Source organism: Furipterus horrens, unplaced genomic scaffold, assembly GCF_987537825.1.
Source record: "Furipterus horrens unplaced genomic scaffold, mFurHor1.1.pri manual_scaffold_8, whole genome shotgun sequence".
In the NCBI taxonomy this organism is placed as follows: Eukaryota; Metazoa; Chordata; class Mammalia; order Chiroptera; family Furipteridae; genus Furipterus; species Furipterus horrens.
Genome location: NW_028327178.1, coordinates 21,510,778 through 21,582,866, shown reverse-complemented (window position 1 = coordinate 21,582,866; position 72,089 = coordinate 21,510,778). Strand labels below are relative to the sequence as shown.

Genomic DNA, 72,089 nt, shown 5'->3' with positions numbered 1-72,089 from the left:
GCTGTTAGCTAGCCTTTAAAAAATTAATTCCTGTCACAACCAAGCTTTTAACTTATCAATTCCAATCAAATCTTAGTTTCTAAAATATGGAGGCCTAATTACTGAATCTTTATGGTTTATTCTTTCTCTGTCTTTTGTTTTCATGTTTCGCTTTTTACACCCTCCTCTTCCTCTTTTCCTTATTCTATTACCCCCTATTCTTTCTCTTTCCTCTTTACCTCTTTCCTTTTACCTAATAAAATATTAAGATTAAGCAGCAGACCGAAGGAATGACACATGACTGGAATTCAGGAATAAAATGTTACCAAACTATGGATGATGGCAGAAATAGGTTCATGGCCAACAGCATGAATTGTGTTTCTCTTCTACCCACATCTGTACCCACACATTTTGCCTTCCCACCTGCTACAACAGTTAAGCCTTTATATCCTCCTTAGGCTTAGCTCTTCACCTTCCCATGAGATCCCATCTCTTTTCTCCTAGTCTACTGCTCCAATTCCTCACTTCTTTTCTTCACTGTCATCATTCTCTCTACAATGGATCTATTTCATTACTTTTAATCGTCTCTTGTCCCTGAACCTATTGTTTCAGATTTGTCTTGAATCCTGCCTTACCCACATCCTATGTCTCATCTGTCAGCAAATCGTTAGCTTGGTTTTAAAGATGCATTCTCAAAATCCCACTACTTATCACTTATTCCACTCTTATCATCCTAAAATCAGCTATTCTGTCAAGCTAAAGTCAGATTTCATCTGGATTACTGGAATAGCCTCCCACTGGATCGATGGCTTTCTTGTGACTTATCATCAACAGAGTAACAAATGGGATCCTTTCATAAGTCAAGCCCGGTCATACTATTGTTCTGAAGAAAATCTCTCTATGGCTTTCTAACACATGCTGAAGTTATTACAGCAGCCATGTGTCTCTGCTTAATCTGATGACCCTGCTCCTCTCTCATCTCCTGCCTCTTCCCATCTTGCTCACCAAACCTCATCACACTCTTTCTGCTCTTCTTGGAATATTCCAGATGCACATCTCCCTCTGGGTGCTTGTGCTTCTGTTTGTGCTTGTTTTTCCCCTCACATATCTTCCTGGAGCTCTCCATCTTTGCTGAAAGGCCTTAGCTCCAAAATCAAAATAATCTTTTCCAGTGAGATCTGTCAGAAGTGCCCCATTTACAATTGCAAACTGTCAAACAAACCTGTCATCTGGCTTCTTGGTTTTTCTCAATTGCACTTGTCATTATCAGCATAGCCATTTGACATGCTGTATATTTAAGCTAAATTATTCTTCTCTTTTCTCCCACTACAGTATAAGATCTATGAAAACTGGTGTTTTCATTTGTTGCTTTATTTGTCTTGTTTGGTTTTATGGTTTTATTTACTTCTGTGTCCATTGCCCTTATAATTCTGAGTTCTTTGTACTTGGTAGAAATTCAATAAATACATCTTGAGTATAAACAATAAAATATTTCAAAATTATTTAAAAGGAGATCTTCAAAGGAAAGAGTCATCATGGTTATATACTAAAAGACAGTTGATAGACTTTGCATAGAAAACATGCAATAGATGTATTATAAAGATATACGCCTGCATTTTATATGGTATTATTATCAACCAATGTCACCTCAATAAATTTAACTTTTAAAAGCTTACCTTATTTTTTACCTTATAATTTACTGATCTGATGATGAGTAACAGAGCTGGATAGATAACTGAGAGATAGGAATCATCTAATGAGTCTCTTTAGTATAAAATGCCTTTCTAAATCATTTCCATTTAAAGTTACTTTAGACAGGCTAGGCAATCTCAAGTTTTATTTTCTTAGTCTACAGGACAATTAGTAGAAGAAATTATCCTTTTTTTCTTCTCAATTTTCCTGTGGTTAGTAGAATGCTGCAGGCATGGTAGGTTCTCTTCAGATATGTGGTGACTAATAGAGGACTGGAGGTGGAGGAGGGAATAGGGGGAATAAATGGTCATGGAAGGAGAATTGACTTGGGATGGTGAACAACACAATACTGATGAAGCGTTGCAGAATCATGCACCTGAATTCTGTATAATTTTGTTAACAATTGACACTCTAATTTTTTTTAAAGGGAAAAATAAAACAAAAATAAAATGCATAGTATTTTCTCTCAAAGCCTTAAAATGGTATAGCATGTGACTGCCTCAATAGAATCTACTTTATGAAATCTTCAATAATTTATGAAATGCAATTAATTGAAAGAGACCCACACATGATGACAAATGTATGTTAATAGCTAAAAGAGTGACAGACTTGTAATGATTTAGTACACAGTGTCTTTCTTTGTCATTGCTTCCAACTAACTTTCTTTACTCCATTAAGATTTAAGTTTGACAATAGGGTCTGGTGTGGCATTTGTAGGAGTGTGTCCAGTTTTCATTATGTTCATTTTCTTTGGTAGCTTTTTCTTTGTCTACAGACTCTTCTACAACATGTAAATAAGAAACTGGAACATTAGAGAACTTATAAAACACATCCATTTGTGGATAAAGCTAAAAAGAAAAAAATTAATTTCCAATACAACCTAGTGCCAAACAAATGGGCAAAATGGAAGCTTGTAACTAAACAAAATGCAGAGACAAAATAATTTACTTCCAATTCTAAAAGGAAAATAATGAAAGGAAATTGTTTTCTTTGTGGAACATAATTCACAGGGTCCCATAATTCCCCACTACTTGCCAATCCTATTACTGAGTCTTCATTTTCCATAAAGTGTATGAAAATAGCATTATCTGATTATGTCTGTGTTTAGTACTATGAATAGAAACTATGCATTTACATATAATAAGATGTTGATATAACTAATTTGTCAACCAAAAAATATAACTTTACTTTAGGGTTTTATATCTTTGTCTGCTTCTTAAAGATTATTAAAAAGAATAGCTAAGATAGCATCTAAGGCAAGATTCTTGTTTGGAAATAAAATAAAATTGTATCATAAATGCCATGTAGTAATAAGCAGATTATTGTTATAGTTTTGTTTTACAGAGTATATGCTTGCATTTAATATAATGCTACAGACACAGAATTCATAAGGGACAGGTCTACAGGTAAATGACCTAATTGTGAAAGAAGACTTAATTTTATAATTCAGATAAAACAAAACTTGATGGTGACCAAAAATATGAAAATGAAAACATGCTGAAGCTAATAAAAGATAGCATGAATAGTTGTATAGGTAATTTTCTTGGGTGGCATTAAAATGAAATGCAAAACAAATGCAATAAAAAATCTATTCATGTGCCTTATGGAATCATGAATTGCAATGACATTACAATGAAAACAACACGATTTGCCCAGTCAAAGCCAATTATGTTAAGGAAACAGGGAAAGAGAAAGCTATGGACATCATAAACACTGTCAGTCCAAATCTTCATCTCTGTGGCTTTTAAACCAAGTTAATCTACTACTTTATATAATTCTTTGTAAAATGTTATGGGCTTAGGATATAAGATTGCGAGTTCAAAACTATAAAAATATCTGTGTTTGGGGACTCTTTTAGGGGATATATATATACGCATACACACATATATCTGGCTGTTACTTTTTATTACCATACACAGCTTTAATACAGATATACTATTTAATATGATAATTATTAAGCTATTTTCTCCAACGTGGTCGCAAATACTCTACAAGTAAATATGATATACTCCCGCCTCTAAATGTATTACTTACTAAGTGTTAGAAAACCCATATCAGGCAAGAATAATAATCATAGTGTCAAGTGCATTAAACTAGAAATTATGAGACCTGGTTTCCAGCTGCAGTTTGACAATAATAAGCTTTGTGACCTTGTTCAAGTAACTTCCATTTCCTTGAATGCTACATGAAATATTTGAACAAGGTAATCCTCAGTGATCTGCTGTGGTATTCCATTATTCTATATTTGAATAGAGTTTACAATTGCAAAGCCCCTGGCTGGTTTGGCTCAGTGGATTGAGCGTCGGCCTGCGAGCTAAGTGTCGCTGCTTCGATCTTCCAGTCAGGGCACATCAGAGAAGGAAAACTCTGATTCCAAAAATCCTCCGTTGCCTTGCAGCATACCTCTTCAGGGGAAAGGCTAAGGGAGTAAACCCCGACAGAAAATCCGGAGCCGGAGTCCCTAAGGCGGTTTGACGTTGTAGTCAACACCGGCAACTCCTGCGGCGCACCTGAAGCCAAGCTGTATTGACTCCGTCTTTCCCTTGGACCCTTCAGCTGCGAAGAGAGGGGGCGTCTGCTGCATGGGCAACAGCAGACCCTCCATATCACCCTGCCCAGGCTCTGTAGCTTCAGCTTCACTGGAGAGGACACTCCAGCGTCATCGCAAGATGTCGATTCAACACGGGAGGAGACAGATACCGTGTCACTCCCGAGTCGGACTGCACAGCCATTCTCGGCGGTGCAGATAGACTCTTAAGAAGCTACACCATCGTCTCTCGAGACGGACGGCTGCCGACGACGACAATTGCAAAGATGTTTCATTTTTATGATGTAATTTGATTATCAAAACAATTCCATTTACTAGACAGAGAGGGTATTAAATGACTTGTTTAATGGAGATGGTACATGATTAATAGGGTTAGTTAAAAAAGGAGATGGCATATATGAATAAAATAACTATTGCATGCCTGCTGCACTGGCCAGTGGGAATAAGTGATAAACAAAAGAAGGATGGCATTCCATCATAGACTTTTCAATTTAGCATCAATGATTATCTTTGTTCTAGATCCACCCTTTCCAAACAGCAGGATGGTAAGAAGTGCCCATAAATCCTCCATCAAACACAATCTCAATAAGATAAATTAAGATAGATGTAAAAGTTAAATTAGGATAACGATGTTTCTAAAATATTCTGCAAAAAAGAAGCCCGTTTAATTTTAATTAGTCCAGTGTTTCACAAGCATATTTAATTGTGAACTACCCACCCTCATCCCTGTCCCATCCAACCTAGTAACTCTAATGCCTGGTGAAGTTTTCCCACTGCAAAGTTTGGGAAAGAGTGTTTTCTGAGTCCCTCATTAGCTGAGGGCTGCTGACAAAAGGAATATTACGAGATATCAGATGGGGGTTGGAGCACTGCTGAGCAAGAACTAATGGGCTATTTTATGCATATAATGTTCTTTCCAAAAGAAATATTTTGCAAAGAATAATTCCAAATCTCTTTCAAAACCATAGTTCTCCCTCTCCTTTCCCCCTACTCATCATGCTATTCAAAAAGGAAAATAAACTTGATGGAATATTTCTGCCCAGGGAGTAAAAGACGTTATTTATTCTTCTGTATGTACAGTTCTCAGTCTTTGACAGAGAAACAGATTTAATGAGACACATCTGTCTGTTTGTGTGCTATCCTTAAACAAAATGCCAGTCCCCCTTGAATTTTTTCTTCTTTTTTAAAAATAGGAAACATGGTATTTTAAAAGCAAATGTCTTGTTTCTCTGACTTCTATCAGTGTTTCAAATGAAAACAACTTTCACTGTAGAAGTGAAAAATTCTACCTAAACAATTGCAAAAAACAAATAAACAAACAAAAAACAAATGGACAGCAGGTTGAAAATATGGTAACCCTGTGCACAAAAGTATCACACACACACACACACACACAAAAAAAAAAAAAAAAAAAAAAACATGATAAAAGTACAGCCCTTAACACTTTTTCACACTTAAATGACTACTGTTTACTAAGGGTTGTAGCAATTTAGTAACTTAGAAGCAAAATGAAGTTTATGTTGCATGTTTCCATTCATCAAGATGAGGTCCTTCCTGTTTGTCGGGTACTTCCTCATTTCCTTACCATTGATGAAAATAAAAACAGTAAAGAAATTCAATGAAACAGAATATTTGGCATTGTTTCCTGGACTTCACATTATTTAGGTATCTATTTTCTTGATTAGCATGTGAATGTGTGTTTTTGTTAATATGGATAAGACAAGTGAATATATAGGTAATCAGATGTAAAAACAGAATTATATAGAGAAATCAGAAATAGTTGAAATTTTAGCTATAGCACTAATTAAGTATTAGTAGGGAAGAGGTAAGAGCTGGATTTTAGTCTGTGATTTGCTAGTAGTCAAGTAATCAAATTAGACAATTAGCTGTTTATTTTAACATTCAAAATCACAGTTGCTTGTAAAATGGAATTAGTAGTACCACAAAAGTATAATTTTTTAAAAAGTTAAAAACATGACTAATTCAAGTAAAGATAAAATTATTAAATGCTAATAAGTTATTGAACTCAATTTAATGAAGAAATCAGTAAATATGAAAAGTGAGTTTGAAGAATAATCACATACATGGGCAAACAGTAATCATAAAATAAATTTGCTAATAAAAGCAATGTTTAATATTCTATAGGACAATAAAATGCAATGTTTAGTATAATCATTTTTTAGGATAGAAAGCAATTTTAGCTACATTGAAGATGATTAATTTGTATTATTGAGGATAAAAAGTATTTGTCTGCCTATCAATTATCTATAATTTAACTTTATCTCTACAGAGTTGACTCCATTTATTATTTTTTATATTTTTATCATTGCTTATTCTAATATGCTAATATTATAACCCATGATCACTAAGCTTTCTTAAACAGTGACATGTTATATGATCTTTGAAAAAGATGACAATAAGAAAATGACATGTTGGAAGTTTAGAGCTGAAGATTTAGAATATGATACCAGAAATGTGATACATAAAATATTAAAGATATTTGCAATAAAACTAAAAATGACATATTAGAAGGTTAACACAATAAACTATGACTTAGAGCTTATTAAAATGGCAAAATTAGGCTAAATGTCAGTTTACATGTCCTTGAAACTAATAAAATAAGGATGAGAGTTGAAATAGTAGGATAGCACTGGGATATGAATCCATGCATGAGAGTGATACAGGAAGGTAGACACAGGAGAATGCCAGTTTTGAATATGCCTTTATGAAAGTCACTGACTGAAGCTGTAAGAGTGAAGCAAATAAAAAGACAGAGTGAAGCAAATAAGCTTTGATAATAGGAGAATATTTATTTACTGAATTAAGGAACAAAACTGGAGACTTAGTACCAGGAAATTTACATTGTTTTAATCTTCTTTGATCCAAGTGTAAAATCCATGCAAAAAATAGGGCTTTTTTTTTTTTTTTTTTTTTCATTTGCCAAATTTTAAGATTTTTTTTTTTTTTTTTGGTTGTTATTATGCTTTGTGTTTAGTATAACTCTTTTCTTTTGCAAAATGCATATAAATCTAGCTGTTTTGACATTTTACATTTGTTCCTTAGGCAAAGAACACAGTATATACAGAATGAGATTTATCACTGAATAATGCCTTTTGCTGAAAATAACAGAAAATATGACTAACAATGTCTTAAACAAGAGGAGTTTATTACCCTCTCACAACAAGAGGTCAACATGTAGGATATCCCCCATAGTGCATCTTAATGATGCCACAAGGAATTCAGCCTTCTTTCATTCTGGTTTTTCATATGTCATGCATTGGCTGTGACTATTTCCCTAAACACCACAATGTCATTGTTATACATGATATACATAATACACATGACCCTGGCTGGTTTGGCTCAGTGGATTGAGCGTCGGCCTGCGAGCTAAGTGTCGCTGGTTCGATCTTCCAGTCAGGGCACATCAGAGAAGGAAAACTCTGACTCCAAAAAACCTCCGCTGCCTTGCGGCATACCTCTTCAGGGGCAAGGCTAAGGGAGTAAACCCCGACAGAAAATCCGGAGCCGGAGTCCCTAAGGCGGTTTGACGTTGTAGTCAACACCGGCAACTCCTGCGGCGCACCTGAAGCCAAGCTGTATTGACTCCGTCTTTCCCTTGGGCCCTTCAGCTGCGAAGAGAGGGGGGGTCTGCTGCATGGGCAACAGCAGACCCTCCATATCACCCTGCCCAGGCTCTGTAGCTTCAGCTTCACTGGAGAGGACACTCCAGCGTCATCGCAAGATGTCGATTCAACACGGGAGGAGACAGATACCGTGTCACTCCCGAGTCGGACTGCACAGCCATTCTCGGCGGTGCAGATAGACTCTGAAGAAGCTACACCATCGTCTCTCGAGACGGACGGCTGCCGACGACGACGACATAATACACAAAATATCATGCTTGAATTTTTAGGAGGAGGAAGAAAGAGGGAAGAGAGAGAAAAGTTGCCTGACTCACGCAGGTAAAAATGGTAAACAGAAGTCTCCAGCACACTCTCATTTCCTTTTTATAGTCATTACTACATAACTCATGGTTGCAAGGGAACCTGTGCTTCTCAAACAGACCCCATTTCCTGCCCCAAGCAAATCAGTTGTTGTTAACAAGAAGGACTCAAATATTCTTTCAATCAAAACTTATATAATTTCATGGGGATAGTACTTAGCTCTTCTGCCACATAAGCCAAATTTAAGATGAAAGACTCTAATGTTCAAATATAAAGATAATAGTATGCATATATTTCTGAGGAAGATTTAGAAACTGGTATTATTCATCAAAAAAAAATTGGCAGATTATGATTGTGTTTTCCCTCCTTTACCTAATGATTTGCTTATTTACTTGTGACTGTTGTCATGTTTAAGGAAAAAGGAGGAGCAAAAGAAATATTGATTATTTGTTATATCCAAGCAATTCTATAGCACCTTACATACTTAATTTTATTGTATTTCAACAAATTCATGAAATAAGGAACAAAATGCAATATGACACTCAGAAGATGGTATCATTAGTCTTCCAAAGTCTGACTTCATGACTTACGATGCTCACACCATCCTCACAGAAAACTTACACTGATTCACTTCCTCTCAAAACTAATGATGGGTATTTTTTCACTCTTTGCCATGTTAAGATTTTCAGTGAGGACAGATTTACAAAATGTGGTGATCTGGTGTCAAATTAGGCATAAAGTACTTATCAAGTTTTACAATATGTGGACTTCAACTGTCTGTATAAGCTTAGACATCTCAATGGTTCAAAACACTGGAATACCATAGATGCTTGTTCTACCATTAATACTCTGAAGATACAATAGTAATTAGAGCTGTGTTGGCATTGATTTGTGTTTGAGTAAGTACATCGTACATCAAACCATGAGTTCTAACAGTTTGTGCCTCTGTCTTTGTTCCATAATGAGAAAAAAATGGTTCTTGTTGAGCATAATTTCTTCATCTCAGCACTCTTGGAAGCTATAGACCTGCTTCATAGAAACACATCTCAGAGAAACTGCCAAAAAATGTGTGTGTGTGTGTGTGTGTGTGTGTTTATGTGGGTGGGCATGCAAGTGATTTGACTTGTGTGCAGTTTGCACATGTCTGTGCAGCTGTGATGTTTGTCTAACATACCACTCAGAATGTAAAATGTGTATAGGAGAGATTGAGGACCTTTCTTTATAATACTAATTATTGATCAAACATGATCAATAATTTCCTGGAAGTTTCAATTTCATACTGAAGTTTAGGGTGTCAGATTTAAAACAACAACAAGAAAAGCAAACAAACAAGCAAAAACATGTATCTGTTTCCCTTCACTGCATTGTTATAAAAATGGCCTTAAAATTTCAGTTGAAGTTTGCAGGACAATTGAAGTTCAATGCTGTGAAAATGCTAGTGGATAAGATACCTATGACAATTAAATTAGTTAATACTTGCAAAGAGGTTAGCACCTAATATTTGATACACAACTAAATAAAAGCATTCATATATGCTGTATTTTATGATAACATTAAAAATATTCCTATGAAATTCTCAGACCTGTCTGAGAGTTAGACTATAGGTTTAGCTAACACCCTTAGAAAACAATTCCTACCTTCACAGAAACCTTAGGCTACAGTCTCAGGATGAACCACAGTGTTCCTGTTGTCATTCTGGCTAACAAACTATACATTCCTTTTTCTGAGCCCTTACTCCTAGATGCAGGGGGAAATAAAAGTTGGCACTGTCAAGAACTTTAAAAAGTCTAAGATTTTACCTAGACTGAACGCCTACAAGTTTAGTCCACCATAGTGCCATGCACGTTTGTAGAAAGCTAAAGACTCTGGGTCAGAGATGAAGAACAGTTTATTTATTACTCATAGCATAGCATAGCTAGAACATCATCAGTTCTAATCAATTTCTCAAGCCCCAGTTCTCACAGGATGGGACAAAGACGGCCACGTGATGCTTCCACACACAGTGGAGTGCATTACAAAAAATGAGCATGGAATTCAGAGAAGCATAATCTTCTATAATGGATGGTGTTATACCCTCTACTCCAAAAGAGAACATTTTCTTTATTATAAAAACTCTCAGCAAACTAGGAAAAATAAGAGAACATCTTTATTTGATAAATGAAAACCTAAGGAAACTTATCTTCAATATAATTTTAATAGTTAAACATTGAATGACTTTCCCTTAAAATCTAGAAATTTGGGAAATTTATTGGACATACCAGGGAGGTGATAAGCCATTCTGGTTGTCTTTATTTGCATATAACTTGATCGCCTGTGTAGAAAGTCTGATGGAATCTACAGGAAAGGTTCTAGAAATATGTTTTTACAAAGATTGTAGTGTGCTAGATAACTACAAAAATACAACCATAGTACTATATACTAGCAAAACAATTGCAAATTAAAATTTTGAAGGAAATTATAATGTACAATAGCAAAAATAGTAAGAGAAATATCAGAAATGAATCCTATCGCAAATATCTAAGACCTGTAGACTATAAGATATAAAACATTGCTGAGAGAACTTAAAGAACACTTAAACAGGTCAACAAGATGGTGGAATAGGATATCCCCTGATCATATTCTTATTTAGCAATAATAATTTGGTATTCATCCATGGAAAAAAAGTGTCTTTCTTGGAGCTTTGGGATTCAGGTAGGAGATTGTGAAATCCAGGCAGAGCCCAAAATCAAGCAGGATTGTTTTAGAAAGGTAAGCACGTGCCTAGGTAGCTGACCACAGTCCCAGCTACAGATCAGAAACAGCCCGATCTCCCCTGAAATGGCCTGTAACTCAGCTTTAGTCTCCCACCCCCCCATCTATTGGCCAGGAACACTCGTGCCTGCCCAGGACCCACTGAGAGACACAACCGTCCATGCCCTAAGACAGTCCCTCCAACCTAGGTCTGAATGCTGACTCTTAAAGAGCCCAGTAACTTAGAACCAGACTCTCTCAGCCACAGGATGGAAAGAGTCCTTCTCACCCAGGACCTGGAGGGAGACACATCTGACTGTATCCTCAGACTCAGGCAGCTGACATTGGTCCAACTGCAGATCTTCAAGAAACCCTGACACCCAATTCCAAGCTCCACTTAGCTGTGGTCCAAGATCAATCTTGCCTACCCAGGGACCCACTCTGTTACCTGCTAAGAGCCCTTGCAGGAATCAAGAGGGAGTTACATCCATCTATGCACCGAGTTACTGGCCTGTCACCTGCAGACCTCAAAGCAGACCCTTGAGCTAACACCAGCACTACTGACCAACATCCAGTGAGCAGTCCCAACCACCCAGGCACCCAATGAAATCCATGCTTGCTCAAGTCCCTAGAAATAGGCTCACCAATACCAGACCCCACTGTGGACCCAACAGCAGTCAAATAACCTGGTTCCAATCTTGCTCAACTCTGACCCCGGAGAAAAGAACATTAGCTGAGGGACTCAACCAGAGGAAATCTTTACCTCCAGAAACCAGTCTGTAAATGGAAAACTACTTGGCAATAAAAACAAATAAACTAGGATATATGTGCAACAATCTGGGTGGATCAAAACAGTCATACTGAGTGAAAAAATCGAACACAGAAGATTCCAAACTATATGATTCCATCAATATAAAATTCTAGAAAATGCATACTAAGCTATAATGACTGAAAGCACTCTATTTTTTTTTAAGTTTTTATTTATTTTTAGAGAAGTGAGGAGGATGGAGAAAGAGGGACAGAATCAGTGATCAGTTGCCTCTCGCATGCTCCCAACTGGAGATCTGACCCGCAACCCAGATATGTGCCCTGACTGGGAATCAAACCAACAACCTTTTGGTTTGAAGGACAGTGCTCAATCCACTGAACCACATCAGTCAGGGCTGACTGAAAGCACTTTAGTGACTGTCTGGGAATACAGCGGTAAGAACAGAAGAAGAGGACTCCAAAGGGACACAAGGAAGCTTCTGGGTATGATAGAGATATTCGCCACCTTAATCATGGTGACTTTTTCATGGGTGTATACCATGTCAAAACTTACTGAATTATACATTCTAATATGTGCAGTTTATGGAACAGTATACCTTAATAGAGTTGGTAAAGATAAACAGGAAGTATCCCCTCTCTTTTTTCCCACCTTTTTATCTCTTCCTAATTAATTCTCTTGGAAGAACTTAATATAGGTGAAGCAGGCAATGAATCCAGGGAATACAGTTTGTAGAATTTCAGCTCTGGTATCACAGAGGCAAATTAGAAGTTTGTATTTGCTGCTGAGAAACAATATGTAAATAATGGACACAAATCATTACTTGACTCATACCCTTTATGTATATTTAAATAACCTACAGAAAAAAAAATAATCTTATGATTACACCTAATAAAATGGAACTCTACTTTGACAAAAATGCCTTATTCTCCCTACAAAAAGAAAAAGAAACAAAGTCTTAGCAATTGGTAGTACCTAACATTGCATAATGTTAATTTCTATTACATAGAAATCTCTATATAACCAAAGGTACAACCCAGGGGGGTCCCTAACAGTAGTGGGATTTTTGCAGGAATTCCTTCCTACTTTTCTACACATAACAACCTCAGTTTTGAATTTCTCCTTTATTAGTTCAGTTTGGTTAACTCTTAATAATCTGCTTTGATTTGTGCTTGCATGCTGTTTGAACTGGTTTCAAAAAGACATTCTTATGAAAGTCTGCCATGCCTTTACTTGAGGTTGTTTTGTTCATTTTGGGTTATGGTCAATACACAGGGTAGGCAATAATGCTCAGTAAATTCCACTTCTATATTCTCTGGTCAGATCAGCAGCATCTGCATTTGTGTGGGCCTTGCACTCTAAGAGTTATACTAAAAGAAAAACTGCCCCCCCAATCGTATTTGATACAGAGCAAATGAAGAAATTCTAGGTGTCTAACTTGAAGAAATCTTTGAGAAGCATTTCCTATATGCGCAGGGCTGTCAGGTAGACATAGACTTAAATTTACCCAGACTAATGATTTTTAATCGGCGTGCCACAAGAGGCACACTGGTGTGCTGCATGAATTTTTAAAACATGCCCTACCTGACTATTTAGTCAGGGGCACTGACCTCTTTTCCCTTAGGTGTCCAATAAAAAATAACAACAGCCAACACAACAATAGCCATCTGGTGTGAATAATCAAAATTACACCTATTTTTTTTGTCAGATCGGCAAAAATATATAACATTTTTTGTGTGCCCCAGAAGTGTAGGAATTCATTTATGTGTGCCACGAGATGAAAAAGGTTGAAAATTGCTGCTCTGGACAGCTCCAAAGATAAAACAGGGAACAGCGAAGAAGAGCTGTGTGTGGCTGCTTTGAAGTCATGGCCATGACTAGACTTGTTCCAAGAGAGACTAAAGGATTATCTGTCTTATAGTGAGGATTCTTACATGATAGGAAGGTTGAAATGTTGGATATATGTTCTTTATAGATGCATCCAACTCTGGAAACTGAGCCAGTTGAGATATATGATCTTGAGTTTATATGGTTGTAATAAAGGGTTGATTCTTATCTAAATACCCAATACAATGTTCTCATCATTTAGGGGCAGGATGCTGTTCCTTTCATGTTGTCTCTTGGTTTAGACATTTTTTTCATCTCTAAACTGATCTATGTTGTACTTTAACCCACAGGCTTGTTTACTGTTAAGTGAGTTTCATAAACTAACCCAAGTTAAATCAGTACTTGATAATCATATTTTGTTGATCTTATGTCAACATTCTATGAGGTCTTTCAATTCTTAGCCATATGTTGATGCAGTAAGTGTGGAGAATTTTGGCACTTTTAATGTGATCAGTTTTAGGTATATTTATTGGAGTTCTTTTATCTGTTAGGCCTCAGTTCACACCACTAAATAGGTAGGAGCCATTTTTTTCCTAAGTTACATTATTTTAAGATTTACATTGTCTTTATCCTGCCCAGTTCCCCAAATAAATGATAGAAAATAAGGCTCAGTGGTAGTAATGCATCCCAAATGTTGATGTTTGATAGAAATTCATGATAGACATGAATAATGTGAATTATAATGATTAAAATGAAGTTATCGGAAATAAGATAGAAATATAAAAATGATTTTTAAATCCTATTTATTTTAACTTTTACCCTTTAGCTAGGTTTCTTCTTTTTTTCGTTACTTATCTCAGTTAAATGAAGAAACATTTGATTAACCATTTTTGTGTTTACTTTTTCATCACTTTTGCTTCCTGATCCTATAAAGCCTATGCAATAGTTAATATTAAAACATGGAATCACTGATTATTTTTTAATTTTATTTTTTGGTTTTTCAATTACAGTTGTCCCATTTCTCTCCCATTGCTCCCCCCACCACCCAGCCCACCCCCTCTCCCACAATCATATCCCTCCCCATTGTCCATGTCCATGAGTCATTTATACACGTTCCTTGACTAAACCCTTCCCTTACTTATCCCCCTTCTCTCCTTCCCCCTCCCCCTATTGACTGTTATTCTGTTCCTTGCCCTATTTAGTTCATTTGTTTATGCTGTTCTTTAGTTTCCGGGATATCATATGGTATTTTTCTTTCTTTGCCTGGCTTATTTCACTAAGCATAATTCTCTCTAGTTCCATACATGTTGTCACAAATCACTAATTTTTAATGTGGTGTTTTCTTATAATCTCCATGGTCTTCCAGTGAGTACACATGAGGGGCAAAGAGGAAAATAATTTTGGGGGGAAAGCATTTCTATATTTAGTAATTTTTGTAATTCCATTTAGCTTTTCATAAAGCAGTCCATATGTTGACAGCTTAAGTGAAAATATTACTGTTCATTGATTCTTCTAAATTCCCCTTGTTTCACTTAGTAGATCATCATTATTAACAGGGACAAAATTTCAGCAGAGAAGTCTAAAACAGAATAGATCTATCGTGGATATGGAATTTTAGTTGACTTTTCAGATTCTATCAATACCTCCACGTGCTGATGTAAAAGCAAATGATTTAATTCTGGCCCATAACCATGAAAATAACTAGCTGAACTGTCTTTTAATTCAATTATTTCCAAATAAGCAGGTGATATTCAACATTATGTTTGTATCCTAATCAGAAGGCAGAGGTATAATAACAGTCAAATAACTGATTGGATATATGGGATTAGAGGAAAGGAAAGAGAAAAGACCCAAACATTAAATCAGCAGCCCCTAATGGTTGTGAACTATAAAGTTAGTGACATTTTCCTTGGCATCACCAACTCGGCCCCTCTCTGTTTTCCTCTGTTTGCTCAGCCATCCCTTACCCTTAGCACCATGCTAAACAAAGTCACAGCAACATGAGAAAGTTCCATTTCTTTTAGGCCAAAGTCTATGGGACGCACGTATTCTCTTCCCAGACATATGTACTTTAAAATAGAGCAGAGTGAGAGTGATTTAATCCCCCTATGCCACCCATTTCCCCATAGTTATACTTTAGAATGGGGAGGAGGAACTGAAGTGGACACAGCAATTGAATAAGGAGCAGGAGTTAAGCCATGTTGCCTCATTTCCTTGCATGTGAAATGAGAGAACTCCTGAGTGAGAAGGGTGATCTCAGAGGCCCCTGCTCTTGCTTTGGTCTTTTTTGACAGGCAACCCACAGGTTGAGGCTCCACTTACAACTGTTATATTAATAGAGAGACCCATTGAACGTTTTCCTCCAGAAACAGTCCTTGTCCTGGCATTATTCCTTGTTACCTCATTTCCTGAACACAGCTTTTGCTGGAACCATAGAAGAAAAATGCCTCAACAGAAATAATTGACTGCCCATGTTCAAAGTTAAGGAAACTACAAATGGCCAATTTTTCAAAGATCCAGAAGAAAATAATTAGCAGTGATGCACTACTTTCTAAATCCACATTTCATTTGCATTAAATCAGACTTCTGAACATCTTATTTTTACAAACTAATATGTCATTAGCACATGCAATTAAGAATCAATACATGTTCTTGGGGACCCCAAGTTCAATCATTAACAAAGTCTCATATAAAGCTCTGGAAAATTCTAATACTTTTTTGGGATATATTTCAGCAGTCTTGATGAAATAATGGTCAGCACGTAAGTCAGCAAATATTTAACCAAGAGACTATTAGTGATTTCTATGTTTCTCAAAGGGTAGGTATGAGGTCTACCATATACCCTGTCTGCAGCAGAAAGCCCTATCAGACACTTTTCATGTGTTCACCAAACCTGATTAGAGATTGTCCCTGGATAGTTAATGACCTTTAACAATCCAAGACAAGGAGAAACCATTATTTTACCCCAAAGGAGAGGAATTCATCACATTTTTAAAGTTTATATACATATTATGGTTCATTTACAGGAAAGACCCATTTGGAAAGTGTCTCCTCAGTCCTTTATAAAGGTAGAGAACTACGAAAGACCTTAAAAATGGGGAAATATGTAATAGTGTGAACAATAACAATAAAGTAACCCTATAATCTAATGCCAGATTACCAGATTCAACAAGGTTGTTTTTATTTATTTATTTTTAAAATTTTTATTAAATTTATTGAGGTGACACTGGTTAATAAAATTATATTAGTTTCAAGTGTACAACTCTATAACACATCATCTGTACACTGCATTTTGTATTCACCTCCCAAAGTCAACTCTTCTTCCATCACCATTTTCTCCCCTTTATCCTCTTATACCTCCCCTTACCCCCTTTCCCTCTGGTAATGACCATACTGTTGTCTTTTAAATTCTTGTCTCTTTTTCTACCTATCATAATAATGACAGCAATCATTCATTTGCCAGGAATTATAGCCCCATGAGAGGTATAATGATACATTGATAAATATTTAGAAAAATGAAAAGAGAAACTAAACTTTCACACTTGTTTATAGTCCAATCAGGAAAGAGTCTTCACAGAGTCTAGGAACCACCTTTTTCTGCTGAGATCCAGGAACCATCTTTCTGTGTTACTCATTGTCAAATGCACTGTTCCTAGCTAATTTCATTTCTCTCACTGCAGCAGAGCGCTAGCAACACAGGATTTTTTCCCTCTGCATTTCCCTAATACCATTTATCTCATTTTGCTGCAATCATCCATTGAACTATCCCGAACATTGCCTCCTAACGACTTTCTCAAAGGATGTTATTGTTCTTTGTGGATGATGTCCTCAAATGCGGGTATTACCCTGAGAATGCAGGAAGATGCAAACTATGCACCCCTACCCTCCTCACATTACCACCCATGAAGAGGGGAGATATGAAGCCCATGATCAGGGTGAAAGCAGTCTCATTTGTGCAAGAAATGAGTCCATCCCACTTACGGGGCCTGGAAGAGCACATTTAGACAACATTAATTGAGGCAAAAAAGGACAAGAATGAGAAGGACCTGTTCAAAAATCTCAAAAACCCTTGAAGAAACAAGAATGATCCTTTTATATAAATTCCTTAGACTCAACAAACATTAGCTGTGGAACAACTAAAGAAAATCTGGAAAAATAATCTGTTTCAATATTGGTATTGAAAATATCAATATTTAACTAATATTTAAACATCAATAATGATACTAAGTTTGGGTCAGCCAGGATGTTGTTCTGGTTCAAATATGTTCAAGGTATTGTGAGATTTTAGAGCTGGTGGAGAATTCAGTGTCACTAGTGAGTCCCCTCAAGTGTAGCACCAACCCCTGAAGCCTGGGGGGGCAGTGCTGACATTATATTTATATATTTATACACCTGTTTATGCATCTAGCTCACTTTGTATTTTATACAGCCTTATCAGGAGTGGATTGGTTTTAATATCTTGATGTTTTGTGTACTTTTATGCTTATTTTGTTGCTTTTTAGGTCTAGTTCTGATCATATGTTTTACTTTTTCCTATTCAAAATTTGCTCTCAATAAGATTCAAAGTCTATATCCACACATGAGTTTGAACTGTGCCAACATGTCAGAGACATTTGCTTTTTCCATTTTGTCTCTCTTTGTGCAATTGAAGTGTTTGTTTGATGGAACAAGGATTTCATGTGTGAGCAAGGAAACAGGACATGGGGGAAAAGGAATCTTGCAACTGCTGTTCAGATCACCCCGTGTGGGCAGCCTTAAAAATCTGCTCAGGGATTAACTTTACAGACCACTTTATAAAATAGTTTATAAAATGTTTGCAATCAGGGTTTAGCATGGCTTTTCATCTTCTCTGTATCCCAAGACTCTATTAAAATTATAGTACAGAATAAAATTTATAAATCTACAATAATAAAGAAAACAGGAGAAACAGAAGAGGGGCCAAGCTAATGAGATTACAACCATATTTTGGGTACTTGGAAACACAGAGGGTGATACTGAGGAACAGGGTTGTGAGGCAGTGAGGCCTGCGTGCTGGCAGAGCAGGATATTGATGGCAAGGCAGCCAATGCGCCCTGAGAAACAGAAGAGACTGAGGCCAAAGTACAGGTCTGAAGTGAGACAGGGTTAAAAAAGTGAGATGATGTATATAGAACATTACTACATATTCACCACCCCAAATGTACAGAATTAGAGTAAGAAAACTTCTGTTTTCTGGGAAAGAAACCTGTTTTGGGGGAAAACAAGATTTTCCTCAGGGAAACTTGAGCACTTCCAGGAAAAAAATTTATCTGAGCTTTGATATTCGGGTATCACCAATGTAACTGTCAGCTTACTTACTGAACACTCTAAGCATAGACTCCTATCAGTGTGTACAGAACTGCCAATCCACTTTATATGCATAACTTTTAAATATAAATTGACAATCACCTATCCCTGGTCACAAGAAAAAAGAAATAATAAAGGTTACCATAAACAAACAGAAAACATGGAGATAATGCAAGAGGCTATAATCTATGATGCTAAATTTATGCCCATATATGCTAGAATTACATATATATGTGTGTCTATGTATAAATGAGTGTGTGTACATATATATATATATATATATATGTGTGTGTGTGTGTGTGTGTGTATAGATATATATATACATATATATATATCTATACACACACAGGTATGTGTGTGTCTATGTTGGAGTTCCCCCAAACCATTCCCAGTTCCGATAATTCCCCAGGATAATTCACAAACTCATCAGGTTGTAGTCACAGGTACGATTTACTATAGTTAAAGAACACATAATCAGCAAAGGGAAAACTGCGTGGGGCGAAGACTAGATGAAGCTAGATGCAAGTTTCAAAGAGTCTTCGCCCAGTGGAATCATATAACAGGTAGTATTTAATACCCCCACCGGCAAGTTGTAAGACCATGTAACAAATGTCACTCTTATCAACTGTAGCAATGGTGGGAGTTCTTCTGAAATTCAAGTTCCTTTATCCCAACCAAGGGCTAATCATGCAACCAGGAGTTTCTAATGATAACAATCTGCTATGTTAACATTTCTTGAAAAACATACTTATATAGAAAAAGAAGAAAAGAAATTTTTAAATAAATAATTGAAAAAATCTTCCCAGAGCTTATTAATTTATTCAACAAATATTGGCCTGGGGTTTTCTAAGCTCAACACTGGGATACAAAAGAGAATGAAACAAAGATCATTGACTTTGTGTACATTCTAGTGCAAAAAAGAAAAATAAATATGATAATTTACTAAATTGTTCAAAATTTGAGGAGTTAACAGTACTATGAAAAAATATAGAGAAGAGCAAAGAAAAGTTGGAGTCCATAGAGGAAGCTCATAGCATTAAATAGAATTGATCTCACAGAGAAGGCAAGATTTGATCAAAGATTTCATTTTCAACAAAGATAAAGACAGATTAAAACACTGAATTTAGCACTACGGAGACATCCAATGACTTCAGTGGGAGCAGATTTAATGGCACATGGAAAGCAACACTTTATTGAATACAAAAGATAATGTGATTCCAGTTTTCATTAAGATGGAATAATCACAGTTGTCCCTGTTTATCCTACTGAATGGAACTATGCAACCTGCACATAAGGCACAGAATATTCTCCCTTCTCCCCCAGTCCTCAGCTCCTGGAAACCACTAAACTACTTTCAGTCTCAATGGATTCCCTATGCTGTACATTTCATTGAAATGGAATCATACAAAATACATCTGGATTCTCTGATTCAGCATAATGTTTTCAAGGTTAATTGATGGTGTAACATGAGTCAATATCGTATTCCTTTATATGGTTGAATAATATTCCATTGTATGGCTATACCATACTCTGACCATCTATTGGTCAGTTCATGAACATTTGGATGGCTTTCACTTTTTGGCTATTATAAATAAAGCTGCCATGGACATTTATGTACACATATTTGCATGGACATATATTTTCAATCTTCCTATGTGTATGTACCTAGGAGTGGAATTTCTGGTTTACCTGGTGACTCTATGTTTAACTTTTGAGGAACTCATAAACTGTTTTCCAAAACAACAATGTCATTTTACATTCCCATCAGCAATGTATGATGATTCCAGTTTCTACATATCTTTATTAATGCTTATTATTGCCCATCATTTTTATTAGAGCTATCCTAGTGGGCATGCTCATTTGTTTTATATCTACCTTACACCCACACCTGAAGAGCACCTGACATAGCATAACACATATTTTGACTGAGTGAATGGATAAATAGTTGAACTAAATAACTACTAATCATACCTTTATAATCCATGTGCAGTTAAGGTTTTTGTTTGAATTCCCTCATTAAAAAAAAATATTTTTCTCTTCTATTTTACTATTTTTGGCATGGAAATTAGTCTGTTGATAATCTCTCTCTTTAAATAGTAGAATACAGTTTAAAATACTCTCATTCATTCTTACAAACATTTCCCATCGCACGTATCATGGGTCCCACAAAAGTTCATAGCTATTATACATGGTATTTTAACAAGCATTGCTTTAATCTGCTCTAATTTCATCATTTTATATTTTTACATTTTTTCCTTTCTTCCTCTGAGTTTAGCCATATCATTCTGCTTTCTCTCCAATCACAAGCGTTTCAACAGAACGGAAAATAAAAGCAAAGGCAAAAGCAAAGAGTTATTTAAAACTATACAAAAATCTGTTCCCACGTCCTCTTTGTGGGCCCCTGTGAAACATGAATTGTGAAGATCCTTTCAATGTTAAAGAAGTACCTGCTCTTTAACCACCACCACAGTAACCACAACACTGGAATTCCCCACAGAGGGATATAAAGACAGATTCCCCATTTTTTGTAGCATCTGCTAAATGGGATGTGTACTGTATTCTAATATATTGCTAGAAAATTTAGCTTATAAAATAACTTATTTACTTAGGTCAACATATTCCCAATACCAGTCAAGCTCAAATCCAGGCTAACACCTATAGGGAAAAAAAATAAAGCATAGACTCCCCAGTTCGCTTTTTGTTTATGGGATAGAGTTCTTTATGGGTTACAGAAGGAGCTTTCAATAATAAAGTGTAAATAAAATGTAACTGGTGACTTTCCCAATTATTCTTCCCTGCTAACATAGTAACTGATGAGTTAGCAAACAAACTATTGATGTTTTTTATTTAGTTGCCTGTATTTGATGGACCTACTTGGCTACTATATCATGCCAGATATTTCAGTTTATCAGACAGCTCTGCCATGTCTATTGTAAATGTAACACTTATCTACTTGTAACATAGGCTAGAGGGCTTAAACAAACTTCATTGTTTCATAAGCCGAAGAAGTTTTTCATTTGTTATGCAAAACCATTAAGTAATTGCATCATTTCTAGTATATTCTGAGTCAAACCACACTGGAAACCTTAACCATATGCCTGTTTTCACAGGGCAAGGTTTTTAGTTAGCTATTTTTTGCTTTCTAAACATCTGTGTTTGTTTATTGGCAGTATAAATATTTAAAGAGAGGGGGAAAAACTTCGAATTATAAGTGAAATCAGCTTTCTCAGCCCCCTGTTGCTTGAAATAAACTTCATGGAACTTTTCAGTGTGAACATGTAAGAACACTGGGATGAAGTCAACAAAAGGATGAGTCATCTTTTGAATATGTTGTTTATTTCAAAAGTAAATGAAGAAGTGGTTCTTTTCAGAAAGAAATTATATTGGGGTTTTATGGAATAAATAATGTTCTATAGTACAGGCTGTTAGCTTTAAACTCTGTCCCAGTGCTGTTAACCAGAGTACCCAGGATCAAGCAATGAAATATTTTTAAAAATAAATCATAAAAACTATCAGAAACAATATCTCAGAAGGAGGCTTTTGGTTAATTTGTTATAAACAAAGATTTGTACAGAACTGTTTGGTACTAAATCATTGCTTTTTTTTTTCTTCAAGTTTATAATGCTTTTCTGTTTTAATGATTATTATTTAACCAAGTTAATTGGTAAATCATAACATAATTTAGATGGGGATTTCACCTCAGTCTTGCTTTGGCTAATCTTTTGTGAATCTGTTTTAGTAAATAATTGCATTCTAACTAGATAATTCTCTGAAGCTGGTGCTTCCTCTGTAACAGGCCCATGTGGAGCTAATATTTTTTTGATATATGAGGTATGTCCAGAAGGTATCCAGCCATGTAATATGAAAAATAGAGACATTTATGGAAGAAGATACAAGATATAACAAACATTGTACATAGGACAATGATGCCTGTGTCCCTTTCAAAGTAGGCACCTTGGGACCTCACACAGTTCTCCCAATCACCGTCAGCTGCCCTGTCATATTTTCCTGAATCTCATCAATAGTCTGTAATCTCTTCCCTTTCAAAGATGATTTTAGTTTTGGGAAAAGCCAGAATTTGCAAGGCATGAAATCTGGGCTGCAGCAGGGCTGAGTCCCCTGGATGATTTGATGTTTCATCAAAAAAATCTATACAAGATGTGATACATGAACAGGTGCATTATCCTGATGAAGCTGCAATCACTGTTTGCCCACAGCTGTGGCCTCTGAATCATCCAAATAGTTTCCATGGAGGAATGTTCAAACTTAACACAAAATGTGATGCAGATTCATTGCTCTACTTGGTCAGTCATTTTGAATGTGATGACCACACAGTACACATGCTCACTCAATGGCATCTACCACCTCCACTGACTAGTACAGTGAAATCATCATTCCAGTCCACTCTCCTTGGCTGCCAGATTACACTGATGTCCTACAAACCATTCTTGTTATATTAACAATGGCTCTACCTTTTCTGGAAAGACTTCGTATTTATCTTGCTTAGTTCAAATCAGAAACCTTAGAAGCCAAAATAAAGAGAACCTAAAGTTTTCATACCATATATAACTATATTAAAAGAAGACCAATACTTGACATGTAGATGGACATCATATGTGTTCCAAATTTCTGAAGGAAAATCAACCATAGTTAACATTGCAGAGAAAAAAATCTTTCCTCCAGGCAAGACAGACCAAAATATAATATTTTCTGCTTTGGGATTTCAGAAGGGAAATTGCTTGACTCTGTTGTGTCTTTGATGTAAAGCTGTATCTGGGCCCTGTGTGGTGTGGCTTGGTTGCTTGGAGCAAAAGGCTACAGGTTCAATTTCCAGTCAAGACACATACCTAGGTTGTGTGTTTGATCCCCAGACAGGGCAGGTACAGCAGGCAGCCAATCAATGTTTCTTCTCTCTCTCTCTTTCTCTCTCTCTTTTCCTATCTTTCTTAAAGCAATGAAAAAATGTCCTGGGGTGAGGATAAAAAATGTGTTTAAATTAAAGTTGTATTTCGTATTTATGTTTATACATCTTAAGGCAGTAACTCTACTCCATTATTTTACTGTTGAAAATGAGGCCTAAATTTTTTAATATTCATCTTTGCAAGGTCATGAAGGGGGTTACAGGCTAAGGTTTCTATTTTGTAAGTACGTTTTTGTTTGTTCGTTTGACCAGCAGAGTATATGTTATGCTAATAAATATGTAGAAGAAACACAAAGGCCTTGTGATGTTAACAGATCTATGGGAGAAAGCATCTCCAAATAATGGCTAAATTAGAAATTGTTTGAAGCTTATGCATGTCTATTTCCATACACAAAATTAGAATAAAAAGCTGTCTTTAAGTCTGTTAAGGCGGTTGGAATCAGCAAAATTGACCTTGAATTCCAAATCTTTCCATCGCCAATTAGCTGACTTTGGATTAGCTGCTTCTGATATCTGTGTCTCAGTTTCCACCTCTATAAAATGAAGTGTTTGCAGGACATAATCTCTAGGTTTCTCTCCAGATCTAACAGTTTATGATATAGGTTCTAATTATGCATTTGGTAATTGTGCTTCCCGGGACTTTCTGTCAAAATGAGTTAGTTGTTATGAAGCAAGTTTCTGCCAGAGCCAAATGTCACTTACAGTTGCATGTGCCCCACTGTACATATAATTAATGTTGCTAAGCTCTATAACTAGGATGTGCTCAAATTCACTAACTAGCCAGCCTTAAATCAACTGGCCATTTACAAAATTATTTTTATCTTATCAACCTAAAGAAATTCAGAGTCCTAGGTTTCCAAAGAGAAACATTTTCACCACAAACTGCACTATACCTATGACATTATTCAAATTTAACTGAATATTTACTTATGGAAGCTTAATGAGTTTTTGTTTGGCAGATGTTGTAAATTAAATGTCATAAAAAGGCATATATTCTTTTTCTGAAAGATACATCGGTGGATTACAACAATCTCAGGAAGATATGATACATCACCTTTTGAAGAGATTCTCTTAGTATTGGGATTCATACCTTTAATTGGATGCCACAGTGAAAAAAAATTATCTCTGCAAAACTAATTCATAGACATTTGAGTAAGGGTTAAACTAGAAAACTGAACACTTGTGTTACAATTCAAACCCTGAGACTGTTAGCAATTTAAGCATTGGTAAAGGATCCAAAGTCCTTGTGCCTTAGAAATCTTGTCTATTCAATGGGATTATGACACTGGACATACCTGCCTAAAAGATTTTGTTGAGCATCTAACAACATTACCAACATGCTCAGGGAAAATTTAAAGTGGTTCATGATGGCATGTCAATATTCTCGAGAGCCAATTTGTTAAACTTCCTGCTTTCATTTAGAGAATTAAAGTTTTCTCTCATCCACCAATTTTCATCCCTCTTCGGGGTAAAAACTGAATCTGAACTATAAACTATGACTCCATATATTAGTATAACAACAACAACAAAATTGACAAAGACATCTATTGGCATATAGGATATACCAATAATAACTGATTACACACAGAATTCTGTAAAGCAAAACCACTTGTACAACTGTTCATTATAGATATGGATCCAGTCTCCCTTCTACATTGTTAAGATAAATACAATGTTCTTGGTAACTTTCTATTAATGCCAGGCCTTTTTATTTACATAAATGGAGGAAGAGGACTTTTCCTTTTGTAATGATTTTGTTGAACTGTGGAACATTTATTTCTCTCCATCCATGGTTCTAACTATCACCAACTCTGTTAATAATTTTGGCTATAGGTTCAGATTTGTTTAATTCTCTGTTTTCCCAAATCATTAAAAATAGGTCCCTTTCCTGCAGGGTTTCCAACAAAGAGAAACCCAGTTCTTTTTAATTAAATTCAGTGGCCTGAAACACTGAAGAGAAAAAGTAAATTCAGGAGATTCCAACAAGAAGAGACTGCTCAGATCAAAAGAAGTGCCCCTGTAGAACCAAGCTCAAAATGTGAATTAGAAACATCTCTAGAGAAAACAAAACGCAGAGTGTTCCATAGTTTTCCATGCTAAATATGCATAATTTATTAGCTAGATGGCTTACTATAAGTCATGTTTCACCTCTCTGAGGATTTTATTGAGGGATATTCTCACCAATAATAATAAGATAATATTATCCAGTTCTTATGTTGTTCTTAGAATGAAATAAAATACGTAGGATGTGAAAAAAGCAAACTTTGGCCAGTGTCTAACATATGCCCCACTTTCTTCTAGGCTCTCAAATATTCATCGCAATCAATCTTCACATAAACTCTTTGAAATATTTGCTACTATATGTACTTTACAAACAAAGACAGTAAAATATAAGAAAATCGGAGAATAATTATTGCATGCTCACTATCACACAATTAGTAATCGGAACTAAAAACAATGATTCAAAAACAAATCCACCATACTCCAAAATGCACATTATTTTCTCCAACCCATGATTTCTTATGCAGAACCTCCCATAAATGTCACTTTTATTCATTTATAAATCATCAGAATGACTGAGAGAAAATACCTTCAAAAAGTCCCATTTCTGCCACAAAGTACAAGCACTTCAGAGCAATGGAACCTAGATCATATAACAATCTTACCAGACACTACATTGTAGTGGAAAAAAAAATTGACTGAGGTCAACACATGTGATTTCATACCCAGGTTCCATGTTGACTGGATTTAAATTATACTAAGTATTTAAATTATCTGAGTCTCAGTTTTCTCATCTGTAATCGAACCTGAGACCTTTTGGGGAATGGGACGATGCTCTAATCAACTGCGCCACACTGGCCAGGCATATATTTAATTTTTAATTATTTAAGTTTTTCTTATATAATAAACACCAGTAACCAAGCCTTTTAAAAAAGGAAACATTCTGTGAGAAAAACTGCAAAGTATATAATAATAAAATTGATATTTACAATACAGAGAGTAAAAAAAGAAAGTTATAAACAAGAAATTTACATAAGAAAAAATATAGTCAACTACATATAAAAAGATATTTACCTTCTCTAATAGAGAAATGGTATTAAATAGTATTTTGCACCCATCTGTATTAGTCTTCTGTTGCTTCCATAATAAAGTCCCCAAAACTCAGTAGCTTCTTAAGACAAATTTAAAAGTCTGACATAGGTATCACTGGGCTGAAGTCAAGTTGTCATCAGGGCTACATTTCTTTCTGGAGGCTATAAGGAAGGATCGATTTTCTTGCATTTTCCAACTTCTAGAGACTTCTTGCTATCCTCTTATAATTCAACTTACGTTACTTCAGGTTGCTACCATCTGAGGTCCGAATAGAAAGTGGGTTGTGGGCTAGCTGGGCCGTATCAATCTATCGTAACATCCTAAAGCTATATATAAGATTGACTCAAAATATAAAGACTTATATTACTTAAAATAATGATTATTAAAATTCAAATTCATTCCATCTTATTCTAAAAACATCTTAGTATTTTCTCTCTTTTTCGTGACTGGACTTTTTCCTGTAACTTGTCTACAGTTTTTTTTTATGGAGAAGATAATCTTGTAATTCTTTTGTTATATTCATTCTATAACTGCAACCTATGGCACTAAGTTTAGTGTTGGGCTATTTTAGGATGCAGTATAATTTGATAATAGCAACTGCAGAATATTAAAGTTTGAATCAGTCTCAGATATTGCTAGCCCAATTTACTCATTAGGAAGATATTAGCCTTTTATGTGGTGCCATCCTCTGTTGTTCAACAATTTTCCACATATAGTAGTACATTTAACATACTTTTGAATATCCTTCATTAGAACAGTCAGCACAAAGACAGACATTTCCAAATTTATCTTCCCAAATGAATAGTCAGGAAGACTCACGCTGAGGAAATAAAGGAACTAGCTGAAATCAAGTTTATGGTGAGTGCAGAAATGAGGTACGAAACAATAGTTCTTGATTTCCTCTTCTATTCTTTGTTATTCAGTTTTATACACTTGTTTTAAAAATGTTACCTTTATATAGTCAGCTAAACTTTCTGTTTTCCAACATAATTGATTGAACAACTCAATATTCTTTATTAAATCTCTTTATTAGTATAAATTTATTTTAACACTGTAACACATATATGTAATAATTTTATTTATTTATTTTTATTTTACCAGGAATAGTTTTAAAAATCAGTCTTATTGGAGAAAATCATATTTCACTCTACTCTGTCTTAATAATAACTCTTATTGATAGAGATATGTATTGTTATAATATAGAAGAATCAATATAAATTAGAGTGGATTGCTTGTTAATTTAATAAGAAAATTAACATGAAACTTATTGTACCAATAAAAATTATCATCTAAAATAAGTTGTTTTTCAGTGATATGAAAGTCTGAGCCTGCAAAACATGTCTTGCCAACATAATAGCAAACTTCTATTTTTTTTTTCAGATTCAAGAAGATAGCATGTATCACATTTAAATAACATTTTAAAATCTAAAAAACTGTTATTACATAAACATCTGAAAAATATCAGCAGTCATCACAATCATTCATTTACTCAATGGACACCCTATGTGTCCATATGTGAAAAACCTAAGTTTTCCTGGGTAAAGAGTGTGTGGGTGTGTCTAAGAAAAACCTGATGGGAAGCTGAAAGAACATACATAATATAAGGCAAAACATAAAGACTGCCAGAGACCTGGGGATAGGCAGAGGGAAATGTGATTGTGTCAATCCATTAAAGAAATCCCTTCCTTCTGTAGGTGGCATCAGAAGTAATTCAGCATTGCTTATTTCAGTTGAACTGCGGAAGCCAGCAAATGCATGGCAATGTCCAGAAATTTAGTCCAGCTGAACAAAGAAGCAAAGGCACTAAACAGGGATCCTTCTAACAAACCACGAATGAAATGAAGGGCCCACAGTTGCTGGTTAGATAGTTATATAGAGCAAGTAATTGTCAGTGTCTATATGCAGTCTAACCACTTAATGCTTAATATCAGTATAATATTTGATTTCCTCCTAATTACACTTCTTCATGTAATTAGTTGTAAGAGTGCTTGTCCAGCTGTTGCCAGCAGTGCTGGAAAGAGGACATACGCCTTCTGGCAAAAGTCCATGAGACTCATTATCCAAAGAAATTTATGCCCCAAATAAAACTAATTGAGGTGATATCTGCATAGGTGAAAACAAAACTCTTAATTGAATCTAGTTCAATGTTCATTCAAAAGCTACTGTACCACAAGTTTGTGTTTGATTTGGGTTTGCTCTAAGCAGACGTTTTCACTTAAGGCTGGGAAAGAATATACACCAAGGAGATCAGTAGAAAGGAATACTGATTCTCAAACAAATGATGGCCCATAAACATGCTTACAGCTCACCTAATTTCTCCCCTACTGAGAGTCTCACTTTACCCGGCTCCAACAGGTATTTTCTCCTGTTCATGAGCTTCCAGTAAAAAAAAAATAATAATGATACCCTTGCCTCACATGTGTGTCACCCAATGGACTTCCTACCCTGCATGAGCCCTCATTATAGCAGACCAGGAAGCCCAATGGATGCTGGCTTCTAGATGATTATAGAATTCTAACTTATTTCATGGTATACTGAATGTTATTTTAACGTGTTTTCTCATTTTTTGGGTGATTGATTTTTTTCTCTAACTTATATAAAGTCTTTTCACTGGAAAGATAATCTTGCTGTTCTTTTGTTATATTCCATCTCTAATCCTGCCACCCACAGCACTAAGTTCAGGGCTGAAACTATATTAAGACAGTATAATTTGATAAAGACAAGCACACAAGATTAAAGCTGGAATCAGTCTTAGACATTGTTATTCTAGATCTTATGTGTATGTTAGTTTTCTATCACTCCATATAACAAGTTTTTATTTTAGTGTATTAAAATTTTTCATAACTCCAGCAATTTGAGTAAAGATCTTCACTTTCTCATCTTTTTCTCTCCTTCTATTTTTTCTAGAAGCTATCATAAATAGTGATCTCACTTATATCTTTGGTTGTGGCAATGAAATATTAATTTTCCCATTTATTTATTGCAGCTTTCTCTTCATTGATGATGGGAAATTGCAGCATGGAGGAGAAAAAGTAAATCTTTATCAGATGCCTATTATAGACCAGATACTGTATTAATTTGCAAACACATTCTAACTTAATTCATTGGATAATCTTTAAAAAGTTATTTCTTCCTCTATTTGAGATTTAAAGACAAGATTTACAAATTAAATCAGAACTATGAGACACAAAGTCTGTTTTTGTTTGTTTTTACTATAACTGTTAACATATTTTATACTAATCTTGAATTAAGAGTCCATCTGCTATGGGAAGATAACTGAAGATCTTACTTTTAATTTTTAGGATCTCGATGATTAGGAACCATCTGTAATACACATTCCATGTTAGCACTAAATGAACACAGATATAAAATGTGTTAATAGCAATTTGAGACTTCATGGGAGGTACCTGTGATTCAAAGTAAGTCAGGCATCCATTTTTTATATTTATTCAGTCATAAAACTACTTATTAAATGTTTACTCTGAGCCAGGCGCTGTGCCATATTCTCAGAATTCAATTTTGAACTTGACACTTTTATGGACAGAGCGTTTGTGCCCCCTCCCAAATTTATATGTTGAAACCTGAATCCCCAACATGATGGTATTTGCAGGTGAGGCCTTTGGGAGGAAATTAGGGTCAGATTAAATCATGTGGAATGATCCCCATGAAGGGATTAGGGAATTTACAAGGGGATGGCAAAACCGGACACTCTCTCTGCCACAGGAGGATTCAATGAGAAGATGACTGTCTGCCACCCAGGAAAAGTGTCCTCCCTTAAAACCAAATGTGCCAGCATCACAGACTTATTCAGCCACCAGAGCTGTAATAAATTTCTGTTGTTTAAACCACCCAATCTATTATACCTTGTTATAGCAGTTCAAACTAAGACAGATACTGTCCCTGCCATTATAGAATTTGCTATGAAAAGTCTGAGAGTCCTTGTAAAGGCCTGTGAATCCCTCTTATAGTTAAATCAATTCCTAAGGTATAAAATCCTTTCAAAAATATATTATTGAATGCATATCTGTGTAAAATTGATCTTGTAATTTCAAACATCAAATAGTATATTGAACATCATATGTAACAGATTTAAGTAGCACATCTTTAGCTTGTATGTGGAAGTATTGGGATGAAAACCTGAGTCTGACTTTAGAGCCAATGCTCCATTCATTATACTGCAACAGACTTTTCTTAAATGAAATTATCCTACAGTCCAAATTAAGCAATATATTAGATATTACTAGAAGTGACTTCCATTGGCAAATTTTGGTCTTAAGAAAATTCTTTGTTCTAATGCAAATCCAAATAGCAGAATACTAGGACTAGAAGGTATCCTAGAGATTTTTTCGGCCTAACTTACTCATTTACAGATGAAGAATTAGAAACCCAGGGAAATTAAGTACGATACATCCAGTAAGTGAAAGAACCACTGAGCCTCCTAACTACAATTCAGCCCTCTTTTCAATACCCTATGAGGACTTTTTCCTAGCATGAGCATCCCCAATAATGTATGCCACTTTTACTGTGTTTCATGGGGTTGTATGATTGACTTTTATATTCTAATAATCCAGATACATTTGCCTGGGAGAAAAATTTTGTTTTTATCTTTTTTTTATTCATCAAAATGCCAAAGGAAGCACATACTAAACTGCTACATATCCTAAAACGTTATTGCTCACATTTATGTTCTCTTGTTCCAGGAGGAGAAAAAAACGCTATTAAATTATATTGAATCTGTTTGTAATGTATTCCACAGCTTTACAATGACATGAAATGTGAGCTTGGTGATAGGCATCTCCAAATAAACTCACATCATTTCCTCTGCTCTCTGCGTATTTGGACAGTTGGTCAATGTCGTCACTCATCTGTAAATATGATGCAGTCCGTTATACAGCATGAGTTGTTTCAAAATCTACAATGACACAAATCAATAACACTGCTTACCATTTTCTTAACACAACATTTGAAAGGTACTGAAGTGATTTGGATGAATCAGCTTCACTACAGTCATAATTTTGTATATTGTATATTGTTTATTTATATACACATAAATAAACAATTCCTCCTTTTCATGTTCTTATGGCCACTGCTAAACATTTTGGAAATACTACAATTTTCATTCAGTTTTGTTACACTAGTGAAGGAAAATATATTTTTGTCACCAGAGAAATCCTTTGACTTTAATTTTATTCTGTGGCCGAAACGAATAGCTAGAATCATTCTTGAAGAAGATCTTCCAAGTCAGATGATATAGATCCATATTACAGCTTTATTATTTATAATTATTTGACTTTGGACAAGTAACTTAGCCTTTCTTTGCCTCTGTGTTATCATCTGAAAAAAATGAGCTAATAATATTACTTCTTAGTATAGTTGTGAAGATTAAATAAGATAACTTGTGTATTATTTTTGGCTCCATCTCTGGTACACAACAAGCATTCAATATACATTAACTACAGCAATGCTGATGATGATGACAGTGATCATGACAAAGGTGAGGATTATGATTTAATTACTAAGATTCCAAATATCCAAGTCAATGACAAATTATCCAAAATAGATTCCATAATGCATATTAAGTTTCCTGCAATGAGGAACTCAGGTAGATTTCTGATGACCATGTAAGGCCATCAGCTATAAACACATCATGTTAGCCAAGACCAGCATTACCAATAGAGGACCCAAAGAAGCAAAAAATTAATGCAATATATTTGGAAAAGTCACTATAGGTGTGAATTTGTGATTTAGAATGTTTGCCATTTATAAAATTATATAGATCCATCCCTTTATTGACAGGCAGGCCAAGTGGGGACTATGTCAAGAAAGACAGTTGCTAAATCATGGGAGAAAGAAAACTGGATAGTGCCAAAGGAAATAGGTGGGGAATGGGTGGGCAGCTAAAATAATGTTGTATAAAGCAAGTTGACTAAGGTATGGGCATGGCAGTGACTATGGAACCACGGCAGTTACAGAATCACACAATAGTAGAGTGAAAAAAAAAAAAAAAAAAAAAAACAAGATAAAAACAGCAGTAAGATGTGGTCTGGCTCAGTACCAAAGAACACCTGATAGAGCCCCCTGCTTACATTTTAAAGAGACCGAGGTAAGAATAGCAAGAGATGAGCAGAGTAAAAATTGTCAGCTGAGGTTTGTATAAATTCATTGATTTACCTAAGACCACAGAGCTCCTTAGGTGCCCACCTATTTTTATAATTAGCCTCTTTTCACTCATAATCCTGAACTTATTTCACGAGGTCACATGCGAAATGCTAAATCAGACTGATTTAAACCAAAAGCACTTTCATAAACATGTATGTGCTTGTTAACATGATCACCATAGATCTGATGACCCCAGACTCTTTAAAAAAATTATGTCAATTAGATTAAAAAATTTCTGTCTCGAAATTTTTTAAAGACAACATAATTCTACTGTTAGTTTCTTAGAAGTATACATATCCCTGAACAATTCTTTAAACTCCTGCACCTTTCTAGGTTACCAGTTTAAATGGTAAAACCACCTTGTAAATGTATCCAGTGGCCATAGTAATACCCACTGAATAACCCATTATGAGTTAGAACACATCCAGCTCAAGATCCTACCATGGATTTTCAGCGCATTCTGGGTAAAAGCCAATGTCCTTAGGAGGACTCCCATCCTCTCCATGAGCAAACTCATTTTCTCTCTCTAGTCTCTTCTTTACTATGCCCTCTATTCACACTGTTGCAGCTACTCTGATCCCCTCCATTGTTCAGGCTTTGGGCCTTGTGTTTGCTCTTTCTCCTGCTTTCCAAAGTATTTCTGTCCCGGGTACTGACATGAATGACTCCCTTGCTTCCTGGAGGCCTTCACTTAGAATTCACCTTCTGAAATGCCATTGATGGACCCATGTCAAATATTTCAGTGCACCCAACCCTTCATATTATTTCCCCCTACTTTATGTTTTGTTCTTTATATTGATATCTAACCATATCCAACACATGATGTATTTTAAAAGTATATATTTATATGTATGTATATGCATGAGAGCAGGGTTTTCTTTTTCTGTTTTGTTTAATGCTAGACCATCAATAACAAGAGCATTATCCACATTTAATGAGCAAATAACATAATATAAATAATAAAAATAACAATGTGTGAATGAACTTATGTCTCTGTACAATAAAATTTTAAATTCTATGATTTTCCTGTAAAAAGGGCAATACAAAATACCTTTTAACTTATATAATAAAGGGTTTTAAATTTTTGAGATTAAATTCCTTCATACTGTCCTTTTATACTTAGCCAACTTGACTTTCATCCGTATCAGCACAAGCATTTCAGTCCTATTCAGTGGCTTTTAAAAGGATTGTCATACTTTTTACATTCATCCCATCATTTCCACTTTTCAAAGTCCACTCTTCCTCTTCTTTTCTATTCCAAATCCTACTTCCTTGTAAGCCCAGCACACGTTCTTTCTTTTCTAGGAATAACTCCTATACTGCAGCTCAAACTGATCTCCTTTTCTTTATTTCTGGATCACCAGCAGCTAAACCAGTCATTTGATCATCTCACGTTATTCATCTGAGATATTTCTGATAGCACTGTCTTGTTCTGGAGTGTAACAATGTGTTCATAGTTTAAATTACCATTATTTATTCCTTGTCTTTGTTGTGAATTTATCAAAGTCCCATTGATGCTTTACAGTTGTTTGAAACCCCTTCATGCCTAACATAATGTCTTATATATGGTACATGCTCAGGAAATATCTGTTGATAGATTTACTCTCATGGTAGCTGTAGCAATACAGTGCCTTTGGTTTAAAGAGCATTTAAATATAATAGGATAGCTAAATTGGTAGGAAGTCAGACTGAAGTAATCAAAAGTTATAGCCTCTGCCAACAAATCTGTCTCTGGAAAATAATTATCTAGTTTGCCCTCAATCCCATTAGAGTCTTCCGAGAAGATAAGTGAGTAGGCATCGTCTGACAATGTCGTAGAATGAAGTGAGAAGCTTTACCATTAAGTCACAAAGGTAAACTTCTATTCTTTCCCAATTTACATAGCTATACTAAATCTAATTCCCATGTTTCATGAACAGGAGGAGCCAGGTTAAATTAATGGACAGAATCTAATTTACTGCTTGTGTATCAGCCTTTAAAAAGGATACTCTGGTCCAGAGTCAGGAAGGTGTGCAATCCTTCAGAAAAGCAAATGTAACAAGCTCAACACTGAGATCATGTACAATTGGGTACTCACTCTCCTGAGCTGTTTATCTCAATTTTACATCTTGCTTATCATTTTTGGAAAGCATTTTTCTTCTTAAAATCTTATCTGTTTTTCAAGACAATAAAGCTATATTCTAATATGGCAACAATTGCTATAAATTTTTGTTATTTACTAAAATACTACTGTGTCTATTGTTTCTACTTTATTTTCAACAATAAATTGCTTGAAGTGTGGGTTAGTGCATAAATATCCCACCACAAATTAAATGGTTGCCATGACTGTTTTAGGAAAATTGCACTGAAGCATAAACCAAAACACTGCGTGATTTATCACTGAGCCTGCTTAAATCTTCAGCAATGCATAGAAAGTCAGAGAGGAGGAGCACTTTCCCAAGTAGCACTCTAAGTGTGTGTGTGCATGTGTGTGTGCATGCATGTACATGTTTTCATGGATATCTCAGGCCAATTTGGAAAGGAATGTTAGGGTTTAAGTTAATTAATGTTTAAAAGTGAACTAATGTAATCTGAAGGAGAAAAAATACTATGGTTGTGAATGTGCTCTGGGGCTTAAGAACAAAGAATTGCCATTGACCTTGTTAGTTTAATTAAGTGATTCCCAATTAAGATACTAACATAATGTTGCCAGCTAATGACATGCAAAATAATATTTTCTCCACGTGTATGCTATAATTCTTAATGATGATTATGATGATGATGATGATGCCAGTGATGGCTTATTACTGTGGAGCAATGGCTAAAAGGACAGAGCATTCTAAAGTATCTACATTCAATATTGCATAGAAGAAAAAGTAATAGGCCCATGTATGTTGTGAAAGGCCATGAGGCCATAGGTCCCCTTGGGAAGGGAAGTGTTAAATGATGAAACAGAAAAAGAAAAATGAAAGTAACATGTCTTCTATTAAAAGACAGCAACACCACTAACAAAACTTAAACTCTCAGAACCTAAATACATTCCAGTAGGGTTATGGGATTTAGACCAAACTATTTGTCATTTCTGCACTTCTCCCGGGGTGCTCCAAATAGCCCTCTCCAAAGCTCACTGGGATTTCCAGTAGAGCTGGAGAAGTTTCACTTTCACGAATGCACCTTTATCTTCATATTGACAATTGCAAGATGTACCCCTTAATGGAGAAGGACAATTACTTTATTAACTATTTTAGTAAGTCATACGTGCTCCTGTCAATAGCTGGTACCTGAAGATAAGGAGTAAGGTCAAAACCTAGAGCTGAGAGCACCACCCAAAGCAGGGACAGGGTACCTTAGGTCATCAGAAGCAACATATGAACCCTGAGTTCTGTAGGCATAGAGGACCACATCGGCTAAGAAGGAGGGACCCTTGTGCAGAGGATCTGTCAGACAAAGATGAGTAACTTAGCCACTGCCAGCCATAATCCACTTAACGAAATCCTTCCACTTGCCAAAGTCTGAGCTGAACAAGATCCTGATACTTACATGGTGCTAACCCCATATTGACCCTAATAGTACTGATTGTCCTTAGCATTCTTTCATATCACAATTGTTTATACCCACATAATATGCTCTGGTTATTTCTTCTATATTATTTTCAACATCTAAGCCAAAAGCTTCTATTTCATCTATTTCTTGACCTTCCATGATGAGAGAAATACCTATGTATTGTCACTCAATAACTCTGGATGAATAAAAGAAATGAATTAATGAAGGAATGCACAAGCTGATTTTAATTTACCAAATTCATCATCTTTCCTGGCCTTGCTAGTGATAAATAAAGGCTCTTTCTAATAAACCCTTTATGCAACTAAGTTATCTTTGATATATGTGAGAATTGTGTAGCACATACACAAAGATGTTTATCTCTTCCACAGACTAGAAAACGTTGCCAAACACTCAGAGCCCACTTCTCCTAGTAGCCTAACAATCGTCTAACCATTCTTGATAACCTAGCAATGCAAGTGCTCCTGCTGAATAATCTAATATAAATACCCATTTCCCACCCAAATTCAGAGAATTCTTCAGAAAACACATACCATAACTGGAAAAATCACCATGTAACAGGAGAGTAACACTTATGCACATAAAAGAATTAGAGGACAGGGCAAGATGAACTTGAAATTATCTCTCTCTTCCATCCTGCAATTCTTCCTTTATTACCTGTATTACATCTCAACAACATGGTGGAAATAGAGACTGCCACCTTTCACCTGCCATCATATCCAAATTGTCCAAGTCCTGTCAATTCTTGCACCTACATAATATCTTTGGAACCTGTCATCGTTTCTCCACTTCTAGTTCTATTTCCTCAATTCTGGTTTCAATAATTTCTCTCCTAAATTACTTAAATTATCTCTTATCTTTTTTTAACCCCAGTTAATGCCTTCCTGTAATTTATCTCCTCTACAATTTCCAGAGTGATCTTTTTAAAATATAAATCTTATTAAATTACTGCTCTATGTAAAATCCATGAGTCCTCAAACTTGCAGAATAATATTCACATTATTTTATGTAGCATATAATGCCATGAAGGATGAGGCTGTTACTTAAAAAAAAAAAAAAAATCCAGCATCTGTTCTGTGCCTACCCTCAGTATAATTCTTTAAGACACTATTTAACATCTGTTCCTTTTCTTGCTACATTTGTGAGTGCTATTGCTTCTACCTAAAATACAGTTTATTTTCTTCATCTTATCCATTGGCTCATTAATGTGTTTCAGACTCCTAGAAGTTCTAAAGAGCTGCATTAGAAACTAGAATGTCAAGTGGGAAAAAATACATACAGATAAAGCCCACATATGGCTACACCAAACTGCCCTTCAACTGGTCAGTTTAATTTTTTAACCTCTTTTACATATTGGGATTTCATTGTAGGATTATGTTTAAATAAGGAGTTCTTTATACTAAAAATGAAAAGGTTTTAATACCACTGAGAGATTTCCTGATACCTGTTAGAGTTAGATTTCTGATTTTCTTGTTTGGCCCACTAGCAGATTCAACAAACGGGGGACACAGAAAACATGGTTCTATTGGTAATTATAATGTCTTATGTAAGCACATTTTCTAAACCATGATTGGACATTTCTGTAACCATGTTCATTAGACTGTTACATTTAGATAATAAACTCTGAGCCCCAGAGGATCCATGAAAGGGTGTTAAAGATTCAGTACTACAACTGAGGTGTTGGAAATTTTTTGTTGATTTTTAATTATTTTTGTGGGAAGAGGGTTTATAAGTTAATTGGAGTTTCAAAAAAAATCCAAGATGACAAAAAATTTTAAGTACTTCTCCTTCACAGGCAAAAATAAAGCAAATGAGAGAGAAATGTATTTTTCTTAAAAATATAAATTCAATATTACCAAAGGCAAAAAACATATTACTCACAATAAAGTAATTAATTGCAAATTAATTTCGCAATTTCTCTCATCTAATCCCATCCAGTCTTGGTTCTTATGAAAAAGGAATTTATTCTACAACCCAAAAGACATAAGCATGTGGTCTATACTTATGTAAGTTAGTTCAAGAGATGGACAAGACTTATATGGTTAAATAGTATCCTGGTGGTCAGAGCCAAGTAATCTTGTTCAATTATTACCAAGAACAGATAAGAACATATTTGGACACCTATAATGAGTAACAGATGCATTTTCTGATATTATAAAGGATGAGTAGAGTTTCTGTAAATTTAGTTCAGATACTTTTTATTAAATGCATAAGCAAACATGGAGTTACTTTTAACTAAGACACAGAATTGTCAGTTTTGTTTGCATGTGTTCAAAAACAATTGACTTTTATTAGGGTAAACATATTCTCTCTGGAATGTTTGAGTCAGTTCCCATTAAGCTCCTCCTCTGATTCCATTGGAGAGCCAGTGACGTCAGCATAAAAGGCACTTTTATTCCCTTTAGATTGATTGGTGAAGTGACTAAGTCTCACAAAGTCAAATGTTCTGACTCCAGATTAATTCTGCCTTTTCCATTACATCACAGAACTATTTCCATACAACTTTTCAGCTGAAGTTAATTCTGCATACAAAAATACTGAGTTTATTCTGAAAACCCATTTTCTTGGGCCTCTTGAAGAGGCTCAGAGAAAAGGATCTAGATGAAATCAGCAAAATCCATTACTTCCTGGAAGTCCCAAAACCCAGACCCTAGTGCTGTGGGAAAGGATGGTTACATATAAGAAACCATGTGCCTATTATTTAACTACATACCAGCTCTAGTTTCATCCCTGTGCTAGGCTCTGAAGATAATAAAAGGGAAAATAAGCCTGCTTTCATAGGGTTTCCTATGAGTGAGAAATAATGGGAAACCATATTTAAACCATAAGGATTTTTAAGATAGTGGATAAGAGAGAAACTAACATGGGCTTAAAGAGCCAACAAAGGGCATAACAAAGATATAGGATGAAATACAACATGAAATACATCATGGGATACATTTAGATAGAAATAATTTGACTCTCCATGTATCAGAAATTTTTGACTGTATTTTAATAATATTATTTTACAAATGAATCCAAGTAGTAAGTAGAATATGGCTGGGAAAGAAGGATTAGCAAAATCAAGATCAGCTAGAAAATAATTACCAGGAATAAGTGAAGCAAACAATTTAAATCTGTATTGGTAAAGAATAAGACTGAATTGAATAGATAGGGAATAGCACTGAAATCATAGAACTTTCAAGTTAGACTTTAGATCTCATGATATTCAAGTTCAATAATTTTATAGACACAATTAGTAGCCAACAGCATTCAGTATGACAGACTATAGAGTTGAGTTCTTGGAGATTACGTCACTCATTTTTCTAATTTTAGAAATGTAGAAATAACATTGTGTTATTTACACAATATGAAAGCACTTATGAACCATTTTGGGATCAGACCCAAGTTACAGTGGCTCTCCTTCTGTTTAATCTTCCTTTTAAAATCAATGTTGACCTGTATGCATCTGTAGCTTATCACAAAAGTCATTATATTACTCAAAGGGTAAATAGCATTATTATGCCTTTCTCTGATCCAGTCACTGAATAATTCTGTTTATTCAATCATTATTATTATTTTTACTATTATAAAGCTTCTATTATCAGATAAATATTGTGTAGTAAACAATTTTTTCTTAAAAAAACATTTTGCTTACTGAGAAGTTATTTTTTCTCAAAACATGCCCAGTGAAATTTTAATAGTTGTGTTTCCTTAGCATTTTAACGTATGATGAAAAAAAAATAGTGCCATTTAAAAATGAAATAGAACATACTCTGACTGATGTGGCTCAGTTGGGTGGAGCTTCATCCTTGTACACCCAAAGATTGAGGGTTTGATTCCCAGTCAGGGCACATACCTAGGTTGTGGGTTCAATCCCACAGTTGGGGTGTGTACAGAGGCAACAGATCGATGTTTCTCTTTCACACTGGTGATTCTCTCTCTCTCTCTCTCTCTCTCTCTCTCTCTCTCTCTCTCTCTCTCTCTCTCTCTTCAAAAAAAAAAAAGAAAAAGAAAAAAGAGAGAGAGGGAGAGAAAAGAAAAAAAAGCAATGAAAAAATATCTTCGGGTGAGGATTAAAAAAAGAAGAAAATGAAGTAGAACATGTAGAGTACCCGCCTTCCAATCTAGGATATTAGGCTAGGATATTAGAACCTTGAAATATGAGCAGGAAATACAACTCCATATGTAGCTTTCACTCCAAATAAACAGGAACTGAAGACTTCAGGGATAGAGCTTACAATGTGGCATTATAGAGGCTATTAAGAGGTTAACATAACAAGAGACATTTCAATGTTTAATGTGGCAAGATTAAGAATGCTAATGTAATATTTCCCATTCCTCAATGGATCACAGAGAGTTATATAGCTCCACTACAATTGGCGCCTAAGGCAGCCTGTGCAGGAGACATCTCATCAGGATGAAACCTTTCTATTGAGGTCACCATGTAAACAGTTAATGAAGCAGAGCACATTTAGATGAGTTCTAGAGGAATGTTCAATCAGTGGTAGGGGAATTGCTTCAATGATGCTTTAACAGAAACTGTGGATATTCTACTCTCCTTGCATTCAATGCCGTGTTTATAATTAATTTCCTATTTTCTGAGCCTATGTAACAGTTTGACTATAATTTTTTTAATTCTAAGAATTAAGAGTTAAGCCAGAGATCTCACAACATATAATCTGCCCAGTCCAATTGAATAAAAGAGACTTGCATTGCCAACTTCACTGAGATTGGTTAGTCAGTTTCAGGGAAGTAATCCCATTAAATCCTGCCATGAACATGTAATGAATAATCATTGATGTTTTATTTTCACTATAACCACCATGATCAGCCCTCCAATGAATGTGCACTGTGTACCTACATTACCGAAAGTGCAGTATACCTATGTAACTATCTCTGTATAGTATACATATATAACTCTCTTATTTAAGACTCAACATGTGCCATGCACTATTGTAAAAGCATTAGCTCATTTTTGTAAAATTTTTTTATTGCATACTCTCAAATCCCTTGTCACCAAAATATCTTGGTCCTCATGACACAAACTCCTATTTTCCTTGAGGGCTGCAAGAACTAACTCAAATGTTCTCTTTCTCACCCCATCCACTCCCATGTTTCTGCTTCCTATCAATGGACAAGTTGATGATGTATCTGATAAATTGATATAACTGTTTCTCAATTCCCTCAGATTACATGGTCTTCAACTCTAATTGCATGAGCACAGCCATAATCGGATTCTACCTCAACTGGAAACATTTCCCTTTTGAATTTTAATTAGGAATAGACCCTTAAAATGACCTATTTTGCCATTTCCCCCCACCCTTCTCTTTTTTATCTCATGTAGCCTGTAATGTATTCCTGTTGTGACCTCTTTCTGCTAAATTTCTCCTATTTTTCTTAGCTGAGCTGCCTCATTCTGACTTCTTTTGCTTCCCACAACCACTAATTTTCTAAAATCCTCTGACCATATCTCAAGATAATAATACCCTATAATTTCAGCATTTTTAATGTCATTGAATTGGGTTTGTGAAATAATTTTACATGGGAACTTGAACATGTAGATAGCATGATCACAAATCTAAAGAACTATTATTACTACTATACTACTGCTTATACCCAACGCCACTGTCACCAGTATTATTCACTTTGGTTTTTTTGTGTGTTGGTCTCCATATTAACAGTTTTTTAATCCCTCACTTCAATTAATTTTCATAACACTCTATAAAGTTAGTATTATAATGTCGATTTAATAGATTAAAAATAGAGGCATAGAATGTTTAAATAACTTTCCACAAATCAGAAATGTAGCTAGGGCTAAACCACAATTTCAAATAGAGTTCTGGCTACACTATTCCACATTACAACATAGCCCAAAATTCAGAGGGTCCAATTGAAGCTATATTTGTCATCAATATGGAAAAAGTAATGATAAATGCTATTAAGATTCATTAAGCCATTTGTTCATGGCGGTGAGATTTTCTTAACATTTGTGTTGAAATCAAATGCTAGTTCAGGCAATTAGATGACACATTTATTGAAACATATCTAGGAAAACTCAACAAGTAAAAACATTAACATACAAATAAAATAAAATAGTATGGCTCGCTGCTCTCTGTCATGTGAGGATACCATGAAAAGTCAGCAGTCTGCAACCCAGAGCAGATTCACCAGAAACCAACCATGATGGCACCCTGATTTTATGCTTCCAGCTTCTAGAAGTATGAGGAGTTAATTTCAGTTGTTTATAACCAACAAATAAATAAAATAATGTATATTTATTCTTATTAAAAAAGAAGTCTTTACTTCATATTTGAATTTGTTATGACATTATTATTAATTAAAATGATTTTGGTTTACAATTGGTTAGAGAATCTATAAAGAAGTTACTGGTAAAAAAGCAAAAAAAAGGAGGGTGGATTAAAAAAATACCCTTAAACCTCATGGTTTATAATTAATTGATCAGACTAGCTAGATAGTCTAAGATATATATAAATTATGGCTTTTATAAGATCACAAAACATAAGGAGCTCAGCCCCTATACTTAAGTAGTATATACCTTAGTTGGGTAGAACATGTAAACACACTCATATACACACACTTGCACATGCATGAACACACTACATATAAATACCTTGAAGATATATACAAAACAGTTTATAAATTGAGTTATCAGGATATCAAGGTGATTATTAAAAGAAAGACAAACACTAATTTTTTAATGAAGTGTTTTTCAATCTGTTTTTTTAACCCTCTCCAAGGGTTTTTATATGTTTTTTCCTAGTAGTCCCTCCACCATGAAATGTTAATACCAGGTGTGTGGTGTATCTGTTTTCATACTGTGGGCAATTTGGATGGCCACAAACAATTGCAATATCTAAATATTTCCACTTCTCCAAAATAAAGTTTGCCCTTTTGGAAGGTTATATGCACATGTTGAAAATGCATGCGTTAGCAATATAAAACAAATATTGGAATTTTATATTAAGTTGCAATATCAAGCTGTTTCATAATCACATAATTATAGTTTATCAACAAGTATTTAGAAATGTTTTGTTTTTAAATATTTTTTATGACTTTGGTTGAGTTCATTAATTCATATACTTCATGTCCTTTATTGAAATTCTTTGACCTGGTAACAAGAGATACCAGTAAGCACATATTAAATCAAGTACTGACAGTTCAAGTAGGTTAAAATTATTTAAAAATTCCCTTCAATGTCTTGGGAGTCAAGCTGGGTGTTGCATCAAATTTCTAAAGTACTGGAAATTACCATTGTCTCCTACTGAGGGCAAATCACAATTTGAACAACTGGTAAAAAACGTTGATTGTGTTTATCTGACTATAATTTGTATCAACCCAGTAGTATAAAAAACATCAAAGTAACCTCTACATAATCACAAAAACAAGGCATAAAATCAAAACTCGATATTCTGTAAATGTGTCCTGGCTGGAGCCCTGGAGATTGTCTCCAGACTTTGTAACACAATCAGGTCTGGTGAAATACCATGAAAATGTTTTCTTTCAATCACTTGTAATTGGTATTCTTCAAGAGAAGGGAAGAAAATAAAGGGGATGAGATCTTTCGATTTGCTGCTTTTGTTTGGAATTGCTCCAAATCACAAGTAACTACATGGCAAATTGACATCTTCTCAGTTCAGTTGTAACCTTTTCCTCCTCTATTTCTTCCCAAGGTTTGTAAAGAGGCAGGCTATTCAAAGGTTGGTCTAAAACCAAACTTCTCATCCTGACATTTTAGGCTGCACATAATCTGGCCTCACTTTTACACTCTCTTAACAGTATCTCTATTTCACTCCCATTGGAAACTTTTAACTCTTTTCTCTAGATTTCTTTTGTGTTACTCCCTGAATGAGCCATGTTAATTTCCACTTTGGCTTCTTCTCATTTTCTGGCATATTTTTGGTATCCCCTCTTCTCTCTGCCTATGGGAGCCATACTCATCCATCAAGATCCTTTACTAAGGCAGTATCAGAAAACTCAAACATTGAAACAGCTCTTCTCTTGTTGATAGTACTGTTTTATCTCAGCTTTCCCATCAATCATGTTTTGGATGTGGCAGATATTCATTCAATCAGCAAATTTTAGCAAGTACTTAGTACGTGCCACATACCATTTCTAGGCATTAGAAATACATTTGGGGAACAAAACAAACAAAAGTATCTACTTCAAAGGATTTATATGCTAGTATGGAGAAATTAGCAATAAAAGTATAATAGATAAAATAGTATGTTTTAACTAGAATATGTTGCTTTAGACACAAGGTAAGCACTTCTTTTTCTATAAAAGACCAGTAATACCACTCTTCAATTTTGGTCTTGTAGTAGGAAAGCAGCCAAGATGATGTGTAAACAAAAATTACTGTAGCACTGTGAAAACTGAAATTTGAATATAATAAAAGTTGCCCATAATATGAAATATTCTTTTTATTTATAAAATATTTATAGTTTTTTAAAATTTATTTATTTATTTGTTTGTTTATCTATTTGTTTATTTTTTTAGAGAGAGGGGAAAGGAGAAGGAGAGGGAGAGAAACATCACTGTGTGGTTGCCTCTTACTCAAGGCCCCAACTGGGAACCTGATGTGCAACCTAGTCATGTGCCCTGACTGGGAATCGAACCAGCAACACTTGACTTGCAGGCCGACGCTCAATCCACTGAGCCGCAGCAGCCAGGGCCCTATTTATAAACATTTAAAATGTGAAAACATTTTCTTAGCTCATGTAGCATACAAAAGCAGGAGTTGTTCAGGTGGACTTTGAACACCTAGTCATTGCTACATTGAGGTTTAGATAATGGCCAGTGTTTTAGAGAAAATTAAATCAGAGAAGTAAATTAGGGAGTGTTGGCAGGATAAATACAAATGCCAGTTTTAGAGCACTGGCTAGTGTGACTCAGTTGTTTGGGTGGGCATCATCCCACAAACCAAAATGTCATGGATTCAATTCCTGGTCAGGGCACATATCTGGGTTCAGTCCCCACTCGTGGAGCATGCAAGAGGCAGCTAATCAATGGTTCTCGCACATCAGTTTTTCTCTCCCTCTTTTTTTCCCTCCCCTCTCATCTCAATAAAAGAAAAAATAATAAAAATATATCATGATCAAGTGTGGTTTATTCCAGAAATGAAGAGTTGGTTTAATATTTGAAAAACAACAATACTAGCAAACTAGAGAAGAAAAGATATGATAATCTCAAATGATGCATAAAACTAAACACCTTACTCCATGGTTAGAAACCAGAGAGGAATGAATGCCTGCTCTCACTGGTTCTATTCACCATTGTATCTAACACTCCAGCCAGTGTAATCAAGTAATGGAAAGAAATAAAATGCTTCCAAATTGTAAAGGAAGGAGTAAGATTGTTTTTATGTGATCTCCTATATAAAAAATCTAGTGGAATTTCCCCTAGCCCCCCCCCAAAAAACTATTAAAATAACTGACATTGGCATTCATAGTTATTGACAAAAGAGAAAAGAAAATATATACTTGTGCAAGTTTTGTATATACATGTTCACAAAAGCTTTATTTGCAACAGCTAAAACCTGAAAACAACCCAAATACTTATCAGCAGAGGAATGAATAAACAAGTTGTGTTAAAATGATACATGGACTACTACTCAGTAGTGAAAAGAAAGCAACTATTGCTATGGGTAAATCTTAAAATAATCAGGCTGTGTGAAAAAGTCAAACCTAATAAAAGTTCATGCCGTATTATTTTATTTATATAATGATCTAGCAAATGCAAGCACCTGCAAGGACAGCACCTTAGGTGCTGTTTGAGGAATAGGATTGGGATAAACAAGAAGCAATGATTACACAGAGGCAGAGGGAAACTTGGGAAGGTGATGATATGCTCATTATCTGGACTGTGACGATGGCATCACAGATGTATACATGTGCCAAATCTGATTACCAGTATGCTTTAAATGTATACAATTTATTGTATGACTATTACATTTCAATAAGGGCTATTAAAAGTTATATCAACATTTATATTTATTTCTTTTGGAATCAACTAAAATTAAATAAATGTTATGTATATGAGTTCATGACATGCCATACTCTATGCAACAGCTAGCCCAGCAGTATACCTTCATATGTCAGAGTCATTGTCGTTACTTAAAATTGCCTTAATGTATTGCATAAACTCAAAAGGAAGTTTGCTATCATATCCATATATACTTATACAACATAAATTATCCTTCTATCCTGATATCAGCAACATAATTGCTCAGGTAGTCAAAAGTGAAATCAAGGGCCCATTCTCTAAAGGAGCATTGACTTAAGCTTAAATAAGCAATAACCATTAACCACGCCATTATGCTAACATTCAGAATTAGCTTAAAAATTTACTGTAATACATCTGTAAGGAGCCAGATTCTCCAGAGGCATAGAAGAGAAACAGAGAGGACGATGCAGCCCCCCAGGAACTGCTGTCATCTCAGCAGGGAGGAGGCCAGGAAGATGCCCAGCAGAGACCAGCCAGCTGCTAATTCCAGCTGGGATCATAGCCGTCCCAGGTCCGTGGAAGCACCAGGTGGACACAGGACCCTGCAACAGGAAGCTGACAATGCCCCTGTAGCCCACCCTTGGGACCCCTGACTTGAGGTCATCCATGACTCCTAGGGCCTTGCGAAGGCTTTGAAGCTGTCCCTGCTGGAGAACTGCACTCGCACCTCCCCCAGCTCATTCTGCTCACTGGTCCTCACTTTCTCCACCTGCAGCAGGGGGGTACCGTAGACACGGGCCAGGAAATCCCTGTCGTAGGCCTCCTGCAGAAGGTAGGGCAGGTCCAGCTGCGTAAAGGGCACGAAATGTTGGTTCAGCTTGATGAACTTGAGATGCTGGTCAAAGAACTGCCCGTGGCTCACACCCTTGCGGCCAAGGTCATGGTTCTGGAGATGTCACGACGCACGCAGGCCCGGCCCTGCCGCTGCTCCAGCAGCCGCATCCAGTTGTCCCAGAAAGCCTTGGGCCACTTGGGCTCCAGCTCGGCCCAGAGCTCGGCCGCCAGCAGCCAGCCCAGGCCCGGGAAGAAGTCGGTGCGGTAGAGCAGCTCTGGCTTGCTGGCGTCCACCATCTGCTCCTTGCCGTTGTTGTTCTAGACAGACACGCACCACAGGGAGGGTTCGGCCCTCAGCAGCCAGTAGGTGGCCTGAAAGTACTCGAAGAAGTCCAGGGCCACCTCCGGGTCATCCTCCACCACCACCACCGCGGGGAACTTGAACCTGTGGAAGACCTGACCCAGCGCCCTGCGGTAGTGGCGCACGATCTGTAGTAGCCCTGGAACTCGTGGTGGTTGAGCGGCACCGCGATGGCGCTCAGGTCCGGCTGCCGGATGTGTGTGATGGCGCTGCCATGGGAGGCGATCACCTGAGCCCTCTCCTCGCACCCGCAGTCCTGGCTGACGATGATAGGGAAGCGCTCGGCTGAGGGCTGATAGTGCAGCAGCTTATCCAGGCAACGCCGGACAGTGCTGCGGTCACAGGCGATGACCAAAATGGGAATCAGGGCTGGCGGCGAGGTCGCAGGCCCACAAGGCGGTGCCGGCGGGACCGCAGTGGGCGCCCTCCCCCGCTGGCTCCCCCGCTGGCTCCCCCGCGCATGGGATTCCCAGATCTGCTGCAACAGTCCCCGCTGCCGCTCCAGCTCCACCTCAGTGTCCTGGGCCAGGCGGACCACCTCATGCGTGAGCCCCGCGGGCTCGTCATCCAGTGCGCTGTCGGCACTTTTAGGAGTTATAATAACCAGGATACTCAATACATTTCTCTTTTAGGACACCAAAATGCATCCCAAAGGCTGGAAAACCCACTCTAACTTTTAGAGCTATATAACCCACTTCCAGGGATTCCTTCCTAAATGACTTGATTTAGCCCCTGTCACTGGCATAGCAAAGAAGATTGTTGTCAAACTTTTCATGACACCAGTATAATATAGTTAAAAATTTATAAAATTTCATTTTCTCTATACATATTTATATTATACTAAGGCAAAAATTAAATATCCCTCTAGTAATCTATTTTAAAGAAGAATAAGTTTGAATTTGATGGAAACTTCTGTAATCATCATCAAAGCCTAGAATTTCAAAACTGGAGGGAGCTTAGGAATAAGCTAGTTCAATTTTCCATTTTAAAGATGAAAAGTTGAAACCTCCAGTGATATGTAAAATTGATATACTAAGATAGCAGAAAATAGGAACTAAAAACTTACTTCATTGTCTCTCCCATGATGATTAGAAGCAAAGAGGCAAAGAGAGAAAAGAGATCTTGAGGTTTAAGAACAAAATTTCTTGTGTCTCTGAGTTATTCAAATTATTATTCAAAAAATTAGGCTATCTATTCTACAAATGCACTGGCTTCTACACCCTCCCATATTCCAGGCTTCTTGCACACTTCATTTGTTTAAAAATGTCATGAATATTAAATAATTGACAGCTGCATGCTTTGACCCATGCCTGAAGCAAGCACCAGGTATATTAGGAACAGTATAGTTCTACAAAGAATAGAAAGATAAGAGCTAATTAAATCCTGGGGAACTCATCTGCAGAGATTGAGGTGCCCTCTGGCATTTGTTACCACCAGGCAAAAGTCACTAATTATAGCTATACTATTCACTACACTGAAGTGCTTAGGACCAGTCTGGTATGCTTTTCTGTTCCTGTAATTTTATCAGGAAATGTTAAACCATCAAGGAACTTGACAAGTGTCATTTTACTCAAATGGAGTTCCTTTCAACAAATCTAAAAGGGAAATGCATTTTCCCCATTAGATCAAATTAAACAATGAGAACGCTTTCCTTACCCTCTTGTTAGTTGATAAGAAAAGGACTATAAGGCATGACTCCTGCCTGGGGAACTGACAGGCTGTTTGGACAGTGGTGTCACACCTAAAGTACAATGCATTATCATTAATTGATGGGCACTGTAGAACGAAAACCAATTTAATGTCATTCGGAAAATATTTACTGAGCCCTTGTGAAGGCTGGGTCTCTAGGCTTGATTCTGTGTATGCAAACTGTTAACTATTGAAAGCCTATAATCTTGTAACTTCAGACTGTATCTGAATTTAAAAGATTGCTAATACAGGTATGTAGGTGTGGTTTAAAAGGAGTTTAAAAGGATGTGTTTCACCCAGAATATCACAGTCATCTAGGGTGATGCCAAGGTGAGATTCTCAAAGATTGACAAGACTGTAAGGAACCTAAGAGATTATCTAATTTGTACTTCTTATTATAAAAAGGAGGAATCTTGAGCTCTGTCAACTTGTTCAAGTTCATTCATCATTCATAGCTTGATGGTAGAGTCAAGGCACAATCACTCTCTGATTTCTTTCCAGTTCTTGCCCACCCCCACACCGACCCTGCCCCCATTCTGTTTTATTTTTTTACTTTGACACAAACACATTTTCTTAAACATAGACAATATATGGATGACTTAATTATTACATTTTGAGACCAAACTGATCTTATTCTTCAATTTAATTCAACAACCTGAAAGTTAAATAATAGCATGTGAGAAGCAATCTATTTAAACATAGCAAGCTTGTGAGAAGAACATAGTAGCATTTTGTCAAGACCAAAGATTTTGAAGTAAGTTAGCTTGGATTTGAACCCAGGAACAACTCTTACTGCTGAACTGATGACTTTGGTCAAGGTCCTTAACATTTCTGTGCCGCAGTCTCCATATCCTTGAAATGGAGATAAGGTATGTTAAAATATAGGGTGAAATGAGATTCTATATGTGAAACATTTGTTACAATCCTTATTACACAGTATTCATTTATTAAACATTTAAAAAATAAACAGAATGGAAAAGCTTTATTTGGACATGCTGAGGAAGACAAAGTCTTCAGATTTCAACCTTCATAGAGAATTAAATTTCATCCTAATAAAAACCAAATAAGTTCAATAATGTGACTAATGTCATGCCAAACACTTACCATCAATTTTATTGAATCATATTGCCAAAATTGTGACGATGCACAATAAACAAATATTTTTGATAGAAAAAGTCATTTACTATAAACTGATGCTTATGTATTACAGAAGCGTAAGTGCTTGGGGAAAAACAAATAAAAAGGTTAGCATATGATAATAAAAACAAGAAAGTACTTGAAATGAGTATAATGTAAATGTAGCACATCAAAACTTGTGAAGCTAAACAATGAATTATTTAGGAATAAGTTTTATACAAAAAAGTTTATACTTGAAAGGAATTAATAACAAAATTCAATGAACTAAATGTCCTTTACAATATATTTAGAACAACTGTACATAAAATCAATTTAAACAAAGTAATAAATTAAAAAATGCTAATGAAATTGAAATGGGAAGAAAAAAGAAAATTTTTAAAAAGTGATTCTTTGAGAAATCTAGTGAAACAGATATATTATTAACAAAACTGATCAAGAAATAAAAAGCAAAGAAATAAATGATATTAATATAAAATAAACAGATAAACATGTAGATTTCTTTAAAATGTATAAAAAATATTTAAAAATTTGAAACTTAAGTGTAGAAAATTTCCTATCAAATGTAATATGCCCAAAGTTTTAAATGTGAATTTTACAATAAAATATCATCTTATAACCATTAAAAGTTTAAGTCTGTCATGAAAAATTAATCCATTAGCATCAATCTATAAATGACTCAGAGTTACTTAGAGATGTTTCTACTTTATAATTAAAAAATAGATAAAACCAACATTATGTGAACTCTTCCAGAAAATAGAAAGACTGTCATGTATCCTCTCTTCATAAGAATTAGATACCTAATTGGATACCAAACAGTTGCTAGAACAACCTATGATACTGAATTTGTTATATTGCACTCCTCCCAGGTAGTCTGCAATGGAACAAAATATCCCAAAAATGAGTGGCTTAAAACAAGCATTTCTTAGTTTTTATGAGACAGTGGGGAGTCTAGATGACTCTTTGGGAGTGAATGAATGGTCTAAGATGGCCTCCCTCCCATGTCAGTGGGCAGGCTAGTTGGGCTGCAGAGCCACAGCTAGGTTGGCTTGTCTCTGCTCAACATGGTCTCTCATACTTCAAGAAGCTCACCTGCACTTCTGAACATAGCAGTCTCCAGGTATAAAAGAGCAGCAAGAGGCAGAAAAAGACCCAATGTGCAAGTACTTGCCAACTCTTACTGGCCAAAGCAAGTTGCAAAACCTGTCCAGACTCAATGAAGGAGGCCACTCCCAAAGAGCACTGCTAGAGGGAGGAAGATCATTTATGTTAAATATTTATAGCAACAGCAAAACAGATAATGTTTATTGATATAAGATTATAGCAGGGCTGGTATATTGAAGAAAATCTAACACCCAGCCAAGAGTGTCCTGTACATAGTCACTGTTGGATATGTTGATCTTATATTATCAATTTCAATTTAATTCAGTTAACTCACTGACAGACTCTCTGTGCTATGACACAAACATTAAAAAGGGTTAACTAGGCATATGGTTCTCAGGTAGGGTGGCCCTGGGCAAAACACGGGTGGAGGCTGACCTTGGCCTGCACAATCTAGGAAACCCTAGGGCCTACACACCCAGTGGACAGCTACAGACCACGTAGGAGCACCACCACGCTGCCCCTGCACAGCTGGTCCTCCACGGAGGGCAGTAGTTTGTGGTAAACGGTCATAGCCAATAATTGCAGCTTACTGGCCTGGGTAAATCCCTCCCATTGATCTGCCAACAGCAACCAAGGCTCAACTATGAGAGGAGGGTGTACTCAGCCAACACAAAGGGCACACCTTTAGTACCCAGCTTGGGTGATAGGGGAGGCTGTGCCACTGGACCCTACAGGACATCTACTACATTAGGCCACACTACCAAGACATGGAGTCAAAACAGCTCTACCTAATACATTGAAACAAACACAGAGAGGCTGCCAAAATGGGAAGACAAAGAAACATGGCCCGAATGAAAGAGCAAATCTAAACTTCAGAAAAAAAATAAAATAAATGAAATGGAGATGAGCAATCAGATGCAGAGTTCAAACTCTGGTTATAAGGATGCTCAAGGAACTGAGTGAGGACCTATCTCTATTCCCTACCAATATCATCTAGACTAGAGTTGATGCTATAGGCCAGAATCTAACCTCTGCTCTTCTTCCCTAGTTTTTATTTTTTATTTTTTCTAGCTAATTTCATCACAGCATTAAAGGACTAAGTGGCTTGAAGTCATAGGTAATGGCAGAGCTGCTTAAAGGAGTTTCATTCTAATTAGGTGATATTTAGCAGAATCTAGGACACTTGAATCCTTTGCCACATATCTCAGAGTGCCAGATTGTATAATGATGTATGTAGACAAGATGTTCTAAACAAATCATGCTCTCTATTGCTATAAGATTTTCATCTCACATTCTGTACAGTGTATCCCTCTGCACAACCACTCCTGCTGTTATTGGCTGCTGCTTGGAAAGATGCCCATCTTATCCAATCAGCAATGAGGGATATCTGGAGGGTCAATATCAAGGAATATAAAACATTGGTGCTTGGTCTACAATAGTCCTTACTTAAGACTATTGGTGCTTAAAACAAACTCTTGGATGTGAAAGCAGACAAAAACTGTATGACACGTATACAACATAAGTCTTTATAAAAGATACTTTTAAAGTTGAGGAGGTACTAACTGCCTTAAAATATAGACAGCGCTGAGAATGAGGAATAAAAATCTGTCTGTAGACATGACAATTAGGAAAGCAGCATGAATTTGCGATGACTCAGAAGACAAGGGAGATTTATGGAACAGTGAAAATTGGAATGAAGCATACAACGTGGCTAGTGTAGCCTTAGAAAGAAGCAAGAACATTTTTTATTGGAGAATAGCATAAGCAAAAACCCCAAGGAAGGGATTAAAAAGACCGAATATATGGAGAAGATGAAGGAGGTGGTAGAGAAAGAAATAAATTCAAATATTACAACTAAGCTAGTTAATATTAGTAAGTCTTTAGTGAAAAACTAGGAACTTTGGACATGGAGAAATATCAATAATTAAGAAAATATACTGTATTTTAGAATGTAAAAAAAAAAGTGAACCAAAGTAACCAACTAAGCAGGTTAAACATTTTGCAAAATGTTACTTTCTGATAAAGGTATTTTCCTTCACATCACTGCCATTATAACTCATAATTCTAATTGAATGACTATACAGAGACAAACATTTAAAATGACTCTAGCCTGTTGTTTCTTGTTCTTACCCAGCTTTTGTGTAAAAAAAAAAAAAAAAAACCCACACACCTTAAATTACTAAATTATAGTCTCATTGGAACTGTCAAAGCTCCTGTCATGGAAGCAATTTAAAATCCTAGAATTTGATGACATCATCGCATCTATCCTGTGTCTTTTGGGGAGGAACACAATTTAACCTGCCCGAAAGATTATTTTAAGATATTTTTGTTTGTCCATCTTGAAGCTAACAAATAACGTTTTATGATCCATACAATCTGGAATTACAATTTTTGTTTTATTAAAATCATCAGCCCTTTTCAATTTATAATTAATATTCTTTGTAGAAAAATAAATGTTGTATTGACCATAATTTAGTGGTTTTAATATACTCTTCTAGCCCATAAACCTTCAAAATGACTGAGTTTTTAAAAATATGCAACTTTCAAAATAAGAAGAAAGTTACTTTTTCCTTTGCTTTTAAACTATTTTCCCATTTATAGAATGAATAATTGGACAATCAATTGACTTAAATCGTCTTTCCTTTTCCAAGCTATTGTTCAGATCCAGTTTTAAATGACAATAACTTGTAAAACCATAGCACATGACCAAAACACGGAAGTCACAGAAAGGCCCTAAAGACTAGAGATCAAGTTCAAGCTGAGGTTTATTGAGGTTACATGGGGATTGGATAAGATGCCTAGAGAGGCTAGAAGTTTACCAGTAATTTTTCCAATGCTGGACAGAATCTGGCAGAGCATAATGCCCAATTTGTTCATGATTATGGGAGAGCATTGGGAACAAGGGTAAGTTGTCTATGAAGCCAAATGTAGTGAAGAGGAATAGAGCAAATATTTGACAAGCAAATATTCATAAAAGACATTTATCCAGGAAAATTAATCTTAATTAATAATCAAAATTTAAACAAATACAATTTTATTAAAAATAGGTAAAACTTAAAAAAATACTTCACTCAAGAAATGATAGAGTAAGTAAACACATAGAAAGATACTAATATTATAAGTCATTAGGGTAAAGAAAATTAAAACCACATTGAGATACTACTACACACCTATTCAAATTCTGATGATGTCAGAACTTGACAAGGAAGTGAAGCAGCTGGAACTCTAACACATTGCTTTTGGGAATGGAAAATAGCACATCCACTCTAGAAACAGTTTGGCAGTTTCTTCAAAATTTAAACATACCATTTCCATGTGATTCAGCCATCTCATGCCTATTTTTCCCAGAAGAAATGAAAGCATACGTCCACCTAAAGACTTGTATTTAAATGTGCATGCAGTGTTATTCAAAGTGGTCCCAGACTTTAAACAACCCAAGTATTCATCAGCTAGTGAATGGAAACAAATTGTAAGATTGCCATAAAGCTATTACTACTCAGAGATAAAACGGGTTGAACTACACATGTATATAACAACATAGATAAATCTAAAATGCATTATACTGAGAGAGAAAAAAGTCATTCACAAAAGTCTCCATACTGTATAGTTTTACTTATTTGCAATTCTGGAAAAGGCAAGATTGTAGTCACATATAAAGAAGACCAGAGGCCTGACATTGGGGGAGGGGATTATCTACCAAGAGACATGAGAGAAGTTTGGAGATTAATGAAAATATTTTCCAAAACTAATAAAATTGTATCTTTAAAACAGATAAATCATCCTGAAATTTCAAGATCATGCCTTCTTCATTACACAAACTCCTCATTTTTACACTGAAAGACCTTCAAAGGCTACCTCATTCCATTTATGTTTATTTTTTTCATGGTAAAATCCAGACAAACTAAATGATATAGCTCTTCCCTGAACACACTTCACACTTCATTATCTCCACATCTTTGCACATGATATGCATACTTCTTTGGTTTTAGAGTACATTAAAAATCTTTTAAGTGTATGTTAAAAATTATAATCTTGGTTGGGGAAAGTGACTTGTGCCATGTCACAAATCTAGCTGTTGCTACAAAGTCAAACTGAAATCCAGACTTTCTGATTCCAGATTAAATGCTTGCTACTATCATAGGTCTTCCTCCATCTACTTGGATTCAAACATCCCATGTCTCTTCTTATCAAATCAAGTTTCATCTAAAATGATCTAACTAATATTTACAATATTTCTCTATTTTAAGTCAACCCTCTAATCTTACTCAGATCACTCTTTTGCATTTAATAATATTACTTTGTTTTATACTAATGTATGTATCTAATTTCTCCATTAATTTTTGAGTCTGAAACCGGCGACATGTCTTGCTTTTTCCTTCATGATGTCTAAAAGATTGTCTGACAAACAGACTTCACTCACTGAAAAACCGTTTTGTTTCTTTTGTGTATGGTTGTTGTGGTGGACATTTAGCTAAACTGCTCTGTGAGAGAAAGGATATCTGCTTAAAACATATGAGAACCTGCTCTAATAACTTTAATCATATGGGTTTATGGAAAACATTTGAAAACCCAGTATTTTAAATATTTTGATATGAGAGAATCATATCCATGATAAAAATTTAAATATATTTAAAAATATATATATATAAATGGCAAGGCATCAGACCTTGACGAGTTGTATTCCTGCGGCAAAACCGTCTAGAAGAAATGGTTGGCCCGGGTCCTCTGTCATTTTTCCATTTAATGAATATTTCAGTTGTTTTGTGCATACAATACTGTATTAGCAAATGTTTGTTTAATGGACTGAAGCTAATGAAAACTGAAGCCATGAATGTGTCAACTCAGATACTTCCGTACTTATATCACCTGAGTTTTCTCCAACTTCTTGCATCCTTGCAATAGATTGTTCCAGGGGTCCTTCAAATCAGGTGAAGTTACCTGTTTCGGGGTTTTGGGAGGGTACTAGGGAAATGGATGAAAGATGGAGAGCTGTTCAGAAGCAGAAGCCTGGATCAGCGGGTTCTAGGCCTCCCATTTGGGTTCGTGGATACCCACATCCATATCTGGTTTAGAACTGAAATGCCAAATTTACTTTGATCATGACATCACCTTCTGATTTTGTATTTCACACATTTTAAAATTGCTGACATAACTTAAAAATTAGTCTTCTGAAAAAACATATGTAGTCTTTCAGGAACTTTGGAGAACATGAGAGATTCTAGAAATCTGGAGAGAGGCATATGTTTAAAGTTACATGAATTGCAGATTTGTGAGTTCAAAGGGATTGTTTAAAAAGAGACCAGAAAAGATAGAGTAGTTATTAGAAGCCCCATAGATTTTCTGAAATCACATCTTACTAGTTTCATGCAATTTCCACTTTCATAAGGTTATTATATATATATATATATAATATATACATTATATTATATATATGTCATTAAAGTGTACCTTAAAAAATTTAAGTGTGCAGTTTACCAACTTTTACTTAAAAGAAGTTCTAGATACTCTATACACTTACATATTAATAACCAAAAAAGTAAGCTTAAAGCTTAAAGACTGTTTATCACTGGATTGCTATCAACCTCAAGGATAATCCTTTACACTATGGCAGCAACATTTTTAGCATAATCTATATGACAATAAGGAAGATATATATATACTCATAAAATCGGTGAATATTCTGATTTGGAAAAAGAGGGATGATTATTTTAGATGAAAAAATACAAATCTCAAAAGATGGTGGCAAGCGTGAGCAATGAACCGAATCTAACAGCAAACTTTAACAAGGATAAATGCAGGGACAGCAAATGAGTTTAAAAGATCATCTTTTCAAGTTAAAGCGAGACAGAGATATGAAAAACATAATCATGCTAACAAAGAGCAAGCTCGGTTTTAATCCACCTTGCAGTGTGGCTCCTAGAGAGGCCACATATACTTAGTTTATACTAGAGTAACGGTGAAAGTGACTAGAAGAAGAGGTTGGACGTGGTGAACCTCTCCACAAAAGAGTGTTGTATTCAGTGATCAGTGCTGTGCTCCACAGAAAAAAAGAAAAGGGTCGTGAGATTGACCAAGATGTTAGAAAGATTGAAACCCACACCAAATGAGAAACAATGAAAGGAATTAGGGAAGAAGGACTTTGGGAGATGAGAGTCTTAGGAAGATATGGTAGTAGCTTTAAAATATTTAAAGAAGCTTTGTGTGAAAACAGGAGTAAGTGGTGAGAGACAAGGTAGTAGGTTATAGGCCTGTAACCACAAAGTGTGAGGCTATCTTTGTTTAAATTTAAAAATAGCATCTACTTAAGTTTAACTAAGTTGCATTGAATAAGCTTCTTTTAAAAAGAGAAGTATTCAGCATGTGGGAGTCTCCAATTTTGTCATACTCCTGAAAAGAATATGGACTGAGAAAAGGATGTGTTATAGAGAGACATTGCTGTGCATTCAAGGCATAGTTTCTGTAGAGGTTAAGATATAAATGAAGTTAAAAGATGAGATGGTTATTAAAATGTTATTGTTGTTTTGAAAAAGATGAAATGACATAAACTCTCAGAACAACTTTAATCTTCGGTTAAGATGCTTCCAAAGTACGCATAATGGGAAGTAGGCAAACATCAAGGAATTCGAGCTAATTTTCTAGAATAGCCATAAGCAAAATAAAAATTATTTCCAAAGCTTCTTGGGTGTCACACTTGAGGATGCTTTCCTGTTCCTACCCACCTGGACCCAATCTACCAACTGATTACCCATATGAAAGCCTGGCTGTGCAAGGTACAGTTGCTGAGGAAGCTCATCTAGCTGAACTCAACCCGGCAGGTCCTCTGTGGCCTTCCACATCAAGTGAGAGATGATCAATAAGTTAGGGTAGAAATTTGTTTGGAATGGGAAGCTGAGACTTAAAGTCTTATTTAAGCAAAATAGTTCCACCCTGGCTGGTGTGGCTCAGTTGATAGGGCATCATCTGTAAACCAAAAGGTCAATTCCTGGTCATGTCACATGCCTGGGTTGTGGGTTAGGTCCTTGGTTGGGGTATATGCAGGAGGCAACCAATCAACGTTTTTATGTCACATTGATGTTTCTCTACCTCCCTTTCCTCTATCTAGGATAAATAAAAAAAAAATTAAAAATTTTTAAAAAGCAAAATAGTTCTGTTTTTTTTTTTTTTAAATGGGTTATTTGGGGGCATGGTACTAGGTCAATGAAGATTATGGGGAACCTGAAATCCTCTCAATCCATTCACTCTTTGATGCCCAAACTGACTTTGTCTGCTATTCAAAACTTCCTTCAACCTGAAGTCATTTTGGAAAAAGAATTTGATAATTTCCACCAAGCTGTGGGTGACAGACAATGGCATAATAGTTTACAACCACCATGTGCATTATTATTGTATTGTAATTCATATTAAATATCATACTTTCAAACAGTGACTCTAATAATAGAACTTTAGGCAATGCTTTTAAGTTGTTTTGGAGAAAAATTTTAGGATAGGAAATTCTTTTCTCAATCACCAACAAAGTAGGTAATTGTCTGCTTATTAAGAATCCTGGGAATCAAACTGGTAATAGATATGTGCCTTGCAGGAGAAGCAAAGTAAAATCTCATTTTGTGATATAACAGAATTTTAGATTTGGGAAATATTCTTAATGTTAAAAGAAGAAATGTCTCTAAATTTCTTGAAGATATAAACTTTTCTGAAACAAGTAATATAGTTATGTTTCCAGCTGTGTATTTTAATTCCTCATTTAAAAAAATAAAGTTTTACTCAAATAAAGTTGAGAACATTTAACTAATTTAGAAAGATATTTTTTTAGTATAAATTGCCTTATCTTTCAGGGGTCTTAAGTGTGTGTTTAGCTCAAATCAACTTACTAATGCTGCAGAAAATGTTCAGCTAAGACTCTGAAAAGCATGTATGAGTAAATGAATTAAGTGAGTTTTCTGCTGTCTTTTAGAATAAACAACTTATGATTTACTTTATGTATGTGAGAAGCAAATTAGCCAGATGATTCTGTGGTCCTTAGGTATATCTTTAGATCAAAAGAATTCAGATCAAATGGACTACACAAAGCCATGTCTTGGCATAACTGCAAAGTTGTACAACTAGACAAAAGGCTCTCATATGTATTTTGGTGCTCTTCTTCCTTTTGTGGCTCTATCCATCCAAGAAAACTAGGAAAGTACCCCTGACTCATTTCTATCACTCCCTCAAAGCACACTCACACGTGTGCACACACCATTCCAATTCTATCAATGACCCACGCTCTGGATTCTTTTCTAACTTAAACTTTTAGCTTTATGTTCCTTAATGGTGATTCAGAAGATAAGTAATATTAGTTAAATGGAGATCAGTATTTTTCCTTATGTCTAATTATGAAAACCCATCAGCCACAAGGATGCATAATTTAAGGAGTAAGTAAAATGATAAAAATTTCAGGTGTCAAAGCAGAATGAAATGTTTGAAATTACAGAAACCACATCCCTTGTCTTAAAATGCCATTTGAGCAGCCTCTGTGTGTCAGGAACACAGTGTAGTCTCCCCATCCCAGCCTCCTCTCTTGACCTTGTAAGTACAAGTATATACAATAGGGTTTAGAGAAAGGAGTGGGTTTTCACTAGAAAAATCCAAGAAAGACAGCAATAACTTTCCTTACTGAACTGCATTTATTGCTTGACCACTGATTTTTAGATCATTCTCACCATACATGGCTCTGTTCCCTTCTATGCTATTAGTGTGGGACGATAGAGTGACACTTGTCATTTTCCCCTGGATCACAGAGATCTCAGTCAAGTCGAACATTATACATAAGTAGGATGGACAATAGCTAAAGGCATCAAGAAAACTGTGCTCCCCCAAATCCACCAGCCAATCTCCCTTAATTCTATTCTCAGAAAATAAATCATTTTATTCTGCATTCAGAAATTAACTATAAACTATTTAAAATTCAGGGAACTTCCATGATGTAGAAACACTGCCTTAACTCCACAGTTATGAAACACTGACCAAATAATTCAAGGTCTGAAAGAAACATGGCCCTGAAAACCATCAGATTTAAGTGAGTGATTAAATTAACCAAATTTTACCTTCATCAAAATTATATATTTCAAGGGGAAAACTTGAAGCCAGTGCTGGTTTTATACTCTTGTAGGCACTGGATACTAGTTGGCTTCATTTACACATTTTGACTGATATGACTGGCCAAATTATATTTTGGGGCTGTTAAGGGAAATAAGAAAAATGTCTGATTCATGTAAGAATATTGAGAAAAACAATAATATAGAAGAAATTCCTACAGGTTTAGAACTGTGTCTCTGTTTATCCAGGCATGTATTCCAATAAGCAACTTTAGTCAATCATTAATTATTTCTGATTTTATTATTTCCAGTAAACAGACAGCACTCCAGTGCAATGAATGTGATTTCTTCTCTGATAGGATAGCTAAAAGCCCAGAAATAGAACTCTTTTGTTCTCCTGTCAGCAAGGAATAAAATGCCATTTTGCAAGTTCTGAAACACAATATTTATGCCTTCAAGTTTGTGTACTGTGCTTTAACAAGAAAGTCAAGTTAGTTGTTTACTAATCACAGCTTAAAACATTATCGCAATGGAAAAATATAAGATCCTTATGAGCAAGTTTAAACCACAGGGAAGAACAACAATGCATTACCCTAAATTTAGATTTCAGTACAACAGTAACAACTCAATGTAGCTCTATTTGTCAATGAACAAAGGTATAGACAGCTAGATGTAAAGAGAAATAGATGGGTAGTAATGCCCAAGGGTATGATGCTAAACATTGAGCTGTGTTTCTCCAAGTAGAATACAATGAGGCCAGACCAAATCTCACTTTGTCACCTGGCTTCCAAATTATTGTTGCAAAGGACTCCACGTCCCACAAACTTCCTTATAAAAACCAGCCCCTCTCTTTACGGTGATAGACATACCCTCATGGGAAAATTGGGTGAGATGACAGACACCGTGTGGTCTCTCCATCCCAGTCTCCTCTCTCCCCAGCCCCCAGGTGCAAGCTCACCCTTGCAGGTCCCTTCCGCATTTTTAGCAAAAGGAATATATTATAAGAAAAAGTAATCTGATGGAAAGAAAGGTCTCAAACAAAACTCAGAATCAAAAACTGAAAAGACACCAGTACCTAAGCCACTTCTCTCTGCTCACCTGAGGTCTGAATACGTTTTTATTAGCTGTACAGAGAGAAAGAATGCCCCCAACCTACTCTGTCATGAAGGTACATATACTCCTTTGAGGAGATGTGAGAGCTGAAATTTGATGTCTAAATGCAACAATACCAAGGACAGAAGTGACTATGAAATATCTTTGTTCTGGCTTCTAAGAGGGGCATACCAGGTATAGTTGGCATGTGGAGATAATAATTTTAAAAACCTTTTTCCTATTATATAGAAAAATATTTTGGTAGTAATTATGAAATTAAATAAATGATAATAATGGCCATAAGATTTGCAGCCAGTAGAAAAAAAATGTATTAGTCTTTGTGTATTTAATCAGGCCAGTGAAAGTTAATATTAAGCAAATATGTAGATAAAATAAAATAAATATTGCTCTGGCCAGTGTGGATCAGTTGATTGGGTGCTGTCCCACAAACCGAAGATCACAGGTTTGATTCCCTGCATATGCCTGGGTTGCAGGTTTGGTCCCTGTTTGCATCCGAAAGGCAGCCAGTCGATATTCCTTTCTCACATAGATGTTTTGCTCCCTATCTTTCTCCCTTCTTTCCCCCCTTTTTGGAGTCAATGAACATATCCTTGGATGAGGATAAAAACATTTATGAACAAATAAAATAAAATAAGAAGTCTACAAAAGGGAAAAAGTAATGAATCAACACTTTTTAACTACATTAGTATATAGTTTGAAAAAGTGATAAAACATTTATACCTACAAATGCCTGTCTCAGTAGCAATAATATTATTTTATGTTTTTAAATCTTAACTTCTACAAGTGTGTAATGATTTATAGTAATTTATCTGTCTTCTAATCATGCTTAATAGATGATGGAGCCAGATTTATTAGTCTATTATCTTTGTTTATAGTTGATAAAATTATTTTTTGTTAATTCTAACTTCTAAAATTTATTTTACACTAAACAACAGATAAAACATAGTTGAGAAATTTCACAAACATGTACCAGAGTTTGGCAGAACTTCATGAAAATCTATTTCACAACAAACCCCTGAAATGGCAAGTCTATTGAAATGATCTTTAAGATCTATCCAAGTGGCATTTGGACGTCTCTGCAACCAAATGGTTTAAACAAATAACATGCCAAGTGGTGACTTTGACAAACTTAAGTAACTCAAGTTCTGTTTCTTCACTTTTATAATCACTGTAGAATCATTATTTAATTTGAACCTACTGTTAAAATGTAGGAATATATAATACTCAGGGCCATAGTCATAAACTAAGTTAGGGGACTTTGAACAATTTTTAATTCTTAAAAATTTGTTTAGAAACAAATGCATCTAGCTGAATCTTTGTGTTTTGAGGACCACTGCTTAAGGGAGAAGTTTTAAAAATAAATTCCACTTGAAGTACAATGTCAATGAAAGGTAAGAAGTAACAAATGTGCTAAATCAAGCATACACACATACACACATACACAACTCAACAGTTAACAAGAGCACTAGTTTAGACTATGAAGAAGAAACAACTTTCCCTCTACCCTTTTAGGTTCATCCAGCTGTTCTAATAATCAAGTCGACATGAAACACATTCATGAGAAAAAATAACCAACTTTACATACATATGCATGGTAACCTTACACCCATGAGAGGTCAAAGACAGAAAAGGACAAAGAGGGATATATGACATTCTGAGCGAAGGGTGAGGTAAGGCACTGCAGGTCTCAGAAGAGAGAAGGGTCATTTGTAGGATGAAAAGAGCAGATGTTCAGTAATTAGAATCTCACCCTGCCCTAGAAGATAGGTCATAAAAAGTTATTTCTGGTGGTAACTTCTATTATGGGCAAGGCCCCAAATTTATATTCTTTAAGGGAGAGGTAAAAGCTTATTTTGAGTCTGCAGGGTCTCTCTTGCCTTCAGCACAAAATAATCTATAAGCCTGTTCTGAACCCTTTCAAAACCTTAAAACAACAAATGATTTGGGAAGAGGAAGAGCATTTTGTCACTGAGATTGTTAGAATTGCTGGCTTATGATGATAATAATAATAAGTAAAATGATTTTAGTCTTTTTTACTGTAGTATTTTATTTCTAAGTGCAATGTACCCCTATTGCCTGCACTGTGGGAGAACCTCTTCCTTTGTGGACCAACTTGCCCTTTGTTTCTTATTCTGACTAGATGTCATGTGTGGGGGATCCAGTTAGTGAGCACAAGTATGACTCTTTGGAGCCCCAGTCTGACTGAGAGGACAGTTAAGACAATACCCCTGACCTGCATAGGGTGCACCAAGGGGATCTTTCACAGTAGTTTGTCGTTGATTTAAGGGAAGGACGTATTAGACTTTTATCCGTAAGGAATTTTTCTCAATGTTTCAAGATTTATGCTGTGCTCATTAATAACTTACTGTTTTCTCCATAACAAGCATATATTTCTTCTGTTTAGTTTATACTTAGTTACCGCATAGCTGTATTGCTATTTGAGAATTTTTTAATTCTTAAAAAATTATTTCTACAGCCTAAGAAGTCCATTCATGTCTCTGTGTTGGCTTTCTCTCTAACAAACATGCTGATCTCTTTTATTGGTTTTAAAGTTTCAAATTCTTTTGGATTATCAATATAGAATACTATTGTATATGAATATAATACAATGTCATTGACTTGACTAAAACAGACAGCAGAGTGTAACTTACCTTTAAAGGACTTTAACTGCATCCAAAGAGTTCTTATTCAGTATTTCCATTTTTATTCATTTTTAAATATTTGGTAATTTGCATTTTGATATTCTCTTTAACCCATGGGTTATTTAGTAATGTTTCTGTAAGTTTGCAAACATTTGTGTTTGGGAAAAAATCTTAATTGTTGATTTCAAATTTAATTGATTTACACTCAGATATTTGGTATGTATGCTATCAATTATTCAAAATAGCTTGAGATTTCCTTTGAAATCTATTGTGTAATCTATTTACACAAGTTCTCCATATATACACATATATTGATTAAGTTCGTTAACTTTGATAATCAAGTCTTCTACTTCTTTTTTTGAATTGTTTATAAGTGGAACTCTCAGTTTACCATAAAAATGAATTTAAAAACCTCTGAGTTTGAATATCAATTTATTAAATTATTGTAAAATAATCCTGACAGTTTTGCTTTATGAATTTGAAGGCAATAATTGTCAGGTTACAATACATTTTTGTGCATTTTCTCTTTTCTAATTATGCAATGTGATTTATTCATTTTCAAAAATTCTACTTTAAGTTTTCTTTTGTATGTCATTACAATTTTTATATCAACATTCTTAGGTCAAAGTTTCATAGGTTAGCTCTTTTTATCCTTGATTTAAGCATTTTTATAACTTTTGTTTCAGGCATGACATTTATGCACTATGTGGCATACTACTTAAATCATTTGGGGGGGATAAATAAATTAATATCTTCTTACCCATTTGTATTATTGATGTATTTTAATTTATTTGTACTAGCATATGGTGTGTTTTCTCTTTTGAATTACTTTTCTTTGTTCAACTTCTTTAATTTTTTTCTTTCTTATATATCAATTAAATATTTATTGTTTTATTTGTATTCTAATCTTTAAAAAATTCTCTTTTGGTTTAGGAACAAAAGATCATATTTCTAGCTAGTTAAGAAATTCTCTTGATTACTTAACATGAAACTCACAATATTTTTTAACATATTTTTATATATTATATATATATAATATATATATATTCCTGTATTTGAACACAACAAAGAACTTAAACATTTTTTTACCTACTCATTGAAAATTTCCCTCCCTATCTTTTCATTGCTTTCTGTAAATTTAGTTTTAAATTTCTAATACATGATTAATTATTATTAATTTTTATAGTCTTAGTTTAATGAATCTACATAATAGATTTACTAATTCTTTGCTTTTATTCTTCCCTGTATCCCATAACATCCAAATTTCTTTCCTTTTTTATTAAAGTGAATGCTTCACTAGGTTCTTTTTTCCTGAAGATGTGAGAATGATAAGTTCTGTTTTTCCAATGTCTCTAATTATGCCTTTATTTTTCCTCATTTTTACTATGCACTGTTTTAGAGAACATCCTTTCAGGTTAAGTTAACTTGTTCTGAATCTACGGGTGAAAATTTGAGCCTTTTGCTGACTTCAACTTATAGCTCTGCAAATTGTATATAATTGATAGCAATGCAAAATAACTCTTTTCTGTAGATGAAAACTCTATCAAGAGATTCAGTTAACTTCTCTTCCCCACTAGTAGAAGAAGATAGTTATGCCTCCATTTGCACCATCTTTTCAATACTCATGTTCTATAAATTTGCCTGCTCTTTTTATTATTCTTTGAATTGTTTGTAACATCTTATTGATTACCTGATTAATAATGAGTAAAACACAATCTTTAACATGTGGCTTTTATATTTATGAAAATCATGTTTTTATCTTTATTTTCAAAATTATCTTTTAACAGAGCTGTTAAAGTTTGGCATAAATAATCATGTTTGGGCATATTAAGTTTTAAGTGTCTGTTAGGCAACTGAGAGGAGGTCTTGAATGGCAACTGGATTTGTAAGTCTTGTTTGGGAGAAAGGTCTAGACTGTAGCCATGTATTTCTGAACAGTACACATCTAGATAATATTTAAATTTGTATGGATGAACTTACTAAAGGAGTGATTGTAAATGGATAAGTGAACCATGGACTGAACTTGACCATCACCATGATAATAGAACAGCATTTTAAATATATTTAATTTAAACTATTACAGAGCATCAACTCAGATATATTTACTCTCTTATCACTTCACATTTAAAATTATGTAGTATATGCAGCCATAGAAGACAGTAAATATTTGTTGAGTGCACCTTTTCATTCATTTTATTATTCATCCACTCTTAGTCTACCGATATTTATTGAATTAAATGCCATCTGTCTGTTTCAAGTCTAACCATGTCACCCAAGATTTTATAGTAAGTTAAAGACCTCTTGACACATAAATGTGTTTATTTGTTTCTATGCTTTACTCTAGTATTTTGCAGATAATTGTAGCTCACCTAACAAAAGTTTGACGCTTTTTCCTAGAACACTGTTTCATATTACATCGTCTTTTGGCATGTGGTCCTCTCAGTTATGCTTTATTAGGCTAATTTAATTCTATACCAGTAAGTTATTATCCCAAGTGTAATCTTAATAATTATACATATACACTGTTTACATCCTATTAGGCAGTTTTTTATATACTTTCCTAAACCTTCTTGATACAAGTATCCTAGATTCATTCATTGTATAGAGGAAAAATAATAAGAAGCTCAAATAATAAGAAGCCAAAGAAACTACCAGTTGGGAACCCATATAAGATCTAGAAAATTCTTCTAATTAAAAAATATATCCAAAATACTGGGTAAGAATATAGATGATGTTCTAATGCAAGGAATATTTTAGGAATAGAAATATATATTTAAAAACAAGGTATGATCATTTAAAAGAACAAGAAAAAGGGGCTGCTGAGAAAACATGATTACAGATATGAAGTTTGAGACATAGAGAATTCTCATGTCAAATTAAATAATATTTACTATATTCCATGCTCTTTTGTTGATGAAATAAACTTCTTGAAAGCAAACATTAATCTTTTTGATCAATTTCTATTTTGCATAGCTCTTTGTGGGTTCTACAACATGTGAATTATCAGCTTCCTTTCATTGACAGTTTTTATCACATCAATTGTCCTTAAGGGTGCATTTTAAGACTTAACTTGCTGTTTGCCCTTAATTGATGAAACCAAGGATGTCATGCAACCTAATAAGAGAATTATGCAAATCTGGAGAATTCTCCACTGCTGTTTCGGGACTCTGAGCTTTTGCTTATGTTATGTCCTCTTTCTGAAGTGTCCTTTCTAAAGATTTTCATTTAACTGATAATATTCTTATTTTTTATTCACTTCATTTGTTCCCTACTTCAGGCATTATTCCTTTACTACCTCTGTCTGAATCCATCACTCTATTTTCCTTCTAACAGCAGCTTCTACATTGTTCCAACGTTACCTGGGTCTTTTGTCCTTGTTGCTCACCAGAGTGTAAACTGTAAATCCCTGTGAACATTTGTCATTCGCTTTGGCCATTAGGCATCAGACAACCTTCTCTGTTTGGGAAATTCACTATTTTATGAGGCTTGGAGGAAGAAAATATGATGATAAAAGCTAAAAATACTGAATTATATGCTTTTCTACTTCCCTTGCATTTATTGGTTGGCAAGTGGAGTGGATCTCTCCAATCAGACACGCAGGAAAGATTTAGACTCAAGAGCTTAAGATTTTGGAACTCAGAGAGTCCTGATAGAGTGCTCTTTCTATCTCTAAAAGTTAACAGATTCAGAGACTTAAAGGTGCAGTTCCTAGCCCATCAAGGACAAGGGAACATACTTTTTAGCATCTAGTTGCAGTTCTGGCTGTTATAGCGGAGTCTGTTTTCCAGTCTACATAACAGTTCAAAGAGCTATCTTAAAAAAAAAAAAAAAATCCCTAACAAACTCCTTTTCATCATAGTCAGCTGAATCTACTGGCTTCCCAGGGGCAAATACAGGGTGGGGCAAAAGTAGTTTAGAGTTTTTCATATGGAAAATAATACAATAATTACTAAATAATAATACAAGAATAAGCTCTGTTTCGCATACTCACAAGTGTAAACCTATGTTTGCTCTACCCTGTATTATGTAATTCCCCATCCCCAGGGTTTCTGTACCTGTCTTTTAAGTGATAGTTGACTTATACTGTGTACTTGGCAAGGCAGCAATAGGGCAATTCTGGGAAGAAGGAACAAGAAATAGAAGAAAGGATAAAGTATAAAGTGGCAATTTGTCTCTGATAAGGTCATCCATAAGGTCCTGAGTTCCCCAATTGTTGTGCTGATGACTGCCACTTTCACTTTCACATATACATGTGTAAATTTTACTTTATGGACGTCATTATTCTTTGGCTGAAAAAATGAAAATGCCACACACAGCCTTGTTTTCTGAAAATTGAGCATAAGAGATTCCTCTGTCTTCATTAAGGTGTTAATGAGCTAGGTCAGATGTTTATAGATTTTCATCAAATTAATCAGACAAACAACTCTGTAGTCAACTTGACTTCCTTTTTTCCAAAGTTCATTAAATTATAATCGTTGGCAATTAAATGGAGCATTGCTTATCTGTTCCGGGGATACCATTAACTCCTTCAGTCAAGATGATACTTAGGATGAAGAGAGAGAGAGAAAAATAATGTTTGGCCATATGCCTATCTGGAAGGTATTCATTGTTATCAGAATATTAGCTATCATAAATTACCAGAGCACACCAGAGCTAGAAGAAAAAGTAGTCTGAGGAATTTCTTTTACAGTTGTGGAAAATGTGTCCTAATGGCAAGAACTCAAATACTTATGTTCACATAGGAAGTGAATGGTAAAATTAGGGCCACTAGATTGTATTGTATTTTCATCAATTTTGTTCTTGTTCCTACTTTCCATTATGGCTATACAATCCCCATTGTCCTCTACAAAAATGTGTTTAATTTCTAACTGTACATCCTTGTGTGCAATTCTTTTGTGCAAAAATCAATTTTCAGTATTCTCTCTCTCTCTCTCTCTCTCTCTCTCTCTCTCTCTCTCTCTCTCTCAATCACATCCATCAAGAATCTTAGACTGCACTTAAAAAAGAATTTGGGAGCATCATGTTATATCTGGAAAACTTGGAAGTTTAGGACACTGGGAGCCTATGAAGAACACAATTATCTCCATAAACAGTTGGACACTGAGGATAGAAAGTACCTCCTCCCTCCGGCCTCCAGCTTGCTGACTACAGGAACATGATTTTTCTGATAATATTCCAGGAAACGCTTTTCCAGGCAAATACTTAAGTGTTCATCACAGAAGCTGTCTCAAAGACCCACTAACTTTTCAATAAAATTTTTGCTTTGTCTTTTTATCAATTCTACCATTTTACCATCATTCTTATCTAATCCTAATCAAATTCCCACTTTGAAATATATGTCTTAAACCAAATTCCATATTCTTAATAAATGTCTTCCTTGCCTTTTCCCCTTGGTGACATTACCAAAGGTCTGTGGTGGAAGAATTCTCCTTCGCTCTGGTAAGCAATAAACATAGCTCTGTTGATCAACACAAGGAGAGGCTATTTGACATGAACACAAAGACTGAAGAGTTTTCTGGAGAAAAAGATGTTCTCATGGAGGAAAGAGCCAAGAATCATGAACATGATAAATATAATAAGTGAGTCATTGAGATGGCAGTGTTCCAGACAGCACAGTGTTTTAACATCTGCTGTCTTCTGCTCAGACCATTAGAAAAATGACCAAACTCTTGAAGATAATTGAGGTAAAAACTGTTTGGGTATTCTTGTCAGCTAAGATTATCAGGGAAAAAAATAACGAAGTAACTACAAATAACATAGCAGGGGGAGGTAAAGAGCACTGGAAATGTTTACCTAATAAAAATAAAAGAAACCATTAATTTTAGCAAGTCTAGTGAGCTGGGCTGCCTCTTGGGAACAGCAGCAGTTCTCGCCTAAGGATTCTATGGGAAACACAAGTCACCGGCTACAGCTCAGATCTAATCGGTCATTCAGATTCTGACTCACTTCCAGATCCCCAAGAAATATTTAACATCCACTGTTCGCTCTTAAAATGTAATTTATATAATAAATACAATAATATGTGAATGTTTTGTGTAGATATCTTTGCTCTATTTCATGACTTCACGATTCACTCATGTTCTTGCATGCAACAGGTCATCCTCTGAAACTACATAGTACACCACTTTATAAACATACCACTATTTCTCTATTTATTCTAGTATGAATAGACATTTGAGATGTTTTTAATTTTCTGCTGTTAGAAATAATGTTGCTAGGAATACCTTTGTATATATGTCTTTTGTTTTTCATATTTATGTAGTCCAGAGGACTGCAATTGCTGGATGAAAGGTAGGAGTATATTTGTTTTTAAGAGACATTGTCAAAAAGATGTTCAGAAATACACTAATTTCCCACAGTAGTCTTGAGAATTGCAGTTGTACCAAATACTCACAAATATTTTGAAACCTATTATCATTACTGGCATTGTATTATTTGTTTTGGTCTTAATTTGAGTTTTTCTGATAAAGGGGTCATGATATATTATTACACTTTTAATTTTCATTTTTTAATGACAGATGATGTTCAGCACCTTTCCATAGCTGAATATCATTTTTTAATGAGGTATCTGTTTAACCCTTTGCCTGCATTTGTATTAGTTGTCTTTTTTTCTCAGCTGAAATGTAAGAGTTCTTTATGTACTCTGCATGTAAGAATAAGGTCTTGGAGAAATATATGTCATGCATTCCTAGCCCTTTGCAATTCCAAGTACATTTTTGAATCGGCTTTCCAACTTCTCAAAAAAATAATCCTTTGGAATACAATTGAGATTACATTGTATCGATATTTATATATTTAATTTGGATTGAATTGATATCTCTGTACTTACTCTTCCAAACCATGAAAATCATATATTTGTCTGAGTATTTAGGTGTTCTTTCATCTTAATTTTATATTCTAGATTTTAGTGTAGAGGATTTGTATATATGAGGTCTGTCCAGAAAAAGTCAAGTCACCATTAATATAAGAAGAACAGCTTGCATGGCATTGATGTAACCTGGCATCCAAGGAGAGTGGACTGGAATGCTCATGTATGAACAATGACCATGTCATTGTACTAGTCAGTGGGGGTGGTAGATGCCATTTAGTGAGCATGTGTACTGTGTGGCTATTGCATTCAAAATGACTGACTGAGTAGAGAATAGAATCTGCATCACATTTTGCATTAAGCTGAACAGTCCTCCGCAGAAACTATTTGGATGATTCAGAAGGCCGTAGCTGTGGGCACCTGGTGACTGGTAGCTTCATCACAGACAGTGTGCCCACTCATGCATCATATCTGTGTAGTTTTTTGGCAAAACATCATATCACCCCAGTGACTCAGCCCCTCTACAGACAAGGTTAGGCACCCTGCAACCTCTGGCTTTTTGCAAAACTAAAACCATCTTTGAAAGGGAAGAGATTTCAGACCATCAATGAGATTCAAGAAAACACAACAGGGCAGCTGACTGTGACCGGGAGAACTGTGTGAGGTCCCAAGGTGCCTGCTTTGAAGGGGACTGAGGTGTCATTGTTTTATGTACAATGTTTCTTGTATTTTGTATCTTCTTCAATAAATGTCTGTATTTTTCATAGCACATGTCTAGATACTTTCTGGACAGGCCTTATAGTCCCATAAATTTATTCATAAATGTCTGTTTATTACTCTAAATGGTACTATATTTTTAATGTT

The 72,089-nt window shown here is 35.3% G+C and overlaps 1 pseudogene; it reads right to left on the bottom strand.

Moving 5' to 3' along the window:
* Nucleotides 1-47,009: 47,009 nt before the first annotated feature.
* Nucleotides 47,010-67,853, bottom strand: LOC150002619 (alpha-1,3-mannosyl-glycoprotein 2-beta-N-acetylglucosaminyltransferase-like; annotated as a pseudogene).
* Nucleotides 67,854-72,089: the final 4,236 nt, after the last annotated feature.